The following is a 60,948-nucleotide window of genomic DNA, read 5'->3' on the forward strand; positions in this document are numbered from 1 at the left end:
ACAACAGCATAGCATTGTAGCACAGTAGTTTAAAATAGGACATTATTTGCACTGCGCTGCCATGAACGTAGCACGGCGTTGAGGTCCGCAATGAAATTGGCGAGCTCGAGGCTATAGTGAAAACTCCTAGCGCGGACCACAGCTGACGCTTAAAGATTCCCATACAACACTGAAGCCTGTCGGGCAATCTATTATGTGAACGACTTGGACCTTGTTCAGCAAAACCAATCTTTGATCAAATCGAGAAAAGTGAAAACTTGTAATGCTCTCATTGCTTTATGTCTGTAGCTATACTAACAGCGTGTCATATTGTGGTCTCTTTTCTAGAGTAGAGAAACCATGATCAACAATACTGCCATCCACACCTTGTAGAGAAACCATTTCTCGAACATACATAGCTCTCTTTCCCAGATACCATCTCTGATTTCCTTGCCAGACATGAAGCAATTACAGCTAATTTTATCCTACGTTCAAATCTTAGAGCGAGTATTTGCCTTTAGGAGCACTCAAACTAAGCATCTGCCTCCTAAACTAAATGGTGTAATCAAGAGTAATAAGGCCTAAAATGGGTATTTCTCTCAGAAATTCCACCCTAGCTATGGTGCCTTATCTTCGATGTTCAAAAATAGCGTATGACCGAGGCGGACCACTCAGTACATATTACGATCATACATGATCGTAAGATTAAACAGCAGGAGTTTCCAATAGTTGCATGATCATCGAGTTGAACGCGTAAGGCTTCTAGCACTTCAGTGGATACCACATGCGTATTCCATCATATAATATTGTGACCCATAATATGTTCACAATCTGCAAAAATGCACAGTACGACTCAAGTACCCTCTGTGGCTGCGTCACCCGGTACAGCCACTGTCTCCCCAGTTTTTCTCTTTCGAGTTCAGAAAGAAAGATGTTTGTTGACTTCATATGTTTTTTTATGACGTGCTTCTCAGAATATAAAAAAATTACTTGTGGCGATTGGAACACGTCAGAAACGTTAGATAGGCCTCTACATCGTATATCGGTATGGAAATCTAGACATCAACAATTCTACACAATCTTACCGTTGCCCACCAATAGACACTCTACGAAATTTACATTTAAAAAACCGTTGCGTACGCGTAAGCCTGATTAGGCGTAAAACATTCTTTTCGAACTTGCACATCACAATATTCCATGCCATCGCTTTGCTATAAGCAAAGAAACGAGTAACAAACTATTGTAAACATTAAAACCCCGGCATCTGATTTAAAATCTTCAATTATTCTGTATCTACAGTATTGGTGGGTAAACTGATCTTTTAAAATTTGGAAACACTATTTTCAGGCCAGCAAGTCATCGCAGGCTGGTTTGGAGACAACTATTACGGCTTCGGAAGTGACTTGGGTGGCGGCTACGGTGGCGGCTACGGTGGCGGATACGGCAGCGGATTCGGAAGCGGGAGTGGACTGAGTGGCTTCGGGAGCGGCTTCGGTGCCGGATACGGCAGCGGCTTTGGTGGCTTCGGTGGCGGATACGGTATCGGAAGTGGATTGAGCGGATTTGGCGGAAACGGTGGATTCTGGGGCAACAGTTATGGCAGCGGCTACGGAGTTCCGAGGGTCGTTCTATATCCCGTTGTTTTGCCGAGCAGAAACGGCAGATTATGGGGAAATAACGGCGGCTGGTACGGAAACAGCCCTCTTGGTTACTGGAGGCCATGGAGTTATCCAGTCAACGCATGGAGGTTGCTTCCTGGACAGTTTGGAGTCAGCCAACCTGACATTGGACTGTGGGGTCCGCGCACAGTAGGTTCACCGGCCACGTGGTTCACGTCGGGTAATGTCGGTAGTCAAGGCCCTTCAGAAGTACTCTACAGATTACCTGTGCTTGGAGGAAATGTAGGGGTGAGCGGAGACGGAGGAAGCGACTACGATAGCACTTACGATGACGGCAGTAGTCCATCCAGCTGGAGTAGCCAAAATGGCGGTTACGGATTTGGTGGAACCTACGGCAGCCTGGGGAGCTTAGGCAGCCTGGGTGGTAGCAGCGGTCGGCCAAGCGGATTTGGCGGCAGTTTTAGCCAGTTTAGTGACGATAGCGACCGCTATTACGATTTGAGCAGTGGATCAAGAGGAAGTGGTAGTTATGGCAGTTTGAGCAGTGTATCGGGAACAAGCGGGTTTTTGGGAGGACTTGGTGGTCTCAGTGGAGGCGTTAGTGCTTTTCCTAGCCAATTCGGTAGTTTTGGACAGCTGGGAGGACTAAGTGGATATGGCAGTCTGGGTGGTTTCAGCAGTCCTTACCTGAGATTGCTGTGCCGCGTCACTGGTCTCTCGCCAAGTAGAGTACTGCGCCTTTACAGGAAGTACAGAAGAAACGGGATCAGGGGCAGCTTTCTGACGTACCTGAGGCGAAAGGGATACCTCGGTGGCTACTATGGTGGATTTCCTTTTGGCGTTACACAGGGTAGTGGAAGCCAGCCAGGAAGTGGTGGAAATTACTTTTACTGGAGACCACAGCCAAGTTACTACTACACTTGGGGTACTCCCGGTGGTAGCTATGGTGGAAGTTCCAACGGTGGACTCGGTGGATCAACTAGCGGTAGTTACGGCTGGTCTAGCTACCCGATCGGAGGAAGCTCTGGCAGCAGCAGCTCTTGGGGTTCAGGAAGTTCTGGGAGTTCTTGGGGGAATGATGGGCAGACGCAAGTAAAATTGTTTTAGAAATAAAATTCGGTACTGGAACTCAGAACTAACTGCAAGACTTCATCATCGGAACGATGTACCATGCCAGTTTATGAATTGTGTACCGTGTTTTCGCGTTGGGAAATAAAATTTACCTAGATTTTTCGTGCAATATGGTTGCATTTATAACGCGCATCTTCTTCTCATTGTTTATCTAAATTTATTTTGCGGACGCACAGCCACATTCAAAACAACCCACCAGATTTAATATTCCAGGGCTTTCCAGGGCTTCTTTTGATCACATAATAATAAACCAACAACGAAGCAATAAAGGCGGCTTGGACAAACAGTGTAAGCTATCCATAGGCAGACTCTCACAGGAAAGTTCAAAAATGAATTGAGGATATATTTCTTAGTACCGTGCGACAAAGTTTGTGAGCTCTAAATGTTAATTCCAGATAAGTATCTGAGTAGTATTGCGGCAACAAGTATTTCATCAGCTTATGAAAAAATTGAAGGACACTAAAGCTTTGTCTTTAAGAATGGAACACCACGGCATTATCGAGCCCTCTTCGCATCACTTGGTCATTCGCTTTCCCATACTTCAATTTGTGGTTGACACCTCTACTGCGCCGTGAGTGAAGGGACGTCCTGTGTTGCTGCACGTGCATCGTTTGCGCTAAATCGGCTACTCCACGACCCTGTCTGGCGCAGAAAATTTAAGGTTAGCGCCATGGCTATTCGCTGGCCACTGCGAGCTTGTATTTTGACGGATTTAGCAGACAATTTTTCTTATTGTTTCCAAATAAAACAGCAGGTGAGCTTGAAGACCAAACATTGTTTCCATGCGCTCTCGTGTCAGCCGGTGCTCGAATGTCCTCCCACTAGCAGCAGGCTTGTGCGCATGCACACACTAAGAGTTGTGGCGCCGGAAAAAAACGTCTATAAAAAGAACTGTTCAAAAGTGCATCACATCTTCAAACAGAAGTTGACATGTTTGCACATATTATTGCTTGTTTTTCTCTAAACTTGACTCTGGGTTACATTAGGTTGTGCAAAAGCTCGTAACCTTGGAATAATTTATAGAAGCAAAGAGAAGTCGGCGCCTCGAGTATATTTTCCAAAAAAAATATCTCAATCGCACGGTGTGTCGTAGTCCTCTCTTTTTTTGTCGGGTCGCTATGGTAATTGGAGACACCCTACAGCGCCCCCTACTAGCGAGGAGGCCATGAAAAAGGGTCGAATGGCTAAGACCAGATGCTGATGGTGCGAAAAGGACTGGCGAATACGGCTGGTCCAGCCGGGATGGCTTGTTACGGCAGAAGTGGTTTTGGCATCGGTAAATACCAGAAGCGAGTGTCCCTCGAGGAAATGTGAAAAGTACTCCACACCTTCATGTTTGAAACTTTTTTAGCGTGCACAAGACGATGACACAGAAAGAAGGTACAAGCGAGCGCTTACTCACAAATGATTTATTTTTTGAAAGGGACTGAACCAATAAGGACAAATAATCATCACACAGCATGCGCGGAGCAAGTCATGAGGCATATGAGCAGAATACAACAAGTTCACCACAGTTCAAGAGAGACATTTCTTTATCAGTAAGCGCCACCGATGGTTGACTGATACACGTTTTCCCACACCTACTTATATGGAGCGCTTACGTGACTTCACGTGTAAGTTTGTCACTATGAGCGAACAAAATGCCTGTGTCAATGAAAACAGGATTACAATGACATGATTTGCAATGACTGGACAAGTGCGAAAAGGTTTATTTCCTCAGAGAACATTTATGTTCTTTTAGGCGTGTGTTGACGCAGCGACCTGCTTGTCCTATATACATTTTTTCACAAGTTACCGGTATCCGTAAACAACCCGTTTTCTGCGTCTTATAAACGTAGGGCCTTTTTTAAACCCACAACTACATTTTCTCTCTTTGTGGCACCTGCCTGGCGAAACTGTTGCACTTTTATAGGAGCCCTGAAAACAATATCAATGTCATACTTACTGCCAACATTCTTGAAAGAATGAGAAAAACGATAAACGTAAGGTACAACTGCACAGCGCGTTTTGGCCCTGTTCAGCCTGTTGCTTGAAGATCAATGCACACCCTTTACTATGCGTATCAGTTTATCAGCCACACGTGCTCCTTGTCATCACCTTGCAACACTGCCTTCAGAGAGGTCCCAAGCATCATTCTCTAAAACTATCGTCAAGTACAACAACAAACTTCCCTCGGGCTTCAGCACTGCATCTAAACCACCGATGCCTCCTTGGTTCCACAGTTCAACCCACAGTTCAACTCAGTGTACTACATCCAGTGAACGCATCCAGTGAACATTTTGAATCTATCCTTTGTACATATGCCTGCACAGATCTAATCACGTTACCTACTCGTATTACTGGAAATAGCGCCACACTTCTTGATATCTGTGTCACTAGCGTACCCTCCGTCCAGTGTTCAACAGGCGTTTTCTTCCTCGATATCAGTGACTATCTTCCGATTTTTTGCGTTCATACCAGTAGCCCTCCAAAAGCGCGCAAATTCCGCGAACTCGAGTTATCGCGATATGAAACCCATTTCGCTCAATGATTTTTACTCTGATGTTGAAACGATAATATGGGACAGCGTTTACGCAGAAAGCGATCCCGATAGAGCTTATCGTCTCTTTCTAAAGAAAATTGTAGCAAGCTACGAAAAACACTTTCCTTTAGTGCACAATACTAGACAAAGCAAAAGAATACGTAAGCCTTGGATAACGAGCAGCTTGCACAAAAGAATAAAAACCAAAAACAAAATGTACCATTAGTTCGTTTTATCACGTGATGCTGTCTTGCTTGCAGAATTCAAATCATACCGCAATAAAGTGAACGCTGACTTAAAGAAGGCAAAACTTTCCTACTATCATTCATTGTTTGCTAGAGTGTACAACAATTCGAGAAAATTATTGCAAGAAATTAATAATTTATGTAACACCTGTAAATCAAAGTGTCCAATTAACATTGCAGCTTTTGCTCAAGACAAGACAGATGTAGAAGCCTTAAAAGAAATGAACGAGTTTTTTTCGAATGTTGGCGACTACGTGCCTCCGATTCGTCGCAGTAGTTGCACTAATACGCTGGTGTTCGCACGTTCAACACAAGCAAATTCAATAACTCTCTCTCCGGTCACTGAACAGGAAGTCACGAATTTTATTTATAGAATTAGAGACAATGTCGCTGCTGGGATGGATGGGCTGAGCGCCGTCCCTATTAAGCATGTTGGTTCAATCATAGCCCGTCCGCTGACATTTATAATTAATCAAATGCTAGAAACCGGTATATTTCCGTCTGATCTTAAAGTGGCACGTGTAATCCCCGTGTACAAAGGCGGAGCTATTAGTGAGATATCGAACTACCGGCCGATATCCGTTCTGCCTATCTTGTCCAAAGTCTTCCAGAATGTCATCAATGCACGGCTCGTTAACTTTTTAACTAAATATCACGTAGTGAATGATTCACAATATGGCTTCCAGAAAGGGAAATCTACCGAAATGGCATTACTGCTAATTAAAAAAGAAATTCTCAGCAACATGGAAAACAAACCTTTTACTGTCGGCTTATTTATCGATTTAAGGAAAGCGTTTGACTGCGTGAACCACAGTATTCTACTGTATAAACTGCATGATTATGGCATACATGGCGTTGCCCTTGATCTGGTGAAAAGCTATCTCTGCATCAGGAAGCAGTGTGTGAAGGTCGGCGACTCGGCGTCTCCAACTACTATTGTAAAATTTGGGGTGCATCAGGGGTCAATTCTAGGGCCTTTGTTGTTTCTACTCTATATCAATGACTTATGTGATGTGCCCGATTCACCGAAACTGGTCATGTATGCTGACGACACAAACATATTTTTTCAGCCCCAACTTTAACAAGCTTAAACACTACAATAAACAATTACTTAATTAAACTTGAACAATGGCTGGACTCTAACAGATTAACTCTAAATGTCAAGAAGACAAATATATATTATATTTAAACCACCGAACAAAATATGTGACTCTGAACTCGCCCTTAATTTTCAAGCAACGGTCCTTTTGCGTGTTTCATCAGAAAAGTTTCTAGGTGTTTGGTTCGAAGATACAATCTCTTGGAACACGCATGTCAACAAGCTAACAATTAAATTGGGCAAAGCAGTTGGATGTCTTTACAAACGTAGAGAATTAGTCCCTATAAGTCTATAAAGTGCTATTTATTATGCAAATTTTTGTTCACGTCTTTCATATTGTACCTTAGTCTGGGGTACAACAACTACTACTAACTATAATAAACTAGAACAGCTGCAAAAGAAGGTGTTAAGAATCTTTGAGAATTTCAGTGGACACCCAAGCATACTACCCACTGCTCCCCTATTCATTAAACATAATATGCTAAAAGCTTCCAAGCTACACGACTATAAACTGTCTCTTTATATGTATAAAAACAAGCTTCCAAAAGACGAAGAACACATCCGTCATGACTACAGCATACGTAACAGGCAAATACCAGTACCACATACTCGCACAAACTACGCTAGAGCCTGACTTGAATATTGCAAACCAGCACTTTACAACTCCTTAAAAACCCATATTAATTTTAGCGCTCCATTCCGTGTGTTTAAATCAAATGTGCGTGATTATTTGATGAAGCCATAAATATTTTTCTTTGCTCAAAACTAAATAATATTTCTTGTTCTGTGCGTCACACAGAAAGTGTTGTGATGTTCATTGTTAATGTAGGCATCTTTTATATTTTCTTTGTATTATGCTGTTTGTTTTGCTTACAAGTGTACATCTGTGTGAAATCCACTGCATGTGCTGCCCTCTGTAGGCCCCCAGGTCCCGTCAAGCTGTTTTGCACAGCTTTTTGCCTGGGGGACCCCCAACAAGTGTGTTGGAAATAAAGTGGATTCTGATTCTGGATTCTGATTCTGATACCAGGGATCCGGAAAAAAATTTGAGCTGTCGTCACCTGTGTTGAAACAACTGTCTCTGCTTCTTTTGCACGAGACGTATGCGGACAGTGTACATCACAAACATCCAAGGTTCGTCCGGTTCGGTGGTTGTCCCAGCAACAGCTATTACCATCAGCTTTGGGACTGACAACTCCACGACGTCAACAGCTGCAGAACTAGCTGCTCTGCGCGCTGCATTTTGGTCAATCGGGAACCACCTCAACAATATTCTATCTTCAGCGGCTCAAAGGCAGCCCTACAATCTCTGCTATCTGCTCTGCGTCGTGGGCCATACGAACAGCTCGTATTTCAAATTCGATGTCTTCTCCATACTTCACACGAGAAAGGGCACCACGTGACGTTTCAGTGGCTGCCAAGTCACTGCGGCGTCATAGGAACGAACACGCCGATAATGCCGCTCGGGCAGCCCATGAAAGCACACAGGAAGATACCATCCCACTTTCAAGGTCTGACGCTGCCAGTAGTCTTCGAGGGCTTGCACATGAGATAACGCTCGTTCTATGGTGCCCACCAAGCAGCCGAACCAACCGGACCAATCGTCAACGCCACATGTTCTCTCTGATGCATCTTTGTATGCCGACTAGACTACGCCGAAGAGAGGCCACACTGCTTTATCGCTTATGGCAAGGGTGGCATTTACGAAGTCCTATTCCTTTCAGATTGGCATTGCCAACAACGCTCTTTGCGATGCCTGTCGTTGCGAGGAGACGCTACACCACATCCTGTGCAACTGTCCAGTATATGATGTTCAGAGACAGTCACTGGCGTCCGTTCTAGCGCGCCTTGACAGTATACAAATGTATGTTGAAACAGTTCTTGCATGTCGTCACAGAAGACATCACAGCTGAAGGCGACGAAGGCGCTGCTGAGGTTTTTAAGAGAGACGAACTTGGGCAAGCGGCTGTGGCAGAAATGTCGCGTATCACGCAGGTGACCTACTGATTCTGTGTGTGCAGTGTCATGTGCTATCTTTCTATCTTTCTCTCTCTCTTTCCTCTCCATCTTTAAATCTCTCCCGCCATGTCCCCATGTGTAGGGTAGCAAAACGGTTCTCATATACTGGTTAACCTCCCTGCCTTTCTTTCTCGATTATTTAATCTCTTCTCTGGTGATAACCAGTTCTTGGAAACCCGCTGAAATTAACCTCCCTACTTGTTTGGAAAAAGCATCTTTCACTAAGCGACAGCAGGACTTCACTATGTGCTTCGTGCGCTGCTGTTTCAAATTGGACATGCAGCGCCACTGCGGCGGCTGCTGGGAAAATGTCCCTGTTCCCTCCGCACAGCCGCGCTTGGCCGCGGCAAGTTGGCAACGACCCCTAGCAGCGCAAGCGTTTGTACGCGGCAAAAAAAGTCGACTTCTATCTGCTCTTGCGAGTTTTCATGTCTTAACAGCTACAAGAACACGGCCGAGAAACTGCCGAAGTTGCAATTTTGTTATTTTTCATGGAAGTCGTAGGAGGCTGATCGGCGGAAACGTTGGAACGCAGCCATTCGGTGCGCCCGATAAGCAAACCTGTCCTGTCTGCGGATCGTTTCTTTGGCTTTCTATCCAAGTCACTGGCGTAACCAGTGGATTCAACACCACCTCCTCCTCTGACATTTTTTTTAATTTTGCATGTGTGTGTATACACGCACATATACAAACGCGCGGACGAACAAACAAAGTATGGTTGAACCTCCACCGAAAAAAAAAAATTCTTGCTGCACTACTGCTCCAGGTAATATTGACACATTGTTGGTTCCCTTGTTCCTTTTATTATTGTTAGCCCGAACGGAGATTTATGGCACGCAAAACAGTCGCCTCCAGTGCCCACTTTGTCGGCTGTGCAGGACTGTCGAGCTGAGGGGCCTCAGTATCGGCTTTATGATCGGAGGACCTAGACGAAAAACACAGTTACACATGTTCAAAAATATCATTTAGCAAAGTGTTTGACGTACTAGCAGCGCTAGAAAACTGAGAGACGGGCACTTCATGCGGTCTCTATCTTTCTATCGTTGGTAAGGTGTCATTTCAACTATCCCAGCTTTGTGCTAATGCGCGCCGGTCATAGGATGCGCGACGCGCGAGGCTGCCGATAAAACGTATTTGCTATCGTATGCCAAGAAAAAAGTTTACTCGCTTTTAAAAGCACATCGCACTCCATGCTCTTTATTTGTACGAGGCATTTTCCGAATATTTTAGACGGCTCGACGTCAGTGTGCAGTGCGTATCTCACGCAGTAAACGTGATTAGCGGCATACAAGTCACCACGTAGAAGCGAACTACTTTGTTTGAAGTATTCCTGAACGTTTGCTATTCGTCCGTAGCCGCAAAAAAGCACGCAGAGCTCGTTTTGAGTTGCCATTTTCACGCATCGACGTTCAGTGCGCACAACATCGAGCTACGCGCCGTGGAGGGAACAGAGACAAAATGCGCTAAGTGGCCGCATTGCCACTGCGCACTCGGAGAGCGGTGGCACCATCAACTGAGCGCACTAGGCCTATAGCCCCTTTGAGACACGACACTGCTATTTCATTTTTTGCGATTTTTAAATTCCATGACTTCTGGAGTAAGGGCTTTCCTGATCTAGGGCTGTACATCCAGGACACGTGTTTAGGTGAAATCAACGATAGGTCTAGAAACTCTATAGCTGTTTTTCTTTTGCTATCTAATGGGTGAACTTGAGACCCAGGCCACATTCACGAAACACTTTTCATACGTTCACCGCTTTAGACGCATAATCAGTGCGATTAAATATAACCAAAAAATCATCAACAAAACGGAAGATTCTTTTTACCAGACCTTGTACAGCACGGTAAATTTCCTGGTCCATTCATGCTATAAATACGCGTATATTACTATTAAAGGAGCTACCTTAGTACCCATACATATGCCAGATTTTTGCACAAACATTTCTCCATTCTACCTGACAAATGTACAATTCAGGTAAAAGAGCAGTATTTCCATAAATCTTTCTATTGAAATTCCGCATTCATTTCTAAACCTCATGTCATCACTATCTTCACAAATGCACCGTTTTACATTTTTCAGCCGCTCTGGGTGCGGAATTGAGTAAAAAAAGATGGTTCATCTCTCCGTCATAGGAATCGGAATAACACGAATGCAAAGCGTGCCTTTACAGAACTAACTAAATGTTTACTGTACATTTATATAAGAGAGTTTGCACAATGTATATTTATGTCTGGCAGCTATAGCACCGTTTAAAGTGGATGCACCCACTTTGATAATTGGTGGTACATCTTCATCCCGACGACTAACGTCGATGTTAAAAGATTAAACAAACCCTTGTGGTGAAAGCGTAATCAGAGAACGAGGTGTGATAGCCAGAAGAGCGTCGCATATTGGACGCAGAACTTGGTCGCCATCCCGCGGCACGTTAAAATGTGATTTAACACCACGGCCGGACTAGAGGGAAACGCAATGCGCGTCGTGCCGCCCTGGTAGCGTGGCCGCGATTTTTCTCGGGGCGAGCGCGTGAGCGGGGAACGCGGTGTTACCGCCAGGTGAGGCAGGCAGGCGTCGCAGAACTATTTTTGGTTTGGATTAGCGTGATGCTATAAGCGAGGCCGACGCTTTTACGACGCTTGGGCTAAGATTGCCACCTCGCGGTGTGTTAAGGCATTGACAAAATTGAACTTCTATTGAAAACGCGCCGAATGGGACGGACGTGTAGCCCGTTGCAGGTGCTAATGGCGGAGGCCACAGTAATGAGGAATTCCTTTACTTTACCGCTCCCAGAGGGCAACACCACGACGCCGACCGGGAGAGTGGAAGATATATAAAAGGCGCGTTGGTAAAGCCTTTTGAGTCTGTGACCGTGGCGCAGTGAATAGCGTGACCCGCATCTGTTGTTGCGGACCGAGCGGTCGTTAGTTCAATGTCCGTTGACGGAACTTTTTTCTTTGCCATCCGATCGTGTATATTTTTTCGATGTCATTTCCGTGACTGAAATACGTCACTGAATTCTTGGTCACTGAAGACTTATTAACACTTTCGTGTTAATAAGTCTTGTACATCAATACTAAACGCCCCGCATCTCCTTGGGTTGTCTTCTCTCAAATATTGTACAACAGTTTCGGAATTATCTATAACTAGCGGGTCAGAGATTTTCAATGGGGTAAACTGTTTCTGGATAAAGCATGCGCCCTGCTTCTGCCAAGTGTTCCTTTCAGTGACGATGGCTCGGAAAGGCTCTCCAGGCTTATGCGTTTTACATGAAATAAAAACTTCAAGATGACGGCCCTTGGCTTTCTTGACCGAAGTGCAAAGGCTTTCCAAATTAAGGGAAGAAAATAGCTCACTGGCACGCTGTTTTTCTTTCGCCAGCTTAACTTGAACATTTCTGAATTCTTGTCGATAGCAACACAGCATTGTTGACCGAACATTCCATCTGGCGAAATCACGAAGCAATATTCTATATCTGCGGTTAGAACACGTAGGCCCCTACATGCCAAATCTCTTGCTACCAGGTTGAGCTTATTGGGACTTACACGTGCAGTTTTTTATACTTCACGATCAGTACGATGACGTCGTCGGTTTCCAGTCACTGCAGTCAACTTCTGTCATTTCGCACATTCTAGCACTGAATAATGCAATGGATTAATAAGCGTGTCTGAAAGACTGCAGCAACGCAATACTGATCTCAAGTTATCCCTAATGATTTTCGAAGAAGTCCTCATGAAAATAACACCCGTCTGCTTAAGCCGCAGTTGAGAACCGACCTTTTGACTCGTGTTGCTGAAAACCACGAACTGTTGTTAAATTTATGCACTTTGTGCAACGGACTTTGAGCACGTACTACAATCGACTCTTTATCTTAAATAAGGGGTGCACTTCGAATAGCGAAAATAATGGAAAAAAATCACGCCATATCTCCGAAGTGAAGGATGATTGAGGATCTGGCCCCGAGAAGATTGGGAAAAACCCGTGAATCTTCACTACAAGTCGGCTACCATCATATGAAGACGTGACACACGTTGTTATATATATATATATATATATATATGTATATATATATATATATATATATATATATATATATATATATATATATATATATATATATATATATAATTCAAAAGAAAGTTCTGAAGGTCCGGTGCACATGTAGTTGAAGAAATGAAGGAGCACACTTACGAAAATTGCATATTTTTACTCATTTACGTTTCGGCCGTGCCACGGCCGAAACGTAAATGAGTAAAAATATGCAATTTTCGTAAGTGTGCTCCTTCATTTCTTCAACTATATATATATATATATATATATATATATATATATATATATATATATATATATATATATATATATATATATATATATATATATACAATGTTTTATTAATTTACAATTTTTATGAATTATATACACAATTTACAATAATAAACACATTGATGAAGTATATATAGAAGAAGTATCTAAGAGCATCTGATTCTCCATTGTCGACACTTGCAGACGCAACGCTCCCATTGTTCTTTGAAATTGAACACTGCCCTCGAGACGCGCACGACAAAGCGGCCCTAAAAATAGCTGTCCGACGCTCGCCTGGCTGTCGACCGCGTTCCCCGCTCACCCTGTGAGAATTAACGGCCGGGCTAGAGGGAAGACACGACGCGCATAGCGTTCCTCTCCGTGTTCCACGACGCTTTGAATTAATGGATGTAGGTTACGGCGCGGGACTTCGCCCCAGCTTAAGAACCTGGCGAGCCAACTCCTAAAACTCACAAGGCCCCTTATGCATATGCCTAACACGTCTCGAACGCGAAAGCCATGGTCTTAATTTTCTTCTCAGTAGATGTATCGATCCTCCCCCGCTCCCCTCCGAAAGCTCTCTGCCCCTAACGTGGTTTTGCCTGCCTCCAGGATCGGAGGCATTGGAAGCTTTCTGCACCTTCAGCTTTCAGATTTTGCACTGCTTCCTTGATCGGCCTGCCTTTGAACAGGCGACTGTGTCACGTGATGACGTCAGCATGGGACGTCATGAGCACTTGACAAATTTTGGCGATCTGTGATTTCGTAATGACGTCACATGAAGAGGTCATCACATGTACATGATCTTTTGCATCACCGCGTTGACGCCGACGCCGCGGCTTGGTGAGGCTTGGTGAGGCATCCAAGGATTTCGCCTTAATAACATCGTACTGAATATACTGTATGGTCTTAGTAATTACCAGGCGCCTGTTTAGCTCGAGACTGTAAATGAGAAACAGCAGGAAGGTTCTTGCGCGATTTCGAAGCTCGAGATTGAAGTGAAAACACATAGCGCACCTAAAGGTTTGCATATAACACTCCTGACTGTAGGGTATTGTTTTATTGAAACTGTTTCCGGCTTCTTCAGAATAAGGAGTCACTTGCTGAAATTGTGAAAGGCGAAAACTTTCTATATCCTTACCGCTTGGAAGTCTGTAACTGTGCTACCAATGCGCGATATTGTGGCATCATTTATAAGTTCTAGGGCTCCGTGGATAAACCCGAAAAAACCCGATAAACATTCGCCGGTTAAATTTTTGATCATTCGGAATTATCCGATAAACTCCGATTTTAAAAGGGCGTTTTCAACGTTCAAAGGGTATTTTCAAAGCTGAGAATCATCAATCGAAAGGAGCGCACCTCCTTCAGCAGCAGCAACTTCGTGAAATATACTTGCGTCTATTACAATAAGCTTTAAGGTTGTAATACGAACATACATAGGTGTTTTGTATTCAAGTATTGGTGCTTGTATGTATATGTGTTTTTGAGTTCAAACATTCCAGACATCTAAAAGACACTCAGTGTGTTCACATGTTTCAGTGTTCCGATATCATTTCCTCTAAGATTTCTCAGTATTGAGAATAATAACAGTGGTAGGTCCTTTATGTTCCATCAAGAAGATGAGGGAGGCTGAGAGAAAATCTGCGAAGCAGCTTGAATAGCTCCTGCCCCCCTCCCTCCAAAAAAAAGTACACTTTGGCGAGTTTACAGCAGTGAACATCAACAGCCTTATTAACAGGTTGAATGAGCAGCAAGTGAGAAAAAATGAAAGGATGGAGAAACAGGATTATCAGCAACAATGCAACGCATTTTCATTGGAAATAAAATTAATAAGAACATATTGCAACAGCTTATAATTCAAAATTAAACACCGAATTTCGGTGAATCGGATATTTACGTCGGATTTACGAAGATTACGTCGGAGATTACGCCGACAAACGCTGAGTTTCCTAAAAAAAATGAAAATGAACTCCCCAAAACACCCTCCGAATTTCAGGATAAATAAACTCCGAAAACACGGAGCCCCATTTATAACGTATATAAACCACTACACATGCATGCATCAGACACGTTCTCTAAACATGTAAGCATCGAAACAAGAACTGCTCTACAGAAGGTTAAGGGTGCCGCCAATAGACGCTGTGGGATATGTATATTCAGGAAACGGTTCCCTGCACTTAAGCCTGCTCAGGCGTAAACTTACTTTTCTGGCGCGAACATCGCGCTATTTCACACAATAGGGAGTTTTAGCTTGTAACGTATACTTCTTTACGTTACCGTTATCGGATTACGTTTACCGTTTTACCGGAACTCGAGTTTTAGTAAAGTTTTTTAGCTGCCCAAACGTAAACCTTTACGTGCGTACGTAAACTTTTACGTTTGCGCAAACCACTAAACAGTGATGATAACAGCATTTAAACTACATTTAACTTAGATAATACTGAGTTACGCTGCGGCAAAATCATTAAAGAGGTTTTTAGCGTGTGCAGTATCCCGGTATAAGCGAAGGGGTGTAGCAATACCAGGTTACCAGGCGATGGTGTCGACATCTTGTGACGCTTCTCGCAACCACAATCATGGACACGTTTGTTTTCGCTTAGTGTTCTTGAGGGAAAAAATGATTAAAAAGGCAACTCATTCGTAATAACGCCGCTGCAAGGCATTTACATTGGGAGTAGAATGCCCGATGTTTCTGCAATAACAATTTTGTGCTCGCCTGGTACACCTTGGCCCCGCTAGATGGCGCCACCTATCCAGCCTGTCAGCGTCTTTAGGCCTCTCACGTTTGCGGATTCGGTATTCTACGTCGCTCTAGCCTCGGTAATCCGGTTGAAATAAGGTGATCGTAAGTGGCGCTCGCACTTCGGCTTATCTCCGCGAAGTCTCCGCGAAGCGGATATCGCGAGTAGCCACGAACGAAGGTGGATTTGCGAGATAGGGCCGTAAACGTAAAGACTATCCGGCGAGTAGTTTACGTTCCGTAAACCTTTACGTTCCGTAAAGGTTCGCGCATGCGCAGATTCCATCCGGTATCCGGTAACACGGTAACGTAAAGAAGTATACGTTACAAGCTAAAACTCCCTAATATCTGCGCTATGAAAAAAAAACACGCAAGTAGCTTCAGATTGTAAACATTAAATTTACGGTATCTTATTTAAAATCTGTATTTCCCTAAATGCTAGAATACTGGTGTGTAAACTGAATATTTCAAGCTTTGTACACAGCATTTTCGGGCCAGCAAGTGATCGCAGGCACGTTTGGAAGGAGCTATTACGGCTTTGGGAATGGCTTCGGAAGTGGCTTCGGTGGTGGATACGGCAGCGGATTTGGAAGCGGGAGTGGACTGAGTGGCTTCGGAAGCGGCATCAGTGGCGGATACGTTATCGGAAGCGGACTGAGTGGATTTGGTGGAAACGGTGGTTTCTGGGGCAACACCTACGGTAGCCCCTACGCGGTTCCTAGGGTTGTTCTTTTTCCCGTCGTTTGGCCGAGCGAAAGCGGCAGCTCGTGGGGAAATAACGGTGGCTGGTACGCAAATAGCCCTCTCAGTTACTCGATGCCATGGAGTTCTCCATACCACGTTTGGTTTTCTGGACCGCTTGGAGGCAGTCAACCTGGCACTGGACAGTGGAGTCCGCGCAGAGTAGGTGCAACCGCAACATGGTTCAAGCCGGGTAATCTCGGTGGTCAAGGCCCTTCAGGCGGGTTCTGGGGATTGCATTTGCTTGGTGGGAATGGAGGCCTGGGCGGAACTGCCGGAGGCGACTACGACAGTAGTTACGACGACAGCAGTTCTCTAGGCAGCAGCAGTACATCTAGCTGGACTAGTCAAGATGGAGGTTCCGGCTTTGGTGGAAGCTACGGCAGCCTGGGTGCAAGCAGCGGTCGGCAAAGCGGATTTGGCGGCAGTTCTAGGGTAGCTGTTTGGGCTTGTTGGTTTGGCATGACACAGGTTGAAAGCGCAAAAGACGAAGACAGAGAAGAGGCTTGACACACACGAGCGCTCACTTACAACAGTATTTTATTCGGAACCAGACAACCACATATATAGCACAGAAGCCGTGACACATCACGTGTGCGCTGTCGGCACAAAATTCATCTCCCGACGCAAGAAACATAACTCTTTCCTAGAAAGAGCAATAGACGGTTGCGATACACATGCGTCACCTAATCTATCAATTAACTCCGCCTCAATAATCTCGCGGGTTAGCCTATTTCTATTTCTACTCACAACTGAACACTCGTCGTAAGACGGGTCACACGTGGTCATAACAGTGCAAGATCTACAGTGTGCATCTAAAAACCCCCCTCTCATCTCGGATACGTTGTAACGATGCTCCCGGAGCCTATCATTAAGGCATCGTCCACTTTGGCCAACATAATAGTTTCCGCAAGTCAAAGGCAGTTGATAAACTGTGCCTTTTGCGCAGTCAACGAAAGAATTTTTGTGCTTCTTATCACACTCACTATCCTTGGGGGCACACACGCTAGTCAATCTGCACAAAGATCGCAGTTTATCTGGCGCAGAAAAAACAACTCTAACGCTTGCACGTTCACCGATACGTTTTAGACGGTGTGAAAAGCCGTGAATGTACGGAATAACTGCTAGTTTACTTTTTGAAGGCGGAGAAATGGTTCTTTTCGGTACCATATGGTTCAGAAGGCCTTCAGCAACGCTAACGAGTACATGCAAAGGATACCCCGCATCCCGAAGGCGAAGAACCTGCTCATAGAAACTGTCACTCATGAGCTCGGGGGAAGACCTACGCAAAGCATTGGACAGACATAACTTCGCAATACCCCTTTTTACCAGCTTTGAGTGTGCCGAGGCATACGGGAGCAACGGTTTATTCGCGCGCGGCTCAAATTTCCAGTAAACACGTTGGTCGCAAAATAAAAGATTGATGTCAAGAAAGCGTAAGCTTCTGTCAGATGGTAACTCATGAGTTAAAACTAGGGGTGATGATTCATGACGAAAAAATGTAAGTGCGCTAGTTGCTAGCGTCTCGAAACCGCCAGAATTGCAATCAAGAAAAATTAAAAAGTCATCCACATACCGGAACGTTCTTGTGATGCTAAAATCATGAAGGCGACCACTAAGGTTTCTGTCCAGTTCAGCTAAAAACAAATCGCTTAAAATAGGGGCAATGCAGGAGCCAATGCATATCCCTTCTTTCTGTATGTATGGCTGGTCTCCCCACTGAATAAAGGTAGACAAAAAGTAAAACTGGAGCAATTCTAAGAATCCACCACATGACGTGCCAGTCTCATTCATAAAAGCAACACTTGCGAACCTATCAATACAATTCTGTACGCAGGAAAGCAAGCAAGACTGGGGTAAAGAATAAAATAGATCCTTTATATCTATGGAGAATGCACCAAGGTTCTCGTTCGAAGACGACCTCAGGTAATCTATGACACTATCAGAATTCTTGACAAGGAAGGGGTCATCAATGGGGAGCAAGTTTAGCGATTTTTGCAAAAATAGGGCAATAGACTTCTGCCACGTACCATTCTCAGAGACGATGGCTCTGAAAGGAGCGTCAATCTTATGTGTTTTGACGCTGAAAAACACTTCGAGACAGCCGCGCTTGCTCACGTCTATACCTTTGAGGACACTGTCTAATTTGAGCCTTTTACACAGTCTTTTTGCCTTTGCCTTTTCCTTAGCAACTGAAAGGCCGCGGCGAGAAATTGAGGCGAAAAATTGCGGCGAGAAATTGAGAATTGAGGCGGAGTTAATTGATAGATTAGGTGACGCATGTGTATCACAACCGTCTATTGCTCTTTCTAGGAAAGAGTTATGTTTCTTGCGTCGGGAGATGAATTTTGTGCCGACAGCGCACACGTGATGTGTCACGGCTTCTGTGCTATATATGTGGTTGTCTGGTTCCGAATAAAATACTGTTGTAAGTCAGCGCTCGTGTGTGTCAAGCCTCTTCTCTGTCTTCGTCTTTTGCGCTTTCAACCTGTGTCGGCAGTTCTAGCCAGTTTAGTGACGATAGCGACCGCTATTACGATCTGAGCAGTGGATCAAGAGGAAGTGGTAGTTATGGTAGTTTGAGCAGCATCTCGGGAACAAACGGGTTTTTTGGAGGACTTGGCGGTCTCAGTGGAGGTGTTAGTGGTCTTCCTAGCCAATTCGGTAGTTTTGGACAGCTGGGAGGGCTAAGTGGATATGGCAGTCTGGGTGGTTTCGGCAGTTCCTACCTGAGATTGCTGTGCCGCGTCACTGGTCTCTCGCCAAGGAGAGTGCTGCACTTTTACAGGAAGTACAGAAGAAGCGGGATCAGGGGCAGCTTTTTGACGTACCTGAGGCGAAAGGGATACCTCGGTGGCTACTATGGTGGATTTCCTTTTGGCGGTACGCAGGCTAGTGGCAGTCAACCAGGAAATGGTGGAAGTTTCTTCTACTGGAGGCAACAGCCGAGTTACTACTACAGCTGGGGAACTCCCGGAGGTAGCTATGGTGGAAGTTCCAGCGGCGGACTCGTTGGATTAACCAGCGGTACCTACGGCGGGTCTAGCTACCCGTTCGGAGGAAGCTCTGACCGCAGCAGCTCTTGGGGTTCAGGAAGTTCTGGGAGTTCTTGGGGGCAGGATGGGCAGACGCAAGTGAAATTGTTTTAGAAGTAAAGTTCGGCATTCGAACTCAGAACGAACTGTAAAACTGCACAATCAAAGCGATGTGCCATGCTAGTTTGTGATTTGGCTACCGTGCTTTCATGTATGGAAATAAAATTTTATCAATATTTTCGTGCAAAATGGTTTCATTTATAACATGCATGTTCTTCTTGAGTTGAGTTGAGTTTATTTACCACATACACTTTTACAGTAAGTAGTTGGGACAGGCAAAAAAAAAGCTGCATGAAACAGCTTGACTATGCCCCATGTCCTCAGGTTCACTGTGGTATCAAAACGAATATAGCAAAATAAATTTAAGGTAATTCAAACAAGCAGTCAATACGCTTTACACCGGAAAAAAGTTATAAAAGGAGAAATATTACTACGGACATATTCAACAAAGCATATTCAAAATAAAAGTATTGTGGGCATTTATCAGGCACTTCATCATCTGTAGATTATAATCATCACATTGCGTTCTTCATCATCTTCGCTTGGGGGGAACATCTTGAGATTGTTCTGTGCCTCCGATGTGATCGGTTCGCCAAGTCTTCAAGGTACATTAAAGGCGTGTCAACTGCTACGTCACAAGTGGTGGAGGTACTGGATACTCGAGCTAAGCACTGCGAATTGTACATAATGCAGAAGTCCATCAATATAGACACGAACAGTGTACATGGCGGACGGTCGAATGGCGACCCCTTGAGCAGCGAGCAGCGTAGGTCCTTTGCAGGGAGTAGTAACATTCCAGAGACGCGAACACAAACCACGGTGAATCACTGACAAACTAGCACCAGTGCCTAATTATGCTTCCACTTGTATGCCTTCGACCAAAATAGAGATCATATTATAGGGACGCGCTGGAGGAATTTCTTGCATTTCCCTAGATGCAGCTTTTCCTCGAAAAGCTGCATAATTTAGTTTTCCAGGCGACGGTCGGTGAAGTGAGAGGCTGGTCGTAGTGGTGACGTAGAGCGACGAAAGGGTGACGGCGAATGGCACCTGGAGGGACGGTAGCTATAGGAGCCGTCTCGGACGTTGCAGCTGGAGAAGGATAGCGGCCCGGAAGCGCGGCATAAGGAAGGGCCTGGAAAATGGACTCAGAGGAAACGTCATCCCGTTCGTAAGTGCCAAACCACGAAGCTCGTCTTGCTGACGCTTGCGGCAGAAACATCCGGTGTGTCCACGATATTCACAGTAGTAGCGATAGGTTGCATCGGGCGCCATGGTGGATAGTAAGGCTGGTTCTGTGCGCTGGGAGATATTGAAGCCAGGTGGGCTGGCGTCGGCTTCAACAGAATCGATGGAACGACGGCTGGGGTAACTGCGGCGACTTGCGCGTATGTTGGTTGTGGCCTAGGGACGATAGGGTTTGTATACGCAGCACCAGTCATAGCCGCCAACTCCTCCTTAGCAACGTCACGCAAATTGGTACTGGAGGTTGGAGCAGGGAGCGGGCCTGTTGGAAAGCCGAGCGACTGCAGTTCTTATCGTATGATGGCGCGGACCATTGCGTGCAACGAGGGATCGGCAGTAGGCTTGTTATGAGGGCTCAGTCAGTCAGTCAATGAACTTTATTTATAAATTGTCCTGAGGAGCCCATTCCCCTCAAGAGGGAGGGGGGTCCGGCTGCAACTGTGCGGATTCGAGCTCGTCCAGGCTCCGACACGTAGCTACAATATCGGCGACGGTAGTCGGGTCTTTCATGGCCAAAGCATTGAAGGCAACAGTCCCGATGCATTTCAGGAGATGACGCACTTTGTCTGACTCAGTCATGGAAGCGTTCACACGTCGACAAAGCGAGAGGACATCCTCTATATACGAGGTATAAGACTCGCCAAGACTTGTTTGCGAATGTCAAGTGTCATCTATGCGAGGGCAGATCGAACTGCTGGAGCACTAAACACTTGTCGGAGTCTCGGAGATGCTCTTTGAAAGTGCTCCAGTCGGGAATACCGATCTGGTCGTAGAAAAACCAAGTTTTCGCCACGCCTGTGAGGTAGAAGGAGACGTGGCGGAGCTTGTACGGATCGTCAGAATGGTTCGCAGCAGTCCCTATGTCGTATTGGTCTAGCCAATCCTCCCAAACTTCATTTCAAAAGTCCAGCGAATAGATGGGAACCGCGATGGTGCCCGCTGACGATCCATGATGGAGGAGCTGCGGCAGTCGTAGAGGGGGTGGTAGATGAAGAAGTGCCTGAGGGTTCGTCCTGCTGCATGCTGGTGGACAACGGGCACAAACGGCGACCTGAACGAAGCTCCAGCAGCTACAGCGGGCGAGTAGAGGACGGGGAACTGAAGAGCACCCTCCGCCACTTGTGACGTAGCAGTTGACACACCTTTAATGCGCCTTAAAGACTTGGCGAACTGATCACATCGGAGGCACAGAACAATCTCAAGATTGGAGGGCTAAATTGCTGTGGGTATATATCAGGCACTTCTTCTTTATCTGTACATTATCATCATCACAAGGGGTTCTTCATCATCTTCGCTTGTGGGGACAGACACATCTTCAAAGTGTTCTGTGCCTCCGATGTCATCGGTTCACCAAGTCTTCAAGGGAAATTAAATGCGTGTCAACTGCGACGTCACAGCGTCAGAGAGAACACGTTCATTTTCACAAGTAATTTTGAAATTATTTAGCGTATTTCGCAAGCAATATCACAATGCCCCAAAACCATAGTTAGTGGGCGGCCTTGGAACATACCAATGTTCAGAGTGTCGGTTTTGGCGCCTAGAAGAATTTAGTGTAGATTAGGTAAACTGTGTACCTAACCGCGACTTTTTATGTACCAGATCTAAAGGAGATTAATAAGGAGTATTAGCACAATAGGTTTAATTTGGTTATTTTGTATTTAACGAATATTTGCGATGTGCGCGTGTTCAAGGGGTGGTTTGCAACAAAACATAGTGCCTTTTATTGTATCATAATATTACTTACGGATTACTTTGTTCCATTACCCCAAATTAAGTTCTAATAACGCAGATGTGATGTAAAAAGGACAATAAATTTAATATCAATAGCTTTTGAGGCACAGGCAATACACACTGACATTTTCTCAATATACCTAATACCTTGCAAAGTTTGTTGTATAAAAGTTGCGTATGGTAATCCCATTTTATATGTTCATTAACACCAACGCCTGAAGATTTCGCGGTAGAAGAGAATTCGATTTGGCTGTTATTTCACATAAGATTTTAGGAAGTAGTGAGCTCATTAAGTGGGGATTTGGGGCGAAAAAGAGCAGCTTAATTTTTGGAATATTTCGTAAGTAAATAATGTTTAAGAGTTCAGGACTATATTTTTTGTAATGTTGAGTTAGCTACATTCAGCAGATGATTTATTCTTGCACCTGAAAAGAATAGTCTTGTGCGATCGGCATAGATTATGCATTGGGCTGAAGGGTCAACATGTACAATATCATTTATAAATATAGTAAACAAAAGCGGTCCCACTGTGCTTCCTTAGGGAACACCATATGTAACAGCTTGCACAGAAGAGATTGCCCTGCTTATAGATGCACACTGCTGTTTGTTTGTTAGAAACCTTCGGATTAGATCGGAGGCTACACCATGAACTCCATAACAATGCAATTTTCGTAGTAGTGTCTCGTGATTATTTATGTCGAAGGCCTTCGACATATCTAAAGATATCCCCAGTGTGAATTTTTTGGCTTTGATGTTTTTGAGAATAATTTTTTTTGGAACAGAAGGGCGCTTTCCGTTGAGAAACCTGATCTAAAATCATATTGTGATTCCGTTATAACGGGATGTTTGTCAATAAGTTTCAGTAGTCTGACATGAATAATTTTTTCAGGTCCTTTGGAGAAGAGCGGGGTGATAAAAGTGGGCCTGTAATTAGTTAGAATATTTTTATCGCCATTTTTATAGATTACCGTCGCCTTAGCATTCTTCATATTCTGTGGGAAAATGTCAGTTTTTAAGGAAAAGTTTCAAATGAGTGTCAGTCATGGGCTGAAGAGATCAATAACATGTTTATTCGGTTCCATGTTTACACCATATAAATCCTCACTCTTAGACATCTTAAAACTCTTACATATTCTTATTACCTCATCTTCATCTCTTGTGCAAAGAAACGTTGACTCCTTCAGCAACGCTGGTAAGTACTCGAAGGCACTTGTTTCATGTGACCTTTCAGTTATAGATGTGAAGTAGTCATTAAATTTATCCGCTAACACTTTATTCGAAATTTGATTAGCTTGTGACAAATTCCAAGGACGCTTAAGAATAATGTTTTATTAGTTTGTCAAAAATTTGAAAGACGCTTAAGAATAATATCAGATTACTTTGTGAGAAACTCGAAGGACGCTAAAGCGTTATCGGGCGCCTCACTTTCGCATTCCTTTCCCTTACATCGCTTTGTGGTGGACACCATATCTGTAGTGGGGTACGCATTTGGGCTCGTTGGTTCATAATTACGAGTGAAAAACAGCGCTAAAATGACAGGGCATGAAAGGACACGAGACCACGGCGCTGACCAACAACGAAACGTGTTTTACTCCTTCAGTCAGCATAAATATATGCTGACTATAAATATATAGTCAGCATAAACATGCCTCTCCGCTATTGAGGATGTGATGAGCTTCTGAAATGAGACGCGCGTGCTCGTCATGGTATTTTGATAAGAAAGTGGTGTCTTTAAAAGATAGATGGCGACCGCAACTATTACCATGAAGAGGTAACTGACTATGTGCAGCTTGTTTCTGAACCTTGTTCGAATTCTCGCGAATGCGGTCATTAGCGCACCGCCCAGTTTGACCGACATAATAACGCCCGCAAGAAAGTGTAATCTTGTACACAACACCTTGACGACATTCAACAAACTTCTGCCTGTGCTTCTTAGTGCATCTTCTTTTAGAGCTGCCTCAATATTTACTCTGTATCCTATAACAAAGAATCTTCAGGAAGGACATGTGCCCGTTGTGCCACTCCTTGGCTCGGATACCTATCGGAAAGAAAACAGCGCAAAACACGAAGCACAAAAAAGGAAGACACAAACAACAGCGCTGCTTACAACAAAGGCTTATTCGTCGACACCGCGTAATATGTAGTACATGCGCAGCCAAAAACGAGAGAAAGAATTTTTGCGCTGTTTTCTTTCGGCTATGTCGTATCAACACTCCCAAACATCAATTTTAAATGGATACATATGTTGCAACTTGCAATTTTCGGCGCTCTTTCCTCAGTTAAACTAAACACATTACGAAACCTGAATACGACCAAACTTTGAAAACGCTGCTTTAATGATGGATCCTGTGCATGTAAAGGTAACCACTTCCCTCACGCAAGATTGGGATAATTCGGCAGTCTTTCTAACTGAAATCGCACAATGCTTGGTTAACAGTCATGAAAGTCAGCCTTTCCTTTCCGTCTCCAACAGCGTATCGAATCGCCGCGTTCACTAGATTCATAAAATATACTACCGTAGCGCTCTTCACGATGCATTAATTACATCACCGCAATATATGTTGCACCGCATTAATGGTCGTTAGAAATTGGTACTCTTTTTTTAAAAACGAAGAGATCCTTCGAGTCCTTTCGACCACGCGCAGCATTTGAGTGGATCCACGCTTGAATTGCTGACAACCAACATTTTAACGAAGCATTAAATACCATTGTAAAAGTGCTAGCTTGCTGAAAATTATTTCATTAATTATTTTCTAACTCACTGATCATTATACAAGTAGTAGCTTGTTCGAAGTGTCTTCATTGTTATTTTCGCTGCGTGTACTTTGTTACTTTTTGCGCGTATGCTTATCCCCTCCCCTCTGTAATGCTAGTGGCCTTGAGGGTACCTCAATAAATAAATATATCATTTGTTCGAATGTGCATATGACCTGCAGACCAAGCAAGGGGGAAAATTGTGCTCTGATTTCGCTAATTCAAAATAGTATCATGTATTTTTTAATAATAAAAAAACTGTAGTCCCAATACTGCTCATGGCTACATGTTTGGCGGTAAAGTTAAATGGCATGGCTACTTTGGCTACTCTTAGATTGTGTTCCGGCTCCTATTGAAATCTTCCCAACGGCAACCATGGCAACGTCTGTGTGCATGATATTGCCCTTTGTAAACTCTCGTAAGATGCCTGCTTAAAATACAAGTGCAAGTTATCCTCAACGCTATAATTCACCATACTGCGAAGTAGCGAAGTACCAACCTATGTACCTACGCACCTACGCAGCTGAGCACTTTGTTGATGGTATGGCTGATGATGATAACAATGAAATGTGACTGATCGCTCTGTTATGGGTGGGCCTCTTGAAATCATTCAGCCTTTACGCAATGAACATATGCAACACTTGGTGTGATTCTTCGCTACTGCCATGCAATATTGCATGTGTAAACGATACCCCACGCACTACATGACTTGTGTATAGCAGCATTTTCAAGGTAATTTCAAGCACTGGCGTTGCTCTCTGGTCCGATAAAGAAAGAAAAAAACTAGTGTGGCTTTCTTTTGGAATACTTGACTGCCACGCAGACTGTCTGGGTTCGATACGGCTCGAACCTAAATTTTTATGTTTCGCATCCATGGGGACTTGCTCGATCACGGACAATGCCGGTGTCGGCGCAGCAGCCGCCGAAACGGGCACCTACGCTGACACCGCATTTTCTGCGACACAGGCTGTTTAACGCGATTCAATAAAGACCACATGTGTGCTGAACACATGTGGTCTTTATAACACAAGCGGCCTACTAAATCTCTGTTTTCAAGTAGGCCGCTTGTTTTAATGATGAGCGCATGCGCTACTGGTTTTCCTGGAAGAAGTTTGCTAATTAAACACAGTTGATAGTCCAGTCGTTGTGTGTGTAAGTCGCTTCTGCCATTGATCAGTGCATGCGCTCCGGACTTTTCTGGAAGAAGTTGTTTCCTAATAAAGCGCAGTTGAATGTCCAGTCGTTGTGTGTGCCACTTTTCTCCTTTGTCCGCCCTCTTCTTGACTGGTTTATTTTTTCAGCGATACATGTACCTTGCAATTTGTCCAGCATTGCTTCCAGCATACCATTCCTTGTTTAGACTGAGCGGTGTACTGCCAGACGGTTTCATTGGACCGCAATATGAATTTCTCTCGAAAGCTTTCGTCGAACTGCCTCCTGTATTCATAAAAAACACATCAGCTTCTATACTAAAGATCTGCAGCACCAATGCGGTTGACCGGACGGCAACACTTTATCGCAAGAAGAATTGATGAAACGTAGTGCACATAATTCAGTATGACATTGATTGCGTTGTCTTTCTGCCAGCCAGACATCCAAACAACAAATTAAAATTAGCAACGAATAGCATATTTCCTTACTATCCACCACCAACTTCGGTAATAAAAACGATCGGAAAAGAAATAAAATTAAAAAAGTAATACATTCAGAAATTGTAGCAAAAACTTTGGTTTGGGCGAGCTGGTTCATCGCCGAACTTGTTTGGAACAGCGCTAAGGAACACACGGACAAAGACACATTCAGCGCCTGTGGTGTCTACTATGTGTGTTCCTTAGCGCTGCCCCAATCAAGTTCAGATATTGTACTCAATTTCTAAACTAAATACTCAGGAATGTGGCATAGACTTTACATTTAGAGATGCCGAAACGCCTTGTCGTCGAAGTACAGTGGTACGCATCTGTATCGATGAGGTGCATATGGGCTTCCTTCCTTTTATGTCCCAGCCTTCGAGTAGACCTGTGCGCCGATCTGAAATCGCCGGCGCGTGGTTCAACGGATCGGCGAGGGGGGGGGGGTGGTACTTACAGAGTTAGTAGCCCCTTGAACTTAAAAAAATCACAATTTTGATGAAAGGGCGAAACAATCAATAAAATAGCAACAAACCGTAATGTTATACGAAGTAAGGCTAGCAGCTAACTCTTTTGGATCCGACGTCGTGTAACTCTACAAAACGCTGCTGTAATGGGATTCGGCGGGGAGAGAAGTGAATTTTGCACAGTCTGTCGTCTCAACGCGAAGTGGTGAGATCACGAAACGTAGAAGGGTGTAAGAGCCGTTTGCTGATGTCTGCGGAGATGGCGCGCGCACCCCTATCGCGACCGCGCCCTTATGGTCAAATTTCGCAAGTACCAATCCTTCCCCGGCTTTCCTTCATGCTCCTTCGGCCAACGATAGACCGGCGGCGCATTTCCTGTCTGCTTGAGGAGCAGTCATATTTAAACGGCCCAAAAGACGTAGGAGACAGAAAGACTTGGCAACACGAAAGCTGACTGACAACTGGTTCCTTTATTCAAGTGAAACAGAAAAAGAGAGGGAAGAAGAAAGAACAAAATATGCGCGCGCAACCGATGCAGATGACAAAAGGCTGCACTTGTAACATCATTGTCTTCTCCAAGTACGTCAACTCGCAGGTAAGTAACGCCATGGACGGCGTGCTGACACACGTGTCACCGTTTTTGCAGATAGCGAAGGCTTCAGCTGTCTCTCTTTTGCGAGAATCCGTGTGTCTATAAATGGTGGTCGTGCGACAGAATTCTGCGGTGCAACCACAGGCAGCATAGTGGGCAGACAAATGGGAGAACGGCGCACCCTTTAAAGAGCTATGGTGCTCACGCGGGCGAATGTTGAGGCAGCGCCCCGTTTGCCCCACATAAACCTTACCGCATGAAAACGGAATAGAATAAACACATTGTTCTTGCAAGGGACAAACGGCATGCGGTGCTAGACGACATATTCACACTTGTGAACATTTATCAATTCTGGCACACAAGCTGTTGAGCTTATTTTCGGCGGAAAAGTGAACATCAACGTTGAACTTGTCGGCAATTTTTTTATACGGTGATAACTTTCATGAATATACCATGAGTACAGTATAACCTCGGTGATACGATCACGGCTCGTACGAATTTCGGGGTGATACGAATTTTTCTGTGGTCCCGGCGAAGACCCATTAGCCTGAAATGTATTGGTGTACGGTTCTTGCGAACCGATTTGCATCCCGCGACGTGTGAGACGAACGTACGCTAGCGCACAGGTACGAACAGGGGCTGCCCGCGCTGTCGCTGAAGGCGTGGCAGTCATGCCCGGGCGCGGGCATACGCGCTGCGCGACCATCAACGGTGCCTCGTTGCCTCCGAGATAGTGCGCGCGAATCTTGGAGGTCATTAGGCGCCTTTGCGTTTAGAATACAGAAGACGTTAACGTCGCGCTTTTTTAGGACGCGTTGACGCGTGCTTCTGTGCTCGAGGCAGCAGCGTCTTTGTACTGTGTTAACACGTGCCTGCCACGTCGATGCAAGCCACGTCACCGAAGTCAGACGTTCTGTGAAACAATACTGAAACTTGGGCTGCGGGTCCGTCATGAAGTCCCATTAAAGGTGGACGAAGACCCCGAGAGTCGAAGCGGACGGTCTTGGCGAAGGAGCTTGGCCTCCATCTATCGCGTGCAAAGCGCTTTGTAAGTCACTTTCGCTGCCGTACTCTGTTGTCATGCAAAAAACCGTAGTAAGATTAGGAAGGGGCTACTAGCGGTTACGGGGCACAACACATCTGGTTCATTAATTACACTCGCGCGCATGCAGCGTATATTTACGAGTACAAGTATGATCGTTGACGTCTAAAACCTTTACTGGCAATCATTCAGAGCTGTTCATGACGTCGCTGCAGTCCTGAGAAACACTGAATGAAAACGTATGCCATCTTTCTCTTGTCGTAGACTAATTTTTAATGTTTTCTAGTGATACGAATTTTGGATGATACGAATACTTTTGGTAACCCCACAAGATTAGTGTCATCGAGGTTTTACTGTATACGGAATCACCGCTAGCCTCTTACCTTTTCCTGATTTTGCATTACGTGGTTATACTTGAACATTTTTAACATTGTTCAAAACTTAAGAGGCTAGCGGTGATTCCGTATATTCATGGTATTTCACACCGTATAAAAAGATAGCCGACAACTTCAAAGTTGATGTTCACTTTTCCGCCAAAAATAAGGTCAAGAGCTTGTGTGCCAGAATTGATAACTTGTCCACGAGTGTGAATATGTCGTCTAGCAGAACGTGCAGTCAAACACCGCATGCCGTTTGTCCCTTACAAGAACAATGTCGCTTATTCTATTCCGCTTTCATGCGGTAAGGATTATGAGGGGCAGACGGGGTGCTGCCTCAACATTCGCCTGCGTGAGCACCATAGCTCTTTAAAGGGTGCGCCGTTCTCCCATTTGTCTGCCCACTGTGCCGCCTGTGGTTGCACCCCAGAATTCTGCCGCACGACCACCATTTTTAGACACACGGATTCTCGCATAAGAGAGATAGCTGAAGCCTTCGCTATCTGCAAAAACGGTGACCCGTGTGTCAGCGCACCGTCGACTGCGTTACTTATTTGCAAGTTGACGTACTTGGAAAAGATATAATGATAATAAAGTGTAGTCTTTTGTCATGTTCATAAGTTGCGCGCGCATGTTTTGTTCTTTCTTCTTCCCTCTCTTTTTCTGTTCCGCTTGAATAAAGCAATCACTTGTCATTCAGCGCTCGTGCTGTCAAGTCTTTCTGTGTCCTATGTCTTTTGCGCTGTTTCAACATGAATGCAAACAACTATCCCAACACTCCCTTTTGCTGAGGAGCAATCGTCGACAAAAAGGCCTGGGGAGCAGCCTCACTGGCGACCACAACCAGCAATGCACTCTCTCACCAGAGCAGAATTGGCCACCCTGGTGTAGTACTTGGCCACTACCTCCCACATGAAAACACCAAATAACCCTCGGCCCTCAGTCCCCAGCGGCTGCGAAGCAACTGACCAAGGCGGCGGTCAGACCTGCGACGCAGCAGAGGGTGTTAGGAATCTCTGGGTCCGGAAAGGCCGCCATTGGAATCTCAACTTGGCTACGTATAACGCTAGAACTTTATCCAGTGAGGCGAGTCTAGCTGTACTATTTGAGGAATTAGATTCATTATCTGCACAAAGAAATGGATATGGGCCGGGCACGTAGCACGTCGGCAGGATAACCGGTGGTCATTAAGGGTAACTGACTGGATTCCAACAGATGGCAAACGCGTGAGGGGGAGACAGAAAATTAGGTGGGTAGATGAGATTAAGAAGTTTGTAGGTATAACGTGGCAGCAGAAAAGCACAGCACCGAGTTGATTGGCGGAACATGGGAGAGGCCTTTGCCCTACAGTGGGCGTAGACAGGCTGATGATAATGATGATGAATCGTCGACAGTCCTCGCACGCGGGGTGATGTTATCGCATGAGTACCGTATGTCACGAAGATGGCCGGCTCCTTTCATCTCCTTCAGCCATGTTCATTGCCAGCACTCGCGAGCTTGCACTCAAGGGTAAAACATACGATGCGCGGAGCGATGTGAACAATCTGGACTTTATGCGGAACATGACGGCTACGCCTACGGCGACGGCAAAAACTCGTCATGAGTATCGATATAATGGCTTTCGCAACAAAAAATATGCAAAACCATGGCAGCGGCTGGCCTCTTTTTCTGGACAGCTGCATCGTCACCGCTGTGCAGAGTTGGTAATTTGCAAGAATCAAATAATCCGGCGCATTTTTCTCCTTCAGGTCTCATTCAAGACCCCTTTTTGAGAAATAAAGTTTCACCACCACCAGCAGCAAAAATGAAAGGATCTAAGCGTGAAAACGCATCGATATATTTATTTATCTATTTTATTTATACAGGCATGGGGTATTCATGTTAAAAGGCAGGACGTGCAAGCACGGACACAAGAGAGAAGTCAAGACAGCCCAAATACTGGCTAAAAACTGAAAGAGCGCATAGCTGGCATAGCAGCAAAAAAAGAAGGTAGACACAAAACTTATCTGCGGTGCTTATGCAAGAGGCGACGCCTATCAATCCGGCACGCGTGGTGGTCTACATAAGAGATAACTGTTCAGAAATTTGATTTCTTCTTTATGTAAGTTAATAGATGGCTGGCTCGCGCATGAGCTACCACTATCACCGATATACCAGGCATCAACCATTAGACGCGTTTCTTCATTGCTGTGCTTGTACAAAACTGCGCATTCATCGCATTTCGGCGTGCATTTACACTCTCGACAATGTAAAGATACATTAGCGATCCTCCGGTTAGCGACCACTTATGCTCGCTTAATCTCTGGCTGACACACCAAGTCGTCTGCCCTACGTAAGAACGGCCGCAGCTAAACCCAATCTTATATACCACACCTGTACGGCAATTAGTAGATTTGCTCGTATGTTTTATGAAACAAATACCACTCCACTTGTCTATTACCCGCTCATTCATTATCTGCACGGCGGCACATATCTTACCTAACTTATTGGCAGCCGTAGAAACAACGTTGACATCGTGTCTACCTCGCATTTTTCTAAGTCTGTGACACACGCAATGAATGTAAGGAATAGCTACGAAAATTGCAATTGCTTTCTGCAACCATGCTCGGGCTTAAAGGGGCCCTGCAACACTTCTTCAGCATAGTCAGAAAACGCTGCCGATTGGTAGTCAAGGCTACTGGGAACACGCGAGCCAAACATTATAGCGGAGCACGCGGCCTGGAATTTGCAATTAATTCTCTCGACAAATGATGCCGTAAACTCAAATGACCGCGCCATGAACCCAAAGTCCACGGCCATTGGCTGATTTGAGCATCGTGAGCTGCGTAGTTACCGTGGCCACCGCGGGATGCCACAACGTGCCCGCGCGCGCTCTCGCAACCACACTGAATGTAAGCCGCGCATTCGAGGAGAAAAAGAAGGACAACGAAGCGCTCAACGTCATGACGCAAGCTGACGAACGAACACCTGTCCTTGTGCCTTTGTCATCCTCCCTCGTAGCTTCCAGTGCGCTCGCTGGTACAAAAGGATAGTGAAAGCGCTTGAAGCATGCGACAAACCACTCTAACTCCGCTCCCATTTGACAGATTCTAAAATTTTTTGCGGCAGTCGATTCGTGAGGAAATAGGCCATTTTTATGATAGCATTCGATGAAATGGATGATTCGATGGAGAAATGTTGCAGCGCCCATTTAACAAAACGGACTTCTTTAAACGTTCAGCGACAGTAGCCACTGCAACGTACATCTAAAGGAAAACCTACATCTAAAGGACGTGTAACCTGTGCGTTAATACTGGCCCTCATTGTGTGCTCACACGACTTGGTGAGAGAAGACTTAAAGCATGGCATGGCTCTACCGTTTTTTACAATCTTAGAATGTTTACACGAGAAGTTAAACAGCTGTTTAGACGATCTTGCAGAATACTGACTGCATACGTAGTTTTCTGAAAGGTTAGGGAAATGTGTAAAAATTGTATTCCATCATTCTGAGGCAATTCTTCAGTAATGTTCAGCCCTCTTCCATTTAATTCAAATTGTTCGTTCACTGAGGTAACGAGGGATTCAAAGTCGGCACCACTACAAAATCAAGTAATCGCCCACGTAAAGAAAAAGCTTAATAATTTAGTTACCTAGGGCGTCCTCTGAACGTTTGTCAATCTTGCTAAGGAATAAATCACTAGGAACCGGAGCAACCTCGGGCCCAATGAGAATTTCTGATCTCTGCACATCAATGCCGTCCTTCCAACCTACCAGCGTCCACCTTAAATGCATGACAGGATTATCTCGAAAAGCCGTCGAAGGAAGACCAACCTGGCCAGTGAAATCACCACCCTTATCAATGAATCGACGGTCGGCATGACTGACGCCGATTGGCTTGCATAAAGAAGAAATCAAGTGCCTGAACGTAGAGCACCGCGTGTGCCGGTTGATAGGCACTGCCTCTTGCCTGGGTGTAGTGTGGTAGGTAAGTACAGGGTAGGAGCTAGTCTTTAGGCATTACAGTAAAGTCGGCGAGTCTGGAAAGTTTTGATGCCCACTTTCTTTTCCGTCGTTGTGCGCTTTTTCAGATGTTAGTCGGCGTTTGTGCTGTCTTCTCTCTTGTGTCCGTGTTTGCACGCTCTGTCTTGTTAGCATGAATACTTACCAACTAGTTCAGCTCTCTGTTATTCTGATGCATAGTGTAGTTGGTGCGCGAATCCAAGAATATAACATATCCAGCTAATTGGGACGTCGCCCTTCACTCCTGGAGGACGCCGCAGCGTTGATGTCATGCAATACTCGTGAAAATTCTGGAGGAGAGAAAGACAACATCCGCTAAAGTTATGCATTTTATATTCAGATTTCCCATTCGGATTAAAAACAAAAGACAAACAGCGGCGCACCGGTATTATTGGGTGGCGGCGGCAGTGGCGGTGGCTGTGGCGGCGGTGGCGGCTTGACCACTCCTTGGACTTCGGGGGCGGCACAGAGCGGCGAGAACAAAACAGACGGCGCGGCGCGGCGGCGGACAGGTCTACCTTCGAGTCTACTTTTTTTTACGAAGCGGTCCATCTAGCTGCACTCGGATTTGAAGGTTAGATGGAAATGCTCCTTGGAAGCAGTTGCCGCACACAATAGCTGAAACATGGCGGTATTAGTTCGCATATATATAGTGACGAGCACAGCTTCAGCGGGGACTATAGGGACGACACACGAAAGATAGACATGAAAATTATCAACCAGAACTCAGCATAAGAAAGACAGAAGAACTGAACAGTGGTGAATTTAGCAAACAACACCAAAGTCGCCTTTCTGTTAGTCAGCCAGAGGATATGGTGCTAGATCGGAAGAACCTACATGGATTCAAGAGAGCGTTCCAGGAGCCATTCAACACACGTCGGTTAGCAAAGAAAATGGCATATCGTTAGCTACCGTATACGGTGAGCGTAGCAACCATGCAGCGACGACCCTCAGTAACCATACAAGGGGTACAAGTACTAAACAAACGTATGAAATCAACACTTGTGCTGATCGTTGTCTAACATCTGTTGTGGAGGTGGCGCTTGTCTAATGTCTTTTGTAGTTGTGGTGTTGGCTATTCATTTTAATAGAAATTTACTAAATATGACACATATGATGCACTTCGACTCAGCAGCCAATAGTCTAGCTTTATTCGACACCTCAGGAGTACGCCAACGAACGCTGCTTATAATATGCAGATCAGCGCACCTTAGCACGCATTTCTTTTCCGTAACAGTAAAGCTGCGCTCTGACGACAGTGTGGACGTGAGGTAGGACCATTAGCTAGTCTTTAGGCGTTACAGTAAAGTCGGAGTGTCTGGTAAATCCACGATGTGCTCAGAGCTCCTTTATTTACGAAAAAGACTCGGCTCGATGCCATACAATGGGTTCCTACAATGCGTGAAATCGGCCGGAAATGTATGCTGAAGAGAGCGGATACGTCAGCTACTTAATCATAGTGGCCATTGAAACTAAAATGTCAGCGAGTGATGTGGCATACTGCCAAAGCGAGGGCCATCGATTTTCCTAGTGTCGTTCAAAATTAGACAATACATAATAGAAATAGCCAGTCAGCGTCATTCCTATTCAGAGACTAAATTGCACATTTTCTAGGATAGACACCCATGTGTCCAGCTGAAACGAAAGACAATGCTGTCATTCTGAATGGAAGCGCAAGTGTTCTAAGGGAGTAGCATTTCAGTCTCTTAGCCATTTGAAAGATGTGCAAGGCCGATGAATATAGTAACGTTCAGCTAAGGACCCACAATTCGCTTTTAACCCATTGCGAAAAGACCAACTTCCTTTTTTTTTCTTTAGATGTTACGTCCACCTGCAAACAATATCCTGAAACAAGGCTGAAAAAATTCTGTCGAAACTGCTTCTAAAATGATTCGCGAAAGAAACCTGTCAAATTTGTATAAAAGAGTCTAGAATTCGTAATCAGGTCAGACGGATTCGTGCAGCGAAGCAGCCGCACCATGAAGTCCATAAGCCTGAGTGCGCTGGTCGTCAGCCTGCTAAGTAAGCTTAGTATCCACTACTTTAGCACTGCTTTCATTTCGCTATACTTCTTGGGGACAGCATGCACTGCGCATTCACTGGAGATACCTTGACTCATGTAGTACACCTGAGCATTCATTGGTACGGTAGAATATAGCACGTTTCTGAAAGACTTCACGATAAGTATAGTAAGCTATGACTGCGGCTAAAAATTGTCGAACGAGGTTGGTCCCTATAGCAATAACACACGTCTGCTTATACAGCAGTTCAGGAGACACCTGTAGCCTCGTGTTACTTAAACCTTTCAGACGCCACCTATGAAGAACTGTCTGTAAATGCGTCAAATCGATACAACGTTATTTCAAGGCACTCAATATTATATTGCAACATAATAATGTCATCATGCGTTAATTTATGTGTGTTATAGCAGTGAATTCTAATTCAATTGCAATTAAATATCTATTTATCGTGAAGTGATTCATGTTCCGTTTTGCATTAACAGAAAGAAATCTTACGCCAGAAATAGAGTGCAAATCCGTTTTCGGATATGTCCATTTGGAGCAAGGCAAAATTATACTTTTGACGTTGTTCATGGGAAGGGGCACGTCGAACAACTCGTCGAACAGTGAAGTGCCTTCAGCAAACTGATCATATACATTTAGAAGAACATACTGTTGGGCGAGTTGGTACGTAATGCATTATGTGAAAACTGCGCGAAAACGTGGACAAGGGAAGAAACGGATGACACAATGCGCTCGTGTCGTCCGTTTCTTCCCTTGTCCACGTTTTTCGCGCAGTTTTCACGTAATGATCATATACAACAGTACACTGCAGAATGAAGTGAAAAGAAGCAAACTTTATTATGCAGGAGGCTCATTTCATCGAAAGCTCTCTGTATATTGCTCTCGCTTAGACCCTAGTCGTTACAAATGGCAAAAACAAGTGGTCTACACAATTGTGTACATAACATGTCGAAAGGTTAACAGTTTTTAGCCTCATGAGCTTATGTAATCAACTGGTCTGCACGTACTAGAAGCGACTTTTAAATTCGAGGCATTTCTACGCGAACCCAAAGCACTTTGTGCGTTTCTATCTATCTATCTATCTATCTATCTATCTATCTATCTATCTATCTATCTATCTATCTATCTATCTATCTATCTATCTATCTATCTATCTATCTATCTATCTATCTATCTATCTATCTATCTATCTATCTATCTATCTATCTATCTATCTATCTAGCCGCCTACATCTGGGTGCTCTCGTGATCGCCTCCTTAACTTGGTGTAGGCCGAAATTGCCATGGGAGGGTAAGAAAGTTTACTAATATGACTGTCTGGTCATGACATGGATAACGTGAAAATCTTGTCTCGTACGTCGTCAAGCCCTTTCTTTCAGACACGTGTGGTACATACCCGTATACCACGGGCCGTGGTATACCGGCATGTGCCACAGCTGATTGACAGTTTATATCTACCATAAAACGGCGAGAACAGACAATGGTAATCTAAATGCGAGAGCGTTAAGAAAAACCTACACCGCCGGCGTTGACTCGACGAATGTAGTGAATAAAAATTAGAATCCTAGCAGGAATTCCACCCAAGAATTCTACATGGCAGTCAGGTGTTCTACCACAGAGCCACGCCAGGTCTAGAAACTGCTCTGGAAAAGTACCCTATGCAGGCGTAATGTCGGTCCACAACGTCAATTGTGGTTCCAGTGTTCGCTCCGCTGTTATAGCAGGTTATTAAACATTACCTTTGTATTCCTCTTATTCAGCAAGCTGTATTTAAGCGTTGCTCGACCCCTGAGGAATACGCTAACGAAAGTTACATATAATATTCACATCATCGCACCGTAGCGTGCACTTCGTTTCGATAACATAGACGTCTGTGCTCTAACGTGAGTGCTCATACTGCGTCAGACCTTAAGTTACCATTTAAATGTCAGTGTAGTCGGCGTGCCTGGTAAGCCCACGATATACACAAAACTCCCCCATTTACAAAAACACGTCGATCCACGTCGTAACGCTTGGCTCAAAGCAGTAAAATACAGCATAGAAGCATTCGCTGACCGCTTGGCATGAAACCGATTCTCACAAGGCGTGGAATCGGGCAAATGTTTCTTTTTTTAAACAAGCCGTGTTTTCGTGTGGAAGAAGATAATAGAACGACAGTGTGGGAAAGATATAATATGGTGCAATCAATGACTACACGTTTCTTCAGCTGCAAGACTGTAATTGAGGAGGAAGGTTCTTACGTATGTCAAGCAACCGCAATGACTACAGTGGAACAGAACATCGCTGATACATGTACGGTGTTGCTTCTTTTGAGTGAACCAAACGTACCAATATGACATTCCACTTCTCTTATAAGGTTTTTGTAGTATGACAGGCTCGTCCTGATTATTAGTTTTTCAGATTGCAAACTAGAGGCCTATTGCTAATAGTATACACGTTGTTGCACAAAAGTAGAAATGGTTGTCAAGTGCACTCCTTTTTGTTTTCCCTTTGCAAATTGTGCACTCGCGCAGCAACCTCATCGATTGAATCAGGACAGTGCCTGCTGGAATTGACGTTTCCTTGAACAGATATCAAGAACCATTCTTTTACATTATAACAAACACAATTTCTCACAAGTATTTTGCAGTGAATCGGTCAAGCGAATCGCAAGCCACTCAAGCGGTGCCTTCGTTCTTGCAAGTCTCATGATCATTATGCACACTGGTAGACGCACGCAGGTGTCGCAGCAGACAATACGTTTAGCGCTTCCCTCAAAAACCCAACACTTTTCACTCAGCGCAGTATTTCCATAAAGAGAATATCTGTACTTTCGGGAGAAACACGCATGTGTTTCTTTCTACTGCTATAAAAAATAATTCATGATTGGTAACTCCATATTTAGACCGTAACTACAGAGCAATGCGTACCTTGGTGGTTGAATGTGTCCATGCTTCACTAAAATCCCCTTGTCACGCAAGCGTCCTTAAATAAATTTGACATATGGAAGAATAAATTAACTTAATATGACTTTATTGGAAGAGAGCATAGTGCGTCAGGGAACAAACGGGGGTTAAGGATATCATAGTTGAAATCAAGAAGAAGAAATAGATATGGGCCGGGCACGTAGCACGTCGGCAGGATAACTGGTGGTCATTAAAGGGGTCATGAACCACTTTTCCAAGTAATGATCTAATGACCTCAGTATGGGAGTTTACTGCCTCCCGAATCGATTGCCGCAAACATTTCTCGAATCCGTCAAGAATGAGCGGAGTTGCGGGGGTTTGGAGCACGCTCTCAGCACTTTCTCTCTTTTCTCGTGCCGACGAGCGCACTGGAAGCTACACGGGGAGGGATGGCACGGGGGAAAGAAGTTACGTCAGCGCGCGTCATGAAACGCGATCGCTCTTCCGCTGTGATTCGCGTGCGCGAGTGCGTCTACCGTGTACTGAGGAGTGCGCGGCGCCGGCAAGTGGCGGCACCCCGTGGCAAGAAGCGCATCTGATTCGAACTCCGCTCTCAATTTATGTCGGCTATCGGCCAATGAGGATGCTATGTCTTTTGCGACGCGGCGATGCAGATCGCGACGTCAATCGGCAGACGCCCCGCCCACCGACGAGAGTGAGAACCGGCCTCTGTTTGAAAAGAGGGCGCCTGAGAAAACAGCGACTTCGCGTTCCGCTTGTAGCCTTTACGCGGCGCGCACGACTGCAATATTTGGCTGAGCAGTTCATAGCCGTGTCAGCTTTCCGCAGGATGTGTTTCTTCAACAAGCCCAAGGGGTGCTTCATGACCCCTTTAAGGGTAACTGACTGGATTCCAAGAGATGGCAAACGCGTGAGGGGGAGACAGAAAATTAGGTGGGTAGATGAGATTAAGAAGTTTGTAGGTATAACGTGGCAGCAGAAAGCACAAGACCGGGTTGATTGGCGGAACATGGGAGATGCCTTTGCCCTGCAGTGGGCGTAGACAGGCTGATGATGATGACTTTATTTAAAGCTCCGTAAACAAGCTCCGCGAATCTAAAGAACGAAGTCCACCTGAAGCAGATCCGAAGCCCGTATTTCCTATCATTCCCATGATGGTTGAGGCTCCGGTTAACGAGCCTCCATAGACACTAACAGCAGATTGCCTTCTAGGTTTTATAGAATAAAACTCAATAACCGCACCTGCTAAACAGCGCTGAAACAGGACACTGATTAAGGACACACGACAGACGGGGTAGTTTTCTACTGAGGTTTATTGCATGAGCGGGAATGGTTTACTCTGCGAAGCGTAGCTCCTAATGCGTTACTTAAGCGCCGATCCGTTACTTGACAAGGAATTCGCATATCTGCCAAGTTAACACCTCCTCGCACGCCTATAACCACGCCTTATAAAAGCGGTCTTTTATAAAAGCGGTCGGGCGTTATAAAGCGGTCGGGCGTTATAAAAGCGGTCTTTTCTCGATCTCTTTCGTCTACTTCGATCTGCCAATAGCCGGTCTTGAGGTCCATCGACGAAAAGTACGTCGCGTTGTGAAGTCGATCCAGGGTGTCGTTTATCCGTGGGAGGGGGTACACGTCCTTCTTCGTGATTTTATTCAGGCGCCGATAATCAACGCAGAAGTGCAGTGTCCCATCCTTCTTCTTCACTAACACCACAGGTGATGCCCACGGACTCTTTGAAGGCTGGATGATGTCGTCGCGAAGCATTTCGTCCACTTGTTTCTTTATGGCCTCACGTTCTCGCGTCGAAACTCTGTAGGGGCTCTGTCGGAGTGGTCGAGAATTTTCTTCTGTTATAATTCGGTGCTTAGCAAGGGGCGTTTGTCGGACCCGCGATGACGACGAGAAACAGTCCTTGTATTGCAGGAGCAGGGTTTTGAGCTGGTCTTGCTTGACCTTCGGAAGGCTCGGGTTGACGTCAAAATCCGGTTCGCGACCTCTATTCGTCGAAGCAGGTTCGGCAGCATCGAAGAGGGCGAAAGCATCGCTGGCGGCTACACATTCGTCGATGTAGGCAACCGTCGCACCCATGTTGAGGTGCCTATATTCGTGGCTGAAGTTTGTCAGCAGTACCTTTGCTTTACCGTCGTGCAGCTCGGCGATACCTCTTGCGACGCAAATTTGACGGTTCAGGAGTAGTTGCTGATCGCCGTCGATTACGCCTTCAAGGTTCGCAGGTTTTTCGGTGCCGACGGAAATAATGACGCTGGAGCGCGGCGGAACGGTCACCTGCTCTTCTATCACCTTCAGTGCATGGTTCCCTGGCGTCGCGTGGGGTGGGAGCGCTTTGTCTGAGCTTAGTGTTATCGACTCAGACCTCAGGTCGATAACGGCGCCGTGGTCACTTAGGAAGTCCATTCCGAGTATCACATCCCTGGAGCAGTTTCGTAGGATTACGAAGCTCGCAGTTTAAGTCCGGTTATTGATGGTGACTCTCGCCGTGCAGATACCAATCGGCGTTATCAGGTGGCCTCCAGCTGTCCGGATTTCGGGTCCACTCCAAGCGGTCTTTACTTTCTTCAGCTTGGTGGCGAATGGCCCACTGACGACGGAATAGTCGGCTCCGGTGTCGACGAGAGCTGTGACGCTGTGGCCGTCAGTTATGTTCGGGGGACGATTTCCCCAGTACGGGTCAACGGTGACTAATCGCGGACGGCGCGTGACGGAAAAGGGGCGCTCGGAAGGGCCATTAGGCCGTTCGCCTCTACCCGCGCCTTTGTAGCCGAACCCCGCGACCTTTTGTCACCCGTACGGTGGAAGCGAGCTCACGGAGACTGACAACGTAAACAATGTGTCGCCGTCGCGACGGTCCTCACTGAAGGAGCACCGACGTGGTTTTGCAGTAATTGCAACAGGCGGCGGCATCTTGTCGCAGACAAGGTCCGAGACGGCATAGTAAACTGGGCACGTTGGTGTGGTTCATTTCAGTGTACGTTGACTTTGTATGTGATTGATGGCGTTTTTTAGTTGGCTTGCCGCATAGTGAGGGCAGCAAAGCGTGGGAACGCGAAGGCGGAGACACGTCTCTGAGAGAAACAAAGTTCTCTGCTTCATTGGTGGAGTACCGCAAAGGGTTGGTCCCGTAAGGCGGTCTCAGACGAGACAGGGTGGATTTAAAGGAAGAAATAGGAGAAAGGAGGAGAGAGCTTGGTGCTCGACGGAGAGATTGCGGAGGGGACAGAGGTCGTGCTTGGCGCCGACTCTGATCCAGGGACGAAGGACTTAGAGATATTCTCTTAAGGGCTTGAACGCTCGGTGCGGGCCCAGCCCAGTTGTTGTCGCGAGTGCTGTTCAGTGGCCGCCCCGGCCTTTGTTTTGTCATCAAGTGTGTAAATAAACTCAAGTTTGCCAGGATCTGACAACCGGGCCAGTCCAGTCCTTCAACGTGTCGCCACGGTCATCCGAACCATCGGGATCACCTCCATCGACCCAAATTTAACTGGCGCAGTCGACAGGATGACGTGGCGGCTTCCTGGAGGACAATGAGACATCCTGCAGTCCTGTGTATACACACATAAACCAAAGCAAAGAAAGGCGGGGCGAAGAAGCAAAAAAAAAAGGGTACCTCGGAACGGTGCATGCAAGTATGCAGTTCGAGAAGGCTGAACGTGAGACAACACCAAGTGCGGCAATCAACTGAGCTGCAATCAAGATCGGCAGCGTCCTCTTTCCGGACATTGGCACCTCACCCGGAGCGGCCGGCGACTGCTGGAGCGACGAGGACCGCGAGAGGCATTGCACGACCGGCCGTCGTCCCAACCAAAAAGGCAGAGACTGGACGGCGCGAACACATCGAAGTATATCGGAAATCGGCTCCCATGATCTGCTGACTGAGGCCTCGACGAGGAGCCAGCGTGGCGACGCAGCTACCGACAGAAATCACAGGTGGGTCCCTGTTCTGTTTTCTCCGGGAGCACCATGGCGACTAGGGTGACCAGAAGTCAGAGGGCAGATGGGACTAGTGAGAACCACGAGCTAGATCGTGATGAGGCATCGGTAGATACTGATAGCGCAGATGTGCGTGCTGTGGAAAACGCCGATCCAGCTGTACAAGTTCGTGTAAAGGAGCTGGAAATAGAAGCGCTAAAGCTCCAAATCGAGCTGCAAAAATTGAAGCTTCAATCGCACGCGAGCAATGAAGTGGGGCGGAGTGACAGGTGCGGTTTGGCGCGGTATGCGGATCAGTTGCGAGCAGTTCTTCCGCCAATGCCGGTTTCCGATGAGCTCGTGCCGGCGTGGTTCCGGAGCGCAGAAAACATGCTGAGAAGCTGCGACATCCCTGACGAGGTACAAGGCGCTATCATAGTGCCATTTTTGAATGAAAATAGCCGCACATTGGTGGCAAATCGAGCTGAGGACCGAGTACTTTCGTACCAGGAGGTTCGTGACCTTGTCCTGCATGAACTAAAGCTCACCCCTGAGGAGTACAAACGCCGCCTTTATGCCTGCCGGAAAGGAGATGAGACGTGGGGACAGTTCGCCACTAGGCTCGAGATTTTGCTTGATTATTATCTCCGTAGTAGAGAGGTCAGTAATGTTCAGGAGCTGCGGGCATTGATCATTTCAGACCGGGTCAAGCAGTTGATGCGCGAAGACATGCGCACATATGTGCTACAGCACGAGACGGCGGAATGGCTTAGACCTCATGACCTCGCGAAACTGGCGCAGAAATATGACGAGAGCACGAGTAATAGAAAGTCAGGTAAAACAGCCAACGGTAGTTCGAAGAATGGTGAAAGGTTCGATCGCCGCACGACAGACAGGCTATCGCAGGGAAACGAAAGAACGGGTGTCCGCTGCTATGCATGCGGCGAGAGTGGACACTATCGGTGGCAATGCTCGCAAACGACAATTCCACCCGCGGAACAGGGACAAGACCGTGTCCCTACGGAGAGACTCGCCGCGAGGGTAGCGTGTGAACCGGCAGTGGAGAGCATAATCCCCGAAAGGTGCTATGCCGGTGTGTCAAGATTAACATGGATCGACTTGATAAGTGCGGGGCGCAAGTTCACCGCGTGCTTAGATTCAGGATCAGACATAACAGTGATCAGGAAGGCGTTAGTTCCGGAAGGGGCAAAACTACAGGGAGTAGGCAGAGTGAGTTTGAGAGGGGCATTTGGGCAGGCTGTCCCCGTTGACCTGATGTACGTCCCTTTGGCACTGCATATCCCAGAAGGAGGTATTACTCCAGAGCTGATGGAACTGTGCGCGGTTACTGAGAAACTCGCGGAAGGAGTAGACGCTCTCTTAACGCCGGACACGCTAAAGAAGCTTGAACAGCTTCAAAGAAACTCGCGGGAACTGGCGATTCATATTGTGAGGGCGGAGAGGAATTCCGCTGAGGAAGTTGATCACGAGGATGAAAAGAGTGCTCAGGAGACGCCGGAGCACCGGCAAGATTCAATGGGGTCGCGAACAGGACGGGTAACGGCGAATGAGGCGGGTAATGAGATCTTCGTAAAAGAGCAACGGGAGGACAGCTCCCTGCGTTTGCCATGGGTGCAGGCGCGTGAGGGTACACACGGAATGTTCACAGAGGGTGAGTTATTGTTCCACCGGGAACTCTGGGAGGCAGTGTTACCAACTTGTCTTACCTGAAACACGTCGCAATGAAGTGCTGGTGCTCGCTCATGATGTACCTTCCGGTGGGCATTTTTCAGGAAGGAAAGCGAAAGAACGCGTTCGTAGTGCATTCTCTTGGCCAACAATGGCGGCGGACATTAAAAAGCCTTGTGAACCTTGCCTTACCTGCCAGAAATTCGCGAACAGAAAGGTGGCCGATCGAGTGCCAATCACTTAATAAATGTGCCGATGCCTTGTCGCGCTGTGTCAGTTTTCTCTTGTTTTTTTTTTAGATTAGCCAGACAGCGAGAGCATTGTGCCTATATGTTGACTAATTGCCATGGTGCTTCGAGGAATGTACAGTACAGGGTCCAACCTGCGAGTGACGTTCCAAACAGTGCGCGGGTGTGCCTGCTTGAGTGCATTTCGGTGTGTGTGTGTGCGTGTGGATGTAACAACCCCCATCGTGCGATTATGCGTGACTTCATGCATTGGACTGAACACAAACATTTGGGAAGGGGTGCATCCGGCATGACGCTAGGTAGTGATGTTGGGGAATCTTTTATAACGTGTTTAGTGTTTGTCTTTGTGCGATGTTATTTGCTTACTTGCCTAAGTTGTGATGAAACTGGACCACAATCTTGAAACGTTGTCAGCGCCCTTAAACGTAAATACACCCCCCCCCCCGCCCCAGCATGGAATTTTGAAGTTGAATGTACAACAAGCGTACATACAACATTCTTGGGTTGGAAGGAGTTATGTTCGGGGGACGATTTCCCCAGTACGGGTCAACGGTGACTAATCGCGGACGGCGCGTGACGGAAAAGGGGCGCTCGGAAGGGCCATTAGGCCGTTCGCCTCTACCCGCGCCTTTGTAGCCGAACCCCGCGACCTTTTGTCACCCGTACGGTGGAAGCGAGCTCACGGAGACTGACAACGTAAACAATGTGTCGCCGTCGCGACGGTCCTCACTGAAGGAGCACCGACGTGGTTTTGCAGTAATTGCAACAGGCGGCGGCATCTTGTCGCAGACAAGGTCCGAGACGGCATAGTAAACTGGGCACGTTGGTGTGGTTCATTTCAGTGTACGTTGACTTTGTATGTGATTGATGGCGTTTTTAGTTGGCTTGCCGCATAGTGAGGGCAGCAAAGCGTGGGAACGCGGAGGCGGAGACACGTCTCTGAGAGAAACAAAGTTCTCTGCTTCATTGGTGGAGTACCGAAAAGGGTTGGTCCCGTAAGGCGGTCTCAGACGAGACAGGGTGGATTTAAAGGAAGAAATAGGAGAAAGGAGGAGAGAGCTTGGTGCTCGACGGAGAGATTGCGGAGGGGACAGAGGTAGTGCTTGGCGCCGACTCTGATCCAGGGACGAAGGACTTAGAGATATTCTCTTAAGGGCTTGAACGCTCGGTGCGGGCCCAGCCCAGTTGTTGTCGCGAGTGCTGTTCAGTGGCCGCCCCGGCCTTTGTTTTGTCATCAAGTGTGTAAATAAACTCAAGTTTGCCAGGATCTGACAACCGGGCCAGTCCAGTCCTTCAACGTGTCGCCACGATCATCCGAACCATCGGGATCACCTCCATCGACCCAAATTTAACTCCGTCGATAAGAACATTGAGGTCGCTAGTCCGTCGTCTTGCGTTGCGGTTAGGTCGTGGCGTCGGATCACGGCTTCGTCGATTGGTCCCGCTGTTTCGACGTTGCGTCGTCAGGTTTTCTTCGGGCCGCGAAATTTCGTCGTGAGGGCTCCGTTCGGTTTGCGTCGTGTTCTGAAGGTCTCGTCGCGTTGTCGTCGTCGGCGGCCGCGGAGGATCTTCGGCATTTCGTCGTACAGCAATCGCACCTCCATCGGTTGCTGCCCTTAGTTTCCCGGATACGGGCTGGGCGACCGGCCCCGGTTTGGGCCAGTGTACTGCCGGCGGTGCGGGGACATGTAGCGGCCGGGCGACGGCGATCGGGAAGGTCGTCGTTCTTGCCACTGTGTTCCGGTGAGGTAGTCGTCAATGTCGCGAGGCCGTTCGCCTGGCTGCGGGCGCGGCGCGTTGATGGCGAATCCGCGTAGCCCCATCTGTCGGTATTGGCAGCGGCGGTACGTGTGGCCGGCCTCTCCGCAGTGGTAGCAGAGCGGGCGGTTGTCAGGGGCACGCCAAACGTCGGTCTTTCGGGGGGCGCATCCTTGTCCTGTCGGCGGGCGGTATGGCGTCGTTGGGGGTGGCGGCGGTGCCTGGCGGCGGAACTGCTGCGGCGGCGCGGCGTCTTGACGCGGGCGAGGAGGGGGGGCGTTGCGTCGGGCTGCAGCAGCATAGTTCATTGCTTGCAGCTGCGGCTGCGCTGCATAGGGGGTGCCCAGCGACTGCTGGATTTCCTCGCGGACCATGTCGGTGATCGAATCGACTTGAGGCTGTGCTGAAGGCAACAGCTTGCGCAGCTCCTCCCGCACTATCACTCTGATGGTTTCCCGTAGGTCGTCGGTACCTAGCGAGTGCGCGTCGGTGTAGCCTGTCGACAGGGTTTAGCGGTTGTACTGCTTCGTCCTAATCTCGAGGGATTTTTCGATTGTTGTAGCCTCCTTTAGAAATTCGGTGACAGTTTTCGGTGGGTTCCGCACCAATCCTGCAAAGAGGTCTTGTTTCACTCCCCGCATAAGGAAGCGGACCTTTTTTTCCTCAGGCATGGCAGCATCGGCCAGGCGGAAAAGTCGCGTCATCTCTTCCGTGTAGATAGTTACCGTCTCATTCGGTAGCTGTGCTCTTGTCTCCAGCAGAGCAGCGGCCTTTTCCTTGCGGACGATGCTCGCGAAGGTATTGAGGAACGTCGTCCGAAAGAGGTCCCAGGATTGAAGGCTCGATTCATGGTTTTCGAACCACGTCTTCGCGGCGTCTTCTAAGTAGAAGTAGACGTGGCGCAGCTTCTCTTCAATGTCCCAGTGGTTGAAGGCGGCTCCTCGCTCGTACGTCTCCAGCCAGCTCTCCGGGTCTTCAAACGACGATCCACGGAAAGTTGGTGGCTCCCTTGGCTGTTGCATCACTACCGTTGTAGGTGGCAGGGGGTCTGTCATCGTCTCGGCGGTCGATGTGACGGTCTTCGGCTGCCTGGCGTTTTCGGGAAGGAGCCCGTACTCTGGTTGTAGTCCCTTCTGCCGGCGGCTGGTTCGAGGATCCGGGTTGTTCTTAGAGTCGTCTTCTTCGCGGCTTGGGCTTGGGTCAGCGCTCCGCGGTGGCGTCCGGATCATGAAGCAGCACCTCCACCAGATGTCACGTGGTCGTGACGTCGACGAAGACAGCAGTCAGCACGTCCGAGATGAAACTGTTTATTTGGCCGAACTTGTGGCCGGGAAAATGAAAGTCAAACTACAGCAATACACTGATAGCGTCGAACAGAGCGTCGACCGTCGATCAACTGACAAGCGGTCACGCGCGTCGGCTTTTATACAGGCGCTATCGAACTTTCCAGCAATATCGCTGGTGGCGGCGTAATCTCTAGACAAAGCTGGAACATTCGCGAGCGGGGCGCAATCTTAACAAACCGATCTACTACAATCGCGACGCTTCTAGAACACTACTTCGCGGACAGCGTCGAGCGTTGATAACCGTCCCTGCCGGTCAAACCCGAATACATCAAAACAAGACAAGAAGTGGGCGTGGCAATATACACCATTTGCCGGTGGCGGCACTCAGAGATCCATGGTATATCAGCGTGGTTTCTTTATCACTAGCGAGATGGCGCGAGTGGCTCGAAGAGCGCAGGGCCATTAGAAGAGCGCGCTTTAAAGATTGACGCCCCAGGCGTCGCGATGAGTACGTGCCTCTACAGGGCGTGTTCACTCGAGCGAGCGCTTATCTCTTGATGGCGGTGGTTTGTACTGCGTTGAGAGCACGAAGGTCACTTGGCTCACTGCAGTGGCCGCTCTTGCGAAAAGAGCGCGCTGCTCACACGAAAGTAAGTTCGCGCTCATCCTGTGTATGTTCGTTCCGTGCGTCTTTTCGGCTTGAGCATCGCGTTGCAAATTTTGAGCTGCTAGCAGTTCTATTTGTTGCTATAACATTCATCCCTTCGCCGTTGGGGTGAAAGAATGCCCAACGAACGCTCAACTACGACTGTGAAGACACGTTTCACTTTCGTGTTATACCGATTCCTATGACAGAGAGATCAGCCATGTTTTTTCTGAGATCTCCGGTTATATATTTCGCGTTTGTCCAAATAACCTCTGCTGCAAGTCAGCGCCCGTGGCGCGCATCCTTTTGTCTGCGTGCCTTATCGGCGCTGTTCTGAGCGCTTCTGTAAATGACAAAGGTAGTTGTGACAAGTTACGCAAGGTTCTCTTCGCGGCGCCTTCCCGCTTGCACTCCGCCTTCACAGGCGGAGGAATACACTGACTGCGCCTCAACATATCGCCACGAGTCAAAGCTCAAGCGGGCATCCGCGGCGCCGTAGCGTTGCAAGAGATTATTTGCGGGGCTTTCGGCGGTAGCGATTCTCAGGCGTCAGGCTATGTCAGTTATAGATAAGAATAATGGAAAAGCAATGTCATCATAGAGGAGCGTTGAAGTTTAACGAGATAATTTGCACTGAATTGCCATGAAGGAAGCACAATCTCCAGGCCTGCACTGAGAATAAGCAATTGGTATTGTTCTTAAAATGGATAAATCGCTTCTCCAGCATGAATAAGTGATGATCACAGATTGATTGATTGATTGATTGATTGATTGATTGATTGATTGATTGATTGATTGATTGAAAGAACTCTACCGGGGTCCTGCGGCAGGCGCTCTAGCACGTAGCAGATACACCTCGTTTAAATATTTAACAACAACCTTTCTAAGAAAGTAACAGTGTACAGCATAAATTATACACATAACTATCTAAGCCACAACATTTCGACACAAGGTTACGGTTGCTGCTAAAGACGCTGTAAGATATGTATACTTACAAAACTGTTCCCTACAATGAAGCCTCTATAGGAATAAATCTTTCTTTTCTAGCGTGAACTTCGCGAAATTTGACGGCATTAGGTGATATAAATTACCATCCAGGTAGCTCCGGATATGAAATATTAGATTTACTATAGCTGAGTACAAATCTACAATTACCCTAGCTTCTAGATTAGTGGTGTGTAAAGTGAATGTTTCAAACTTCTTAAACACCCTTTTCAGGTCACCAAGTCATCGCAGGCGGACTTGGAAGCAGTTATTACGGCTTTGGGAATGGCTTCGGTAGCGGATTCGGCGGCGGATATGGCAGCGGATTCGGAAGTGGAAGTGGACTGAGTGCCTTCGGAAGCGGTTTCGGTGGCGCATACGGCAGTGGGTTTGGAAGCGGTGGTGGACTGAGCGGCTTCGGCAGCGGCTTCGGTGCGGGATATGGCAGCGGATTAGGCAGTGGATTTGGCAGCGGAAATGGCCTCAATGGATTTGGTGGAAACGGCGCTTACTGGAGCAACAGCTACGGCAGCCCCTACGTAGTTCCAAGGATGCTCCTTTATCCCGTCGTTCTGCCAAGCGGAAGTGGGAGTCTCTGGGGAAGCAACGGTGGCTGGTACGGAAATAACCCTCTCGGATACTGGACGCCATGGAGCTCTCCATACAACGTATGGTTTTCCGGACCGTTTGGAGTCAGCCAGCCTGCCACTGGACTATGGAGTCCGCGCAGAGTAAGTTCACCGGCCACCTGGTTCACGTCGGGTAATCTTGGCGGTCAAGGTCCTTCAGGCGGAATCTACAGATTACGTGTGCTTGGAGGGAATGGAGGCCTGAGCGGAGTCGGATCAAGCGACTACGATAACACTTACGACGACAGCAGTTCCTCTGGTAGCAGTAGTCCATCCAGCTGGAGTAGCCAAAATGGCGGTTCTGGGTTTGGTGGAAGCGGAAGCTACGGCAGCTTGGTTGGGACCAGCGGCCTTCCAACCGGATTTGGCGGCAGTGTTAGCCAGATTGGTGGCGATGATGACACGTACTACGGTCTGAGCAGAGGATCAAGAGGAAGTGGTAGTTACGGCAGTTTCAACCGCCTCTTGGGAACAGGCGGGTCTGTGGGGCCACTCAGCGGCCTCCGCGCAGGTATAAGAGATCTGTTCAACCGACTTGGTGGTTTTGGACTAGCGGGAGGACGAAGTGGATATGACAGTTTGGGCAGTCTCGGCAGTCCCTATCTGAGATGGCTATGCCGCGTCACTGGACTCTCGCCATGGAAATTGCGCCGCCTTTACAGGAAGTACAGGAGAAGTGGGATCAGATGCTGTTTTCTGACGTACCTGAGGCGAAATGGATACCTCGGTGGCTACAATTGGGGATATCCATACGATGGCACGCAGGGTAGTGGAGGAAGGCCAGGCACTGGTGGAAGTTTCTATTACTGGAGATCACAGCCAACCTACTACAGATGGGGAACACCTCTGGGAAGCTCAGGGTCTTCACAAGGAGGTAGCTATGGGGAAAGCTCCTACAATGAATTCAGTGGATCGACAAGTGGCGGTTACGGAGGGTCTAGCAACGCCAATGGAGGAAGCTTTGGCGGCAGCAGCGCTTGGAGTTCTAGAGGTTCCGGGCAGCAGGATGGGCTGACATACGTGAAGGTGTAGCAGAAACAAATTTTGGTGTTACAATATAAAACCACTGGAAAATTGGGTAAGCAACCCGCACTACCAGTTTGTGAACTGGCCGACATACTTTCAATTTTTTAAAAATAAAACTTCTCCAAGATTTTCACACACAGTGTATTTATTACTATAGCACATTTTCGTCACACTGTTTATAGAAAATGTTGCTGTAAACATACCGCGGCAGTGAAAAACATGCAATTTACTGAAGAGAAAAACAGTTTTCTTTTGTATTAGTTCGTTACTCTTTCACAATAGCGAAATCACCCCTCTCGGCGGTTGGAAGCGCGCGAAAAGAAAATGCGGGTGGCGACGCCACCTTGAGGTTTTCCGCAAATATCGCCGTGACGTCATCGATTTCGACGTCGTCTACTGGGGCCCACATAGTTCTTAACCGGTAAAAATGAAGTAAACGTTTTTCCATGTGTCAGAAACTAAGATTCAAAAACCATTTTAAGCCACTGTGGCCAAAATGTTCAAGAACACTTCGAAATTTGTGACGTCGCGTAGGTGTCATTGTATGGATGTTTAACGCGGAAAACTAAAAATGCTGTTTTTACTTTTATTTTCTTCCTCTTTACGAGACATATGATGGAGACAGCATAGTTTTCAAAGAATGCTTCATCCGTCTAAACAGAGCCCTTTTTTTCAGTTTAGTGTGCGTTGTATACTGATTACAGCGCAATGGTCCTTGTCACAATGTACAGCCTACATATACACCTACACTGCTTCAAAACCACTTTGTTTCCACAATAGAACTGGTAGTTATCACTGCTGGCTTATGTTAGACTTAGTTTTACCTTCTGCTGCATAACATATTCGAAGAGGTTTTTAACAGTAGCAAATGAAAATGATTAGCAGTACAGCCCGTACGACTCAGTCCGGCCTCAGAAGACCAACTCTTGGCCGTCCACATGACTGAGGGCGTCGCCAGGAGCCAAGGGTTACAGACTGTCTGATGTCTAAGAGGGGACCACTAAGGTTATATTCTTTACTTTCCCCCTTGTGAAGGCAGACACAAGGCAATCACTATAGAGTCAAAATTTGAAAATAAAATTTATAAAACTGGCGACATAACTTAAAGACTCTAGACGCCAAAACCGGACGTTAACCTGACATAAATATGACTAACGCATGCGCTTTGCGTGCTGGCAAGGAATACTGCGACGAATCTTGAAAGTGAAAGGACTGCTTAAAGCTAAGTTTACTTCTGCATTTCCAAGTCTAGAACTGAAGCGTGTCTCCTTTTGTAGACTTATGGGGATAGCAATTACCAAAAACTCCAAAAGAATGCTCGAGAAGGTCTAACGGTGGCACGGCGAATATGATAACTTCGACCACGCGTAGTATGAAAACAGCGTGCGATGCGAAAGGGTCAAAAATGAAATGGTTTTCCGCCACGAATTGCTCGCGCCCAGGCGGACGCTCATTGTCGGATTCCACAGACGCCAATAGCGACGACGACATGGTAGACGCAGCTGAGCATTTCGGTGGTGCTGCTGCCGAAAAGCGGAGATGCTCGTGTAGCCGACGACTCGTGAGATTGCTTACGCCAGATTTGCTACACTTCGGAGAAGAACGGCGATTTCGGCTAGATGATTAAAGTACATTTTAAATGCGAAGTATTTCTTAGCCAACGCAAGGCACTTTGACAGTATCTATCTATCTATCTATCTATCTATCTATCTATCTATCTATCTATCTATCTATCTATCTATCTATCTATCTATCTATCTATCTATCTATATCTATCTATCTATCTATCTATCTATCCATCAAGTCGCCTACATCTGGCTGCTCTTGTCATCACCTCCTTAACTTAGTGTAGACCAAAATTGGCGTGGGAGGGTAAGAGCATTTGACGAATATGACTTTCTGCTCATGACATGGATAACGCGAAAATCCTATCGCGTACGTCGTCAAACCCTTTCCTCCAGACTCGCGTGGCACATCCCCGTATAACAAGGGCCATGCTTTACCGGTATGCGCCACACGTGAATGACAGTTTATATCTGCACAGGAACGGCGAGAACAGGCAGTCGTAATTTAAATTCGAGAGCTTTAAAAAAAAAACACCCGCAGTGCTGACTCGACGAATCCAAAGAATAAAAAAAAAATCGGCAGATCCCACGTACCGTGGAAATCGATGTTATGCGAAGCATGCGCGGGAAAGTGACTGTGGCGTAATTTTTCACATTGAGCAAAACGTGACGGAATGACGCTTGAGAAATGTGGAAATGGTATACACACACATATGTCGAGGAGTCACACATGCGTTGTATAACCAGTTGTTTACAGTTGCGCAACGATGCCAACAGCAACATGGGTGTTACCAACACCATACACAGGATACTGATATATAGTCCTTATATTGTTCAATATTGGATAGCACCGATTCGAACAGGACCAAGAAGGAACCCAGATGCACAGGACAAGCGCTACTCGCAACTAAGCTTTAGTCAAAAATTTCTCTCGATATATACCCAGCCGATTGGCACCCGCACGCGCCCTGCACGTACGTTACACTCAGTTACAGTTGTGACAGTTGCGTTTCATTTTTTATGCTTATACTTGTCCCTTATGACGGACAACGCACCCACGTTTCACGAACTCGTGTGCATGTGTGGAAGGGGTTTTTGACAGTTCTTGAACAAGGTTATCATTACAGTGATCAGTGAGCACTAGCGGCTGCACAGGCCTGTTATCGCATCCGTTCGTGATCGCGGCTACGAGGGGTAAAAGTGTAGTGAAGTGCAAGGTATAGGACAGTTGGTGGAAATCGTGGATGCCTCTTACAAAGAAATGATCTATGGTGCCTCCTGTCCTGGAAGTGGCAACGAGGTCTTGTGATGCCCTGTTCACATCCAAGCCCTCTTTCATGCAGTGTTAGAAGCAGGCGTTGTTGGGTTTTGATAAATCAATGTTCAAGTCACCGGCAATGATGAGGGGCATGGTCCCCTTGGCAGAGTAATTGTAGGACGCTCTGACCCCGATTATTGTGCAATCCACGTGGTGCACGTTGCGGACCACGTGAACGAGTGGATGGTAGTCGAGCGTCTTCAAGGGCTTTGTCTTCATCATCATCATCATCATCATCATCATCAGCCTGTCTACGCCCACTGCAGGGCAAAGGCCTCTCCCATGTTCCGCCAATCAACCCGGTCCTGTGCATTCTGCTGCCACGTAATACCTGCAAACTTCTTAATCTCATCTACCCACCTAATTTTCTGTCTCCCCCTCACGCGTTTGCCATCTCTTGGAATCCAGTCAGTTACCCTTAATGACCACCGGTTATCCTGCCGACGTGCTACGTGCCCGGCCCATATCCATTTCTTCTTCTTGATTTCAACTATGATGTCATTAACCCCCGTTTGTTCCCTGACCCACTCTGCTCTCTTCCTGTCTCTTAAGGTTACACCTATCATTTTCCTTTCCATCGCTCGCTGCGTCGTCCTCAATTTAAGTTGAACCCTCTTTGTAAGTCTCCAGGTTTCTGCTCCGTAGGTAAGTACCGGTAAGATGCAGCTGTTATATACCTTCCTCTTGAGGGATAGTGGTAGATTACCATTCATGATTTGATAATGCTTGCCGAATGAGCCCCAACCCATCCTTATTCTTCTAGTTATTTCACTCTCATGGTTCGGCTCCGCGGTTACTACCTGTCCTAAGTAGACGTACTCCTTTACAACTTCCAGTGTCTCGCCACCTATCGCAAAGCGCTGTTCTCTACCAAGATTGTTCCACATTACTTTAGTTTTATGCATAATAATTTTCAGACCTACTCTTCTACTTTCCGTATCCAGTTCAGTAATCATGAGCTGCAATTCGTCTCCCGCGTTACTCATCAATGCAATGTCATCAGCGAATCGTAGGTTACTGAGATACTCTCCATTGACTCTTATCCCTAGCTCTTCCCAATCTAGGGCCCTGAAAACCTCATGTAAACACGCGGTGAATAACATTGGAGAGATCGTGTCTCCCTGCCGTACGCCCTTCTTTATTGGGATTCTGTCGCTTTCTTTATGGAGGACTATAGTGGCTGTGGATCCGCTGTAGATTTCTTCCATTATGTTTATATAGGCTTCGTCGATGCCTTGATTCCGCAGTGCCTGCATGACTGCTGATGTCTCCACCGAATCAAATGCCTTCTCGTAATCTATGAAGGCTATGTATAGGGGTTGGTTGTATTCCGCGCATTTCTATATCACCTGATTGATAGTATGAATATGGTCTATTGTTGAGAATCCTGTACGAAATCCTGCCTGGTCCCTTGGTTGATTGAACTCCAATGTCGTATTAATTCTGTTAGCAATTACTTTTGTAAATAGCTTGTAGACAACCGACAGTAAGCTTATGGGCCTGTAATTTTTCAGGTCTTTGACGTCCCCTTTCTTATGGATCAAGATGATGTTGGCATTCTTCCAAGATTCTGGTATCCTCCCCGTCGAGAGGCACTTCGTATACAGGGTGGCCAGTTTCTCTAACATAATCTCTCCACCGTCTTTCAACAGGTCTGATGTTACCTGATCCTCACCAGCTGCTTTGCCTCTTTGCATTCCCTTTAGGGCTTTCTTTACTTCTCCTGTCAATACTGGTGGGATGTCAGATTCCTCTGCGCTATTACTCCTTCTTACGTTATCATCCTGAATGGCTCGGCTGCTGTACAGATCTCTGTAGAACTCTTCCGCTACCTCAACTATTCTATCCATATTGTTTGTGACCTTGCCTTCCTTATCCCTTAATGCATACATCTGATTTTTGCCTATGCACAGTTTTGTCTTCATAGCTTTGAGGCTTCTTCCGTTCTTTAGAACATGCTCAATTCTCTCCATATTATACTTTGTTATGTGGGCTACTTTACGCCTATTGATTAACTTCGAAAGCTCCGCCAGCTCTATTTTGTCTGTTGCATTTGAGGCTTTCATAGCTTGACGTTTCTTAATGAGGTTTTTCGTCTCTTGGGATAGCTTACCAGTGTCCTGTCTAACAACTGTACCCCCGACTTCCACTGCACACTCCTTGATGATACTAGTCAGATTATCATTCATTGCGTCAACGCTAAGGTCGGTTTCCTCGGTTAAAGCCGCGTACCTATTCTGAAGTGAAACTCTGAATTCCTCAACTTTCCCTCTCAGAGCTAGTTCATTAATCGGCTTCCTGCGTATCAGTTTCTGCCGTTCCTTCCTCACGTCAAGTTGAATTCTAGATCTTACCATTCTATGGTCACTGCATCGGATCTTGTTAACTACTTCCACATCCTGTACAATGCCCGGGTGGCCGCACATTATGAAGTCTATTTCATTTTTAGTTTCGCCATTAGGACTCCTCCACGTCCACTTACGAGTAGCCCGTTTTCTGTAGAAGGTATTCAAGATGCGTAAATTATTGCGTTCTGCAAACTCTACTAGTAACTCCCCTCTGGCGTTTCTAGAGCCGATGCCATATTCCCCAACTGCATGATCTCCAGCCTGCTTCTTGCCTACCTTTGCATTAAAGTCGCCCATCAGTACAGTATACTGTGTCTTTACCTTACTCATTGCTGATTCTACGTCTTCGTAGAAGCGTTCAACCATTTGATCATCATGGCTGGATGTAGGCGCGTAGGCCTGTACCACCTTCATCTTGTACCTCTTATTAAACTTAATTACGATACATATCACCCTCTCATTAATGCTATAGTATTCCTCTATATTGCCAGCTATATCTTTATGAATAAGGAACCCCACTCCTAGTTCTCTTCTGTCAGCTAAGCCACGATAGCATAGGACGTGTCCGTTCTTCAGCACTGTATAAGCCTCCTTGGGCCTCCTAACCTCACTGAGCCCTATTACATCCCATTTAACACCCTCCAATTCCTCGAATAGTACAGCTAGACTCGCCTCACTAGATAAAGTTCTAGCGTTACACGTAGCCAAATTCAGATTCCAATGGCGGCCTGTCCGTACCCAGAGATTCTTAGCGCCCTCTGCTGCGTCGCAGGTCTGACCGCCGCCAATTTCTTTGCGTCCGCCGCGGTGGTGTAGCGGTTACGATGCTTGGTTGATGAGCCGAAGGTCGCGGGTTCGATCCCGGCCGCCGCGGTTGCAATTCGATGGAGGGAAAATGATAAAAGCCCGTGTGCTGTGTGATGTCAGGGCACGTTAAAGAACACTGGTTAAAGTTGGTTATCACTTTCTTTGCATGTCAATGGGTATGTTCGCGGTTACTTTGTTGAATTAGACTCTGCATCACCTGTGGCACATACCCGCATAACACGAACTCTGTTATTCGGGTATGTGCCACACGTGACTGAGAGAAAGGGTTTCATGATGTACTAGACAGGTATTTTGCGTTATGCATGTCATGACCAGTGAATCGTGTTGTTCATACACTGATCCCCTGCTATGCCAATTTTGGTATATTACAACCTATAGAGACAACCAGGAGAGCGCCCAGGCGTAGGCGGCTAGATAGATAGAACCATACGTAGATAAAAACGGCAAAAGTGACTGAGGTTAACAAATGCTTCGAATTAAAATTAGGATCCCAGCGCGAATCGAACCAAAGAAATCTGCATGGCAGTCAGGTATTCTGCCACAGAGCCATGCAGGTCTAGAAACTGCTCTGGAAAAAGACCATACACAGGCGCAATGTCGGTGCAACATCAATTGTGGTTCCAGTGTTGGCTCTGCTTTTATAGCAGTCTAATCAACATCACATTTGTATTCCTATGTTTCAGCAAGCTATATTCAAGCGTTGCTCGACCCCGGAGGAACCTGCTAACACAAAGTTGCGTATGATATTCCCATCATCGCACCCTAGCGTACACTTAGTTTCGATAACACAGACAGTCTGTGCTCTAACGGGAGTGCTGATACTACGTCAGACCTTAAAGGGGCCCTGCAACACTTTTCGAGCATGCTCAAAAAGCGCTGCCGATCGGTATTCGAGGCTCCCGAGAACACGCGAGCCAAATATTATAGCGATGCGCACGGCCTGGAATTTACAATAAATTCTCAAAGTCAGCTGAAAATCGCTCCCTCTTCTCTCGACAAATGATGTATTAGTCCGCAAAATATGACGCGATTGTCGGCAGTTCCACCATTGGCTGATGTTATAATCACGATAACACCCTCATTATTACTTTCGTTGTTAATTTTGAGTTCAATAAGTAGATAATATGTATGTTTATATTCTGTTATGGCGTTAAGAACACCGAACAAACATTAATATTAGCACTTCCGGTCTCACCGACAGCTCGTCTGCTCGTAGTTGCGTGGTTCCGTTTTCTTCGCCATGCGCAGTGCCGAAAACGTGAATATTTCTGTGCTTTTGACCATCGCCGGTTGCCGTTGAGAGTGGCAGCCGTTCGAGTGTTGCCTCGTCAGCTGGGAACTGCATCGTCGGCACGTTCTCACGACCGACCGAGGCAGCCGTGCAGCATGTCTCCGATAACAATGCTGGCGTCCGGTAATGGCGGCGCTTCGGGGTCGTCTGCCAGTGCCGCCTTACGAGGCGGTGTATCGGAGTATGGGCCGAAACCGATCTCAGCTGTCATTCGTTCCAAACGAGCGCGCAGGTTTGCTTCCATGGTTGGCAGAGCGATGAAAAGACTACGGCGTTCGAGGTGCACACCCTACATTACCAAACCGACGCGCAGTCTTCAAGCACGCGCGATACACATCGGCTCCGCTCGACGAGAACGACGCAAGCCGACCGGAAGTGGCGGCACAGACCACGTGGTTGCGCCCAGACGTCAGAGAGAAAAAAATGAAGAAAAAATTTCCGCCGGCGCTCTTGGGCGGAGCCTCGCTCGTCTGCGCTCCCTCCCTCGAGTCGCTGCCTAGCTCTCCGCGCGCTCGCGGCGTTGAGTTGAGGGAGAAAGCTGCGGAACGTGATCTCTATAATTTGGTAACACCACTTAGACTTGACGGATTCGAAAAAATTTTTGCGGCTTATGACTCGTGAAGAGTCATACGTCAAGAATGAGACTATTCCAATATATCTAAGAAAGGTGTTGCAGGGCCCCTTTAAGTTACCATTTAATAGGCAGTAGCAGTCAGCGTGCCTGTCAAGCCCACGATGTGCACACTCTTCCATTTATAAAATCACGTTGATCCATATGTAACGCTTGGCTCAAAGCCAAAAATATGTAGTATAGAACTACCGGCTGACTGCTTCGCATGAAATCGCTTCCCACAAGGCGTGGGATCTGCCGAATTTTTTAAAAGTCGCCTTTCCTTGAGCACTTGTGTGCATGCGCTGCAAACACATTTAAAATTGCTACTCTTCGTCAGGCTGCTGTCAGGTGATTACTCAATTATATAGTCACGCAGAGGTTTTCTGCATGCTGGCGGGAGTTTTTGAAATCGTGTGCCCAGAGATTTTGGCTTGATTTGCTTTGGTTTCGAAAAGCTTTAGTGGTAAAAGCCCGGAGTTATGTGTCCTAGCACACGGCGGGCCGCTCCCACGACGGGACCGTCAGGCCTGTTGGTGTCCACATTGTTTTAATACAGGTATTGGCAGCGTACCATTACTGGTTTCATTTAATTTCATTTATCTTACCCTCAATCGTACAAAACCAACTGTTTACTTGTCGACCGTTTCGCCGTCCGATCTTCAATACGAAATTTAACAGGCCCTTTTTCTTTTTTTCCCGGAAAACGTGTGTTGTTCGTATGTCCAAGTATGTGCACGTGGTCTGTTCGCGACTCTTTTTTCTTCTTCCTCAATTTTTTTCATCTCTACTTGTTCATTAGTTTTTTAAAACTTTCGTTTAGTTTTTACACTTTTTCTCTCTCTCTCTCGGCTCGGAGGACGATGATATAAAAACGCATCGAAGCGTGGTAAATTTCGTCTTGATGAAGATTGGTCTCCGATCGAAACGTCGACAAACAGCTTTTTAGAAGCGTATAGGTTTTTACTCTCTCTCTCTCTCTCTCTCTCTCTATATATATATATTTATATATATATATATATATATATATATGGCGTATGAGCCACGGCCCGTCTCTCATTCATAGCGTCATATATATATATATATGTATATATATATATATATATATATATATATATTCATAGCGTCATATATATATATATATATATATATATATATATATATATATATATATATATATATATATATATATATATATATATATATATATGACGCTATGAATGAGAGACGAGCCGTGGCTCATACGCCATACTTTTATTCCATTCACGCACACTTCTTTATCCTCGGCTTCTCCTACCATGGCTTCATACGTCACATGATTCCCCCTCCCCCCGAAAGAAGGCGTGAGTTACAACAAAAAATGAAAGAGGGGAGTCTTATACGAGAAAACAGGCCAATAGTTTCATAATCCAGGGGAGTTCCGTAACCTCGCAAGAACTTCAGGGGAGAGTGCAGCAGTCCGGTGACATCCAGAACAGCTCTGGTGGGCGAGGCTGGCTGTTGCGTCCTGGACAACATACCCATGCCCTGCGCATGCGCACCGATGAAGACACGGGTCGCAGATATGTCAGGGCTGAATAATACTGGAACACCTTGTTGGATCGAATGTCAGTATGCCGTAGGCGTCGGGTTGTTTGTCGTGGCTGATACAAACTCGTGGCTTCCACTTTGTGTCCGCGTTGACTGAGGCTGATGGCGCGATGTCCGACTTCTTGCGGAGTATAAGGGGTGATTTCGCTTCGTTCTGGGCGTTTCTTGCGGTGTTGCCGTAATTGTAAGCGTAGGCGAAGTCTTGACCTCTGGTGCAGAAGGCGTCTCTGGCGACGTTTCTTGATGCGATGATGTGTTACAACTTGAATTTGCCTTCGGTTTAAACACCTTGTTTTCTCATGTGCTTGGAGCCGTGAGTGCGTTTCCGTTGAAGTTTTCGTTCATCGTTGCCTTGGTTGGAGTCTCTTTTGGTGTCGCTTACGTTTGTTGACTTGCTTCTGCTGGCTTTGCTGATGGTGCTGTAGAAATCTCGGATGGGCTGCATCGTTGAATGAGCATACACTGTTTGTAGTCTCAGCATAATTTACTGGTGGGATGTAAGCGTGCTCCGTGTCAATAAAAGTAGCAGCTGCCTTTCCGTTTTTATCGTTCAAACTTGTATTGAATAGCTGACTCCATAGTGTTTCGACTTTCCGTTGGGTCAACACCTGACGACGACATCGCAACAAACATGGTTTTAGCTGGTTCTGATTCGGAGTGTTTGTCTCTTTGTGGAACAATTGAGCTGAAGACATCTGACGAAAAACTCTGTTCTGGAAGGTCGCGACATGGCTTGGTATTGTGCGGATTCACCAGCTCGTCCAGAGCGAGTGTAACGATCTTTTGAGGCTTGTCGTCAGGTTCATCGGCAATATTGACGTCAGGTGATGCAAAGTCACATTCTGGGCCTTGTATGCGACACGAAGTGTCGAGTGCACCTGGGGCTTCAGTAATGGCTTGGAATCTATCGGGTAATGAAGAGGTAGGCAACGGCAATTTTCGCGCCGAAAGAAAAC

General features: G+C 46.5%; 2 protein-coding genes across 2 annotated transcripts in view; both read left to right on the forward strand.

Moving 5' to 3' along the window:
• The window catches only part of LOC119377301 (uncharacterized), a 5,133-nt gene extending 2,295 nt beyond the window's left edge, over positions 1-2,838 (forward strand). Inside the window, exon 2 of the mRNA XM_037646834.2 lies at positions 1,327-2,838. Within this exon, the coding sequence (XP_037502762.1) occupies positions 1,327-2,705 (1,379 nt within the window). The 3' untranslated portion in view covers positions 2,706-2,838. The remainder of the gene's footprint in view (positions 1-1,326) is intronic.
• A 32,399-nt stretch (positions 2,839-35,237) lies between these two features.
• On the forward strand, positions 35,238-50,575 carry LOC119377303 (uncharacterized). Its single transcript, XM_037646835.2, has 2 exons — positions 35,238-35,342; positions 49,022-50,575. Exons 1-2 carry the CDS (start codon positions 35,300-35,302, stop codon positions 50,446-50,448), a joined length of 1,470 nt encoding a protein of 489 aa, XP_037502763.1. The 5' UTR covers positions 35,238-35,299; the 3' UTR covers positions 50,449-50,575.
• Positions 50,576-60,948: the final 10,373 nt, after the last annotated feature.

Source organism: Rhipicephalus sanguineus, unplaced genomic scaffold (genome assembly GCF_013339695.2).
Source record: "Rhipicephalus sanguineus isolate Rsan-2018 unplaced genomic scaffold, BIME_Rsan_1.4 Seq4304, whole genome shotgun sequence".
NCBI classification, from domain to species: Eukaryota; Metazoa; Arthropoda; class Arachnida; order Ixodida; family Ixodidae; genus Rhipicephalus; species Rhipicephalus sanguineus.

What these genes read in the sequence shown, in the direction of transcription:
- LOC119377303 (XM_037646835.2), top strand. Translation starts at nt 35,300, where the DNA reads ATGAAGTCCATAAGCCTGAGTGCGCTGGTCGTCAGCCTGCTAA. An exon ending in GCTGGTCGTCAGCCTGCTAA is followed by an intron (nt 35,343 to 49,021) that starts GTAAGCTTAGTA and finishes CACCCTTTTCAG; the next exon opens with GTCACCAAGTCATCGCAGGC.